The sequence below is a fragment of the Telmatherina bonti genome (genome assembly GCF_933228915.1).
Source record: "Telmatherina bonti genome assembly, chromosome: 3".
Taxonomy (NCBI): domain Eukaryota; kingdom Metazoa; phylum Chordata; class Actinopteri; order Atheriniformes; family Telmatherinidae; genus Telmatherina; species Telmatherina bonti.
Genome location: NC_136621.1, coordinates 22,481,045 through 22,553,133, shown reverse-complemented (window position 1 = coordinate 22,553,133; position 72,089 = coordinate 22,481,045). Strand labels below are relative to the sequence as shown.

Genomic DNA, 72,089 nt, shown 5'->3' with positions numbered 1-72,089 from the left:
ACCTGGGTTTCGTGTTCCCACCATCACCAAGGCAGGCTGTACTGATTAAAACCCATGTTTACAGCAGAGTTACCGTTTATTTGAATTCCAAATAAACATTTTGTCATCACACTCAAGAGCTTTATTTTAAGTGGGGGGTGTCATGCGTTTTTTTAGTGTAAAAAAAAAAAAAAAAAAAAAAAAAAAGCTTTGATGTAGTAGAGAATGGAAAAGAGAAAAATGTCTTGTCTGTTCTTGTAAAGTAGCAAATTCCTCCGAATAACCCATTTAAAGCTTACTAATTAACTTGATATATCTCATTTATTGAATCTGTTGAGGTTGCATAGCAACAGTGATGTTGCACAGAGGTATCGAGTGGTACTGAGGAGGGGGGTGTTAGTACTGACTACATACTGTATTTCATCTTGTTTTTTTTTTATTGACATCAATCTGCAACATATTTATTAGTTTATTTAAATATAGACGTTTTTCCACACATCACGCAGTACATACTTAACTCAGTTGTCATTTTGATTTGTTTTAAGATTAAACAAGATGCACCTTGTTGATCATTTCAAAAATTGATGAGTATTAAAGTCATCAGGACTATGTGAAGAGTCGTGATGTCTACAGAAAATTATTGCTGAAGCTACCAAGAGCCAAAACTTTAAAAAGTTTGCTGCCGCACATCTCAGTAGCTTTGGTGAATGCTAAACTACTCATCAACTAAAAAACCCTCCCACCATCACAACAAAAACAAACCAGCACCGGAAGGAAAGCAACATACTGTATTTAGTTCCATTAGTACAAAGCTTGTTTATGAAGCCATCCTGGCTTCTTAATAACTGCCATACCACACACAGGCACACCCTCATCCCTCACTGCAATGGCTAATAATTGCTTCTCTGTTAGGAACAAAATGCACTGACCTATGGGGTAAAAGCAGCAAGTCCTTCTCAACTTTGACTACATACAGCTATGAGGACAAGTAAAAGAAAAGTATGAAAAGACATAACATGTGTCACAAGGTCACCCTCTCTGGTCCAACACATCTTCTATATCTCCTTTGAACCAAAAACTAAATAATACATAGTTTTATGTAAACCAGAAGGAGCAAACCAGAAGTAAGGACCTTAATTAAAAATGTAAAAGCTTGAGGTGGAGCTGTTGAAATAACTGGAGTTATTTAATTGTGCTAAGATATTAAATGAAAAAAAAGAAAAAAAGATTGCATACTCCCAAATAATTCAATAAATACACATATTAAGTACAAAATATCAGGTTACTTTGTAAAATTAATATATTTCCTTCTTTCTATATTCTCTGCACGCTGACATTATATTACAGACTAAAACTAAAAAAAAATATGGTAGCAAATTTCAGAAAAGACTTAACCATGGCCAAAACCATTGTTTATAAATTAGATACCAGCAAAACCTGATTGCTTTAAATGCCTTAAGCTGCACAGGAAAATCCTTTCCTAAATAAGTCACTGGTGGTGATGGAGGAGGGTGGAAGAATGGTGATGAGGTTCTGGATGGATGTGATGTGGATCGAGATTGCTGATGAGATAATCAGAAGGACTCATGGACACATGTGATGAAAAGAGGGTAAATGAGGCAGATGAGGGTTGTAGCTGCAGGACAGGTGCATGAAAGCTTCCAGCAGCAGTGAGTGAAGTAGTTGTAAAATGAGTGGCTCTCAGACTAACTGTGGCAAAATGTGATTGGTTTCACAGGGGGAGGAAGACCCAGAGTCAAGTATGTGATGAGATATGTGCATGAAGACAGAAATCTCAGGAAAGGAAGCCATGACTTCTGACTTAAGATCACACAAAGCTGCAAAAAGAAAGATGTGTCCAGCCAGAGGGAGTTGCATGCCATAAAGGCAGCTAGAAATTCTCCAATACTTTAAAAATAAACGACTAATGTACACTACCTTCAATCATTGATTGTTTTCAGTTAAGGACAGCTTGAATGGAGCGCTGCAGCAAAACCAATTTAGCAATACCCTTGGGCATGTGGCGTCTTTTAAGAGCTTCCAAATAATCGATACAGTCTTTAACTGAAGTTGGGTTTCCAGCAATATCAGAAATCAGCTAACAGAGAGTGTTTCTCATTGTGCCAAAACTACAAATCTCTGGGCCTTGCCTTGCCGACTGATGTTTGATCCTTTCTGATTCAGTTTTTCACAGGTCAAACAGTTCTTACTGGGGTTCAGATCAAGCGACTGATCCTTTTATAATATTTCATCTGTTACATCAGCCACTGTGATGAAACTTTTTGAATTTAGCCAAACTGTTTTTTACCTATGTCTTCTGTTTATCGTCTGTTCCTGCCTTTTCTCACATCATCTGTGGACCCACCAACCCAGTATGACTGTTCAAGGTGCATGTGCATGAAATTATACCATTGTACTGCCTCTATATATGTTTTACAGGTGTTGCTTAGCTTTGGATTGTGAGCTGTCCCAAGTTTCTCCTTTTTTGTATTCGTTTGGCTTTCTGGTAGAAACTGATTTGTGTAATTTGGGCAAAGAATACAGCTTCTTTGCTTGTTTGTCTCTTTGAGATATTATCAGAATCAAAAAGGCTTTTATTGCCAGGTAAAGGGTATGAGGAATATAGTATGAGGAATTTGTTGCTGTAGTGTAAGTTTCACATATGGAGCAAATAGTGCAAACAGAAAAACAAACAAAAGGCTATTTACAGTGTGTTGAATATGTGCATATTAAATCAAGAGACTTAATGGGGGGTCTATTACCACTTGGGGGAAATGGAGACATTTAACTGCAGGAAAGAAAAACTACTCTGGTGGTGTGAGGTCCCGGTCCTGATAGATCGGTACCTTTTGCCATTTGACTTTGTTAAGAAAGTCAGATTAATTTTATTTCCATTATTAGGGACTATAAATGGTTTTCCCCTAGTGGTGAGCCCTCTGTACAACTGGAAAATGCTGCAGCTTTCTTCTCTCGGGCGACTTGTTTTCTGTGGTTTTAATTGATTGATTGTTCAAAACAGAAAGGTTCCAGAAATTTTTTAAATGCAGAATTCACCAGTATTTTCAATTTGCTTATCTTTGTTTTGTTATTTTGTTTTTTTCCCAAAATGTTAAAACTGTTGATGATTTGGTTGCTCATAATGTCCCTGCTAGCTCCCTGGTGGATTTATTTAATGGGAATGGGCTGTTGAGAGTTTTTACTGGTCATGGCAACCGCTTCTGAATGCACAATTTTATTAATAATCTGCAGTGCAGTTTATTGCAGAAACAATCTGCTTCACTGATGCAAAAACATGGGAAGCAATATAGCCCACCTCTGTCTGGGTTACATTTTTGATATCGTTTGAACACTTATCCAAATGCATTTGAACTTCTATAAAAGAAGGTTCATCATGAAACAATACAGACCATGTAAAATTTGGATTATAAAACCTGTATCAAATACTAATGCATCTTAAGATATTTTTAAGGATATTACTACAATGATGAAAATGATATAACTGTTCAAATGCATCCTGCTTAATGCAATCAGGTTTTTTCACAGGCTTCACCAACACTGATAAAGTCACCTCACAGAAATCAAATGGTTCACCACAGCTCCAGATGCTTGTAGCCCTTAATTTGATAATGTAAGTATGACAAATTGTTGTTTGCAGACATGCTTGTTGTCTGCACTGAAAGTTCATGGTTCAGATTTCAGCTGGAGCCCTTCTGTTGAATATGTTTTCTCTGAGAACAGGCCAGCTGGTGATGAAAAACTGACCAACATGTAGGTGTCATGGCAGTTTCCAGTTGATGAAAGCCTACATTTAGTCACAAAATGCCTCTGTCAAAAATATATTACAGAGCACCATATAAACTGTATGGTACAGTGCCTATATTCTATTAGGGTACAGTTGTAGTAAAAAAAATCTTATGTATCAAAACTGTGCAGAAAAATCAGCCTGAAGTAACATCTGCTCAGTCAAGACCTTGGAGAGGTATTAAAAAGAAAGTGACAACAATTTCGTCTGTAATATTTAGAGTGGAAAAAGAAAAAAAAGGTGTTCAAGATAGAGGAGGAACACAGCAAGCTGTGGATATGTGCAGGTCATAAATCAAATTTCCCTGAGGAAGCATGTGAGGCAGCTGGTTATACAATCTGGAAAGAAAAAAGACCAGTTTCAATGGTGATAAGAATATAGAAAACCGAGCTGAAGTGTGTGACATGCTTGTGCAGAACTGAAGTCATACGTGATTCCCAGTTCACTGATTCACTGAGGTTTTTCATCCAAGCTACTCAAATTAATGTAGAACTCTATTACAGATTTGCAAACTCTCTCACATAATTACACACACACACACACACACACACACACACACACACACACACACACACACACACACACACACACACACACACACACACACACACACATTTACTTGTATTGTCCTGATTTCACACTTACAGCAGCCCCCATCCTAATCTCTGACAAACACTATAAGAACAGACAGACAATCTTTCTTCCTAAAATGCATCCTTTCTTTTGTCTACCATTGTATGACCATCTCTAAGAAAAATGTCCCGAGAGATGTTGCTATGGTGATGTAAGGTCAAGATGAGGCTTAAAAGACCCTATAAGAAACAAATCAAAGAGACAAATGAGAAAGAGAATGAATGCTGACTGAAGAGCTACAGTCTTTACACAGAGAAACAAAAGCAACAGCTTTGTGTGTAACGGGGCCAGTGTGTTATGCCTCTGTGCATGTGTTTATGCAAAATTTGTCTAATGTGCATCTGCTGAGTTGAGATAATAAAGGTTTACAGATTTCAGGGACACATATCTGAGACAGTGTCATGTAACAAAAGGTTTTATAATTGAATTAGACATTAAAAAAAAAAAAAGGCTAATTTATATATATATATATATATATATATATATATATATATATATATATATATATATATATATATAAATATGTGTGTATATATATATATTTAACATAAGCTAACAGCTTGACTACTTTTTATGTACTCTTGATTTTAACATGAAATCATGTGATAATCTGCATAGACATTCCTCTTTTGTTTTAAATAGAACTGAGGCTGAAGTTAGGTAAAGAAAGATGATTAAATTACTGTAGAGCAGTTCAGACTCAAAGTGGATGAAATTGCAAAATGTAAGCAATAAAAGAGCAGACAGTTTACACATGCATAAAAGTACACATCCATTATCTAAAGTTGTACATGAGTAAAATTACACAAAAATGTTTTGTGGATATTTTATCTGAGAAAACAGCTAAAAATAAAAAAAATGAAAAAAACTTAAAAAATAAAGTATAATTTATGATAATAGCTTCTTCATTATGAATTTATAACCAAACAGCAGTGAAATAACTGAGAAAAATCAAACAAACAAAAAAAGACTATGCTAAAAAAAAGTTAGGGGTATTAAGCTTTCTGGTAAAATTTAGAAAAAAAAATGCTTGTCATCTGTGTCATTGTCACCTAACTTATGTGTTATGTGTCTGAAATGATCTGTTCTTATGATGTCAATATATGAACAGCATGATGACATATTTATTAGTAATTATAGGCACATTTTAACCAAAAGCCCTATATCTCTAGGTTTTGGTGAGTATTTTAAGTCACAGAGTCAAAGAAATGATTTCTCCAGTAGAAAATAAATCAATTCCACAAACTGTGCATTGGTCTAAAATCTATTCAACTTAATGACAGTTTAATGGTCTTTTAAAATTATGGTGTTAACAACTTATTGGCATTTATCAGTAATGTAGTTTTCATAAAATCTGAGATAAATGGACTCAAGCTGCTTAAGCAGTTTGCATGATCTGTGTATCATGTAGGCTACTCGGTAGATAATGTCTGTAATTGGCCCATCATGTATTTCTGACACTTAGCTCACGGCTGTCGGTTGGTAAATTCCTAAGAAACTAATATCAAATATTATACTCCAATTTAGTGAACTCTTTACATTTGTAACTTCTTAAATGGTATTGTCACAGATAAAATACACACTGAGCATTCTGTGTTTTATTTTACCTGTACAAGAAGTTACAAATTTGTATTCACGCACAACTATCCAAGAACATGCATGATCAGAATCAGATGAATTTTACTTTATTAATCTCAGGCTGGGAAATTCCAAACTGCAAACACACACTGTAAAGTGTGAACAGGGTTGTGAGCAAAATCATGGTAAGAGCTGATTCATCACTTGATTTAGTTAAAACAAATTGTACATTTGTTAAAATTAGAAAGATATGACCCCTGGTCAGACAGGTATCACAGCAAGCTTCACAGCGTCACAGCAATACAAAAGCAACAACACAACTTGCTTTTGTTATGCCACAGGGGTCAGCGGTGTTAGAAATTACTACCTCTGAAAGGCAATGATTCTATATTTACACATCACAGTTCACAAAGTTTATAACAGTACGTACCATAAATAAATTAATAAACATTATTTACAGTTAGAGTCTTATTTAAAAAAAAAAGGTCTAACTTCCATTGCGGCTTTTGTGTTTTGTTGTAGCTAATTGTGAAGTGTTGTGGCTTTTGACTTCATGTTGTTGCTGATTGTAGAGTGTTGTGGCTTTTGTGTTGCTGTGACACTTCAGGGCCACCATAGATAGGCAAACCTCTGAAGTCATTCATTGTCAGGAACAGTAAACTCTGTAAAAGCTTCTACAACGTACTATGTGCTGTGCAATTCTTTTCTATTAATATCTATGGTAATATTTTTCTCCAAAATTGTTGATTAATTTTGTCACATCGATAAGATGTTACTGCTCACTGATAAATTCACAGCCATAAACCTTGTTCAAAGATTGAGTGATGAGTGAAATAATAATAGGTACTGCTACTGGAGTTCTTTTTTATCTGCTGAGAGGCCGTCTGTCATCTTGTGAAATGAGTATTAAGACACTTTTCTGAACTGACATTCAAGCTCACTATGAAGCAGAATTTGATACTCAGAGCATAATCCAATAGTGGAGCTCTTTGAAAACCTCTGCTGGTTCCTCATCTTCCATGTTACTCTGTCACTGTGTTACTCTGCAGCCTCAACTGAGATTTAACCTGAGAAATTTCTGGTGGTGATTAACCTCTCTCACAGATAAACTATCAGAGATGACGAGCTCACCTTTTAGGTAATTTAAAAACTCAATTTTGTACTGCCAGAAATATTGATTCAGTGTATGTGAGGCCTCAACATAATGACAAGGTTGATCCTGGAACTGAGGACAAAATCCTCCCCTCACTGCAATTTCTCTTGTTTCCAAAGTAACAAGCTGAACCACGGTAATTACAAGGTCAATACTAAAATAAATAAATGGTTTACTGGGAGTCATGATGTTTTAGCAGCTCTTGTTAAAAAATATACACATCAAAACAGTGACCAAGATGCAGCTTCTAAAAATGAATGCTAAAATAAATAAAATATGATCATTTTGACTTTTGTTGTTTGTGTTTTGCGAAAAAAAAAAGAGTAAAGTAAAATAAATAAATAAATAAATAAATAAATAAATAAATAACCAAAGCTTTTCTCAGACTCAGGGACAATCAGTGTACATCAGAGAGCAGAGAGACTCGCTGCAATTCCTTGTGTAAAAGATGTTATTTGTAAAAACCAGGACAAAAGTGGAGTTTATTTGTGTACTGATTTAGATGACAGATGGACAAGATTCATACATCATCCACTAACTGGCTGCCCATCAGTCATATGCTTCTTCCTTTGCTGTTCAATTAACAGATTTGTTAGGTTTTGATCCAGTCTTTTTCTCTGCCACAGCGACACAGTGGCCTCCACATTTTTCATTACAAAGACTGACAAGGACTCGCAGATTGGCCCGAGTGGGATCAATACCCCCACCAGCATGTCATGTTGATCCAAGACTGTCAAGGTAAAATCTGTCACAGAGGTTTCTAAAACAAAACTGTGTATGGGCACCAGTATAAACACAGCGCAGAGACCTTACATTGCCTTACACATACATGGAAATGAGTAAATTATTTAAAGTCTGCATTGGCTTCCAATGTAAAATAAATAAGGTTGGCAGCCTGTAAATGTACAACATTTTACTCATATTCTGTTTTAATTTGAAATTCTTTATCAGCTCATCAGTGTCTGATTACTCGTTGCTGATGTCCACTTTCACCATCTTCCTACGTGACTATAAAACCTTTTAGGTCGGTTCGAGGGGGTGGACTTTAACAGTGCTCATTTACAGGCCCTCTTGCTGGTTTGAGATGTGTTCTGCCCAACGTTTAAGACAGTCACAGGAATTTTCTAATTCTCTCGGACGCACAATTCGTTCCTCTTCTACCTGTGAATGGTTGGGCATTGAACAGATTTTCACAATGACATATTGTTGCTCAGAAACTGTTATCAAAAACAGCACCCCTAAGTATGCATTACCACCTACCAATTTACAATAGGGATGGTTATACTTGCATGTTTTGGTCCTATAATATGTTTTCTGTTGACATCCCATAGCGCAGTCCTGCTAAACATAATATTTGCAACAATTATTCCCTCCTCCCACGGTGTTCTACATCCTTGCAAACACATGTTAAATTGTCCTGATGAAAGGAATAGACTAAAAAGCTTTGGAAGCTGCAAAGTGGATGTTAACCAATTAAGTAAAAAGCTTTCTCCTGTCCACACAGACAGATAATGAGACACATAGAGAAACAAGGGTCATGAGTGATTTCATTTTTTTCTTTTTTTTTAATTTTCTGAATGTAAGCAGTATGGCTCCTGCAACAGGTGCATCTCAAACATTGCTCTAGTCCTCCCATTGTTCTCCTGCCTCTCTTGTTCTTTCCTTTTCCATCTCTGTTTCTATTTGTGCCATTTTGTCCACATTCATCTTCTTTTTTCCCCCAACATTTCTCTTTATTTGTTCATGCAACTTTTTTTTTTTTTTTTTTTTTTTTTTTTACTCCCTCCTGATAATTTTTACTCATCTTCTTCTGATCTCGGAGCAAGTTGATACATCACATATTATTCCCTTTAATGACCACCAGATGCAGTGTAAGAGCATTTAAACATTCCTAATTCTGTCTGAACTCAGCTGCATCTATAACTAGGTCTTCAAATATGTTTGAATTCACATCTTAGCTCTGTAGCGTTGATAAGCACATAATAAATAGTTCACACAGTTACTGATGTGATCTTATAATTAATACTGACAGGCTCAACGGACAGTTCTGTTATTGTACAAACGCAAAATAAGACACGTGATTTGGCAGGTTTGTTAAACAAATAGACTAAGAGAAGAAGAAGATTAAATACTTACCGAAAGCAGATGAAATATTTCACTTTTGTATTTGGCGCTGGATGCTGTTCGGTGAAGACTGGTTCAGTCAAACCTTTCCCTCTGTGTGAGAGAAGCTGGATGCAAGCAGCGCCTCCTCCTCCGCCTCCTCCTCCTCGCATTTCCCACACGCGAGTGCGCGCGCACGTCCGTCCACACTCGCGATGACGTTTATTGGCGTAAAGAATCAACAATCTCTTTCTACAGCAGACCTGAACTAAGATGCATCCTCACGTCACGCGCGTGATCTTCAAAGAAATACCCACATGTTTGAAAGTTTCCTGAGAAATGTGCAGGTTCGTTTGAATTGACACAAATTCCCTCAGCTGGTCAAAATCGATGGCTGTGTATCTAAAACATTTAGAAATAGCCTAATCCAAGACCTTTAATGACCCTAAAGTAGGACTAGGGAAGAGTAGCCTATTAGATCCACTGAGGAATAAAAATAAAAATTCTGAGGAAAAAAAGTCAGAATTCTGTCTTTAATCTCAGAATTTTATTTATTTCATTTTTTTTCCTTCATTGACTCTAATAGCCTACTCTTCTGTACTAAAACACACGACTTAAGCAATTATTAACCCGTGGAATATTTCTTTGCATAGTTCAATAATACATTTGATTAAGATTTTTTCCAGATTGACCGATTTCATTTATGGGTCCCTATGTTAAAAAAAAATAAAATAAAATAAATCAACGAATGTGTGAAGTAATACAGGTAGATAATTACGACTTTAAAACACACACACAAATACACACATTGGCTAATGTGTCAAGCAAATGTATTTTGAATTATTTACATTAATATTTATAATGAGAATGTAAAGTTCATTGTTCTGCATAATCCCATTCCCATCACAGAGTATTGGGATGATATTGTAGAGTCAGATAATAAACAGAAAAAGCTAAATTTCCTTAACAAGTTCTGGGATATTTACCATAGTGCAGTCAAATAGCACTGCAAATGATGAATACTTCACAGAGAAAAATAGGTTTAACTAATCACGGAAAATACAGCAAATGAGCAAATTAATCAATCATAGACTACAATTACATGTGAAAGTGGATCATCTAGTTTAGTAAAATAAGAATAAAATGCTTTTCAAATTTCAAATGAAAAGAAAGAGTAATTATTTCTGACCATTGCTCCGGTGACCTGATTTCTCTGGGAAATGAGTCCTTTGCCTCAATATCTCTGGCTATGCAGATGCTTGTCCGTATCTAAGCACTTGGATATTTAAAGCACAGTGACATATCAAAGGCCACTTGGAAGAACTTGACATGTAATCTGAAACTTACTGGGAGTCTTTGTAAAATGTCCAAAACAGATGTATTTTCATTTCTCTTGGGTCTATTTGAAAACAACTGAGTTCAGCATGGCATGGAGCCAAGCAAAGGGTTTTTGGCAGATCAAGAGGCTGTTGAAGTACTATGTATGAAGAATAGTCTCTCTGTTTAAAAAAAAAAAAAATTTAATATGATAAACAATCACCAATGGGGAACATTTGTGATGCACTTCTCAATAATATAGGTTGTGACATAATGTCATCGTTCTTTATGTCTTCATATGGGAGCCGGCTGAAGGCAGGATGCGGTTTACTGAGTGTTGAAAATCATTTACAAAGCTTTTGCTTTACTTCAGCTACAATGAATGAAGTGGCATCAAGTTTGAGAGGGGTCTGGGAGAGATTCACCGCAGGGACAGTTCCAGTGCAAGCTCTTTACTAAGGCCACCTTCCCCACAGAGCAGGAAGAAAAAAACAACTTTCCTGCACCTACTCTGCCCTTACCCAATAACACCTGGGAGGTGTTTAGATGAAGACAAAAGTTTGTCAACCATCAATGTCAAACCCAAGCAGAAGAAGAGAAAAAAGATGAATATCTGACACTGTGCAGAAGCATAGAGCTATCACACACAATAAAGAGAAGAAAACTGGGACCTTATCACAGTATAACATGAAAAGTTCCCGTTTTTTGGTTTTGACTAACAGGCCTACACTAACATTAAATAACATAAAATACAGGGAAAACTAAACCGCAAAAGGCAGAACCAAACTGTGGCTACTGAAACCAGACAAATGAAGACAAAAATATTAACCACCCCATCAAAAAAAAAAAAAAAACTCAAGCATCCATCCATCCATCCATCCATCTTATGCCACTTATCCGGGGTCGGGTCGCAGGGGCAGCAGCCTAAGCAGGGAAGCCCAGACTTCCCTTTCCCCAGCCTCATTTGCCAACTATGTCATGGGCATCCCAAGGCGTTCCCAGGCCAGCCGAGAGATATAATCCCTCCAGCGTGTCCTGGGTCTTCCCTGGGGTCTCCTCCCAGAGGGACGTGCCTTGAACACCTCACCAGGGAGGCGTCCAGGAGGTATCCTAACCAGATGCCCGAGCCACCTCAACAGGTTCCTCTCGATGCGGAGGAGCAGCGGCTCTACTCTGAGCCCCTCAAACTCAAACATCAAAAATTAAAAATGTAAAAATACTTTAACATTCAGCTGAAGATCTTTAGCCTTAGTGTTCAAGCACAAATTGTGGGCCCACATGATACACAGTCATCAATATTTTCCATATTATAATCAACAAACTGAAAAATAAATTGTGAAGGTTTATAATTGAAAAGTATGTTGTCTTTGTGAGGAGAGGGGACTGTATGCTTTTTTGGTGGTTATAACACACTCTTGACTGATTTTGTCAGTGAATTTTATTCAAAGATATTTTCGATGGGGGTTCCGTAATGTAACTTATTTTGAAAAGTCTTTTTTTATCCTGCCCTATGGTGGAGCTGGCCTGAGACTGGAACTGTCCTCACAGTGGAGATCTGCGGCCATATTGTCCTTGTGTTAAGTTTTGACATCACATATGCAAACAGGCGGAGACAGAGGGCCAGATTCCGACATTTTCCCAAGCAGCTACAGCTGCATGTAATCGGTATAAAGTGAAAGTACAAAACATGTCAAACTAGTCTTCCCCAAGGGACACTCCACTTGAGTAGACGAAAAAAAATAAAGCATAAAAAATGTGGATGCTACAATGAAGTTTTCTGCCTGCCATATTCTAACAGTCACCATGATTTAGACTTCCTGCCTTTGCTGTGAAAGGAAGTTTATTATGTTTCTTCATCAGCCTGCTTCCTGCCTGAGCAGTCACACGGAATAAAATCCATCTTGCCTTTACAGTTTTTTATGAAAAAAAATCTGCTTGAATCCAATTAAATTATATCAACAAAATGAGAGTTTTCATCCCAGTTAAACAGGCTTCTTTCCCTTGATGTCAGATACAAGTCTGCTCAAGTGTGATGCCTTTATTAAATATTTATTTTTATCCTTGTAAGAGGTAATGTGAGAAATTCTAATGGAATAAATAATATATGCAGGTTCACATGGTAATTATGTGAGGAGAGTTATACTTGTCAAATAAATCTGTAACAATTGGCCCATATTTTTTTCTATTTCTAAACCATGGATGAAGCTCCTCCCATTCCACTCAAAGGTTGTTACAATTAAACAACAAAAAAACAATGTTTAAAGGTCTGTGTTAAGGAATACTGATGTGCGTGGTAAAAATGGCCGTAGAAATTATTTAAAATGCAGAGCACAGTTGTAAATGGATGGCGGTCATCAGCAGGACATTGTGTAAGAATGAATCCTTTCTAACATTGAAATCATGCAGTGCTTTGAAATGAATAATGCATTCGAGTGCCATAGCGTTGTTGCATCTATTGCAACAACAGTAGCTGTTGTGTATCTAAAAGCCTTGACAACACGGATGAAACCATGTCATCTGATACTTCATGGAGGGGATGAGCGGAGCAAATTCACTGCATGGAGATGACTTGTTGCAAACATAATTCCAACTTCTTGTGCTTTCATGGCGATGGTGAAAACAAGTCCTATGCTGCTGTGACATACACGTGGTTCTGCGTTTTATCCATTGAACAGACTTCCTACTTGTCAGGGTAAGCAGTTTTTTTTATATTAATCTTTCAATTCAGAAACATCAACTGTTTATGGCAGACAAAATCATAAAAAAATACAGATGAAAGTTTTTTTGTGGCTGGATTCTCAAGTAAACACTGCCTGTATGAAGGTTCTTCTTACTCAAGGTGTTTGACAAACTTATAACCAATTTGTCCACTTCAGTTTGTTGGTGATTTTAATTGTGTTATCACCAACACTGTACTTCAGTCCACTCAACACCATGCCTCTTTCTGAGGTAACTGCAAATATTGTCATGACTTTGGACAGGAGGACTCAAACTGATCTAAAATGAAAGGGTTTATTAACAAAAAAACAAAACAAAGCCCAAATAAATGAAAGCAGGTGTGGGTTTAATACAACTGAGGGGTATTGTTAGCTAATGGTCTGATGAAGAGCGACTGCAGGAACCGGGCACTTAAACTAAAGGCTGTGATGAAGTGATGAGGAACAGGTGTGTGTCAAGATTGGGTCCAGCTGCAGGCAGAGAGGGAGGAGAACTTGAGCGAGAACAGAATGCAGGGACACTCAGGAGGCAGGCCATGACAAATATATCCCCAGACCAAGTTCATTTAATGTATGGACCGTCACCAATTTGAAGAACAGGGACTATATCCTGGTCTTGGAGCCAACTTGCTTTTTCTGTGATATGTTTTTTTTTCAAGGCCAGTTCTTGATAAAAATGAACAAATGCTTTATTAGTTCACGCATCCATGAGCCAATATTGCCGTCTCTAACTTATTTAGCCTTTTTTTGGCAAGTCTTCCTGAATAAGTACAGTTGTACATGTTGATCTGTCTTTCCTGTCGTCTCCACCCCAACCAGTCGAGGCAGATGGCTGCTCTCCATGAACCGGGTTCTGCCGGAGGTTTTCTTCCTGTTAAAGGGGAGTTTTTTCCTTCCCACTGTCGCCTCATACATGCTCAGGATGGGGGATTGGATCGAAGTCAGAATCCCCTTGCAAGAATCCCCTTGCAAGGAGACTGAATCCATCTCTTCCCAACATAGATGTTTTTGGCCCATTTTTGGGGGTGCTGAAGCACCCCTAGACTGAAGCAAAGCACCCCGAAAATCTGATTTGTTTTTTTATTTTAGTGTATGCCTTTTTTTTTTTTTTTTTAAATAAAAACAAACTATAAAAGTGTAAAAACTATACACTACCTGGTTTGATATACTATAACACCCCCTCCATGCACTTACACTTTTCATAAAGACTTTTTATGCAGATATTTCTTAATTACCTTTCTAAAGACTGTGTTGCAGCATTACAAAAAAGACTGTCATGTTTTGATTTTGCTGGCAGTCTGTTGGATTCCCACAAGGAGCTGTTGTTATTTTAATTCTTCTAAAACCAAGTCTGAGTACTCATTTATCTGGTGTCTTTTTTTTTAATAATCTGTGCTGTATTGTTTTGTGTCTTCTGTTTGTCTTGTAAACTGAAAATAAATAAATTATCCTGAAAAAAACCCAAACAATCAGAACCTCCATTTTCTTTAAGGTTGGAAAGTTTGTAGTGACTTTTCTTATTCCCTTGCACTTTTTTGATTTTCAGAATAAGGTTCAGTAAGAAATGTCTTTTTTTTTCTCACATCTGCTTTTATTGATATTTGGTCTTTTTATAATGCTACACTTTGTCACCTCTACTTTCCCATGCTGCCAATCTCACCTCATTCTCAGTCTGTTATCCCGCTTCTGCTTCAAAGATCTTGTTCTATCTTTCAAGCATATATAGCTGATCGCTGTTCTTTAAAACTATTCTGTCGTACTTTCACTCCCATTCACACAACCTGCTCCCTCTTGATCTCCACCTCTTCCTGATACCAGAGGAGCTTCATCTGAAGTATTTTTCTAACCCCTATAACTCGACTCCTCCACCACCAGCACCTCGACTGTGATGTGGGAAGACTTATTCTTTCCACCTTCCTAATTCATGCCACTGCTCCACCAAGATGGCTTTTTCTAATTCAGTTCCTAACATCAGTAAATCTTCTTACATCTTCTCCATTGATTTCTTATTGAAGACCATAATCATGACCAGGCAGGGTCAATTATTCATGCTCAAAATCAAATAAGACCATTTGAATTTGAATGTCAACTTTATTCTGGCTTTAAGATATTTTATTCTTCCACAGACATGCATAGTGGCAAAAAACAGATAAGGTATATTGTAACCCGCCTGTTGAGGAGACGCCTATCTCTACTCAAGACACCAAAATGAGAAAGATGAGGACTGTAACAGGTGGTGGAGAGAGAAACAGATCAATCAGTGTTACTTCATAAAGAGCATCCACACTCCTCATTCATTTCTGCTGCCATCATCTAAGTAATGATGCATATCTGGAGCTGCATGCTTGCAGGGGAAGTGTAGCGATACAACGACTGAACAAACACATTAGATTCTCATGTGAGATGCAAAGATATATGATTTTTTTTTTTAACTCTTTCACTCATTTATTTCCATACCACAACAAATAAAACTGTTCTTAACACATTTCATTCAAAATAATTGTCATTGCTAAACAGCTGCTACAACATATTTTACTGAACGGCTGCATTTGCAATGACTTAATATACTGTGAGTAAAAGGCTTGTATTTACTGTTGATCCTAAAAGCATTTATTTGATAAGCTGCTCTTTGGCTCAAAGGGTTCAAACTGGGGCAGTTAATTGAATTATTAGACAAAATCCAGCATCTTCCAGATTGCCCAGTGCACAGATATTTACTTATATATTTACTTATTGTCATAACAGTCAAAGATATTTTTGCCAAACAAAGCGGCACCTAGTTGTACCCATCAGAGACATAACAGAACATTCAAATCTTCTTTTAACCCAGGGTCAGTCTGAATGTCTTCTGCTCTCCTCCTCTGATCCTGCAAGGTTTTAAAATGAAGACCACATAAATCAAAAGTTAATATTGTGATGCATAAAGGAAATAAAACAAAACAAACAAACATAAAAACCAAACAAAAATAAACCTTGTACTTCAGCATCATGAACAAATTCATATTTTTCTTTCAGATGTGGAGAAAAGGTTCGAAAGGAACCATTTCTCTGTTTAATTCCCCAACTTTATCAGCATCTTGTCAAACGAGAACAAATGGGATACAAAAATGGGTGCAATTATTATGGGAATTATAAGACAGGAAGCTAGTTATATAATTTTATTGGACAATTGTTTTTCTTTTTGTCTATACCTCCTGTAAAATTGAACTCAAAGGATTCTGTCAGGTTACTTGTTTCATTACAGGCCTGTGCTCCTGGCAAAATGGGAAGCTGTCCCAAAGCCCTGAAAATAATTAGTCGTGCAGCGAGAAGAAATTCTATTTCTCCAATCAAAGGTGACATTTGTGAAATCACACTGCAAGAACAAGCCTTTATTCCTGGAGTATAATCAGATCTAATTCCCTTTTTGTGTCTAGTCTCATAGCATATTGAGCTGTGAGTCATTTTCTTTCTCATTGTCTTTTGTGAAACATGATGGGAATCTGCAAAAAGCAGAGAAGATTTAGAAACCGAAAATCACACTTCACCCTTCGTAATTTCCATCATTGGTGCCCTACATCTCAATAAGTTTCTCTTTTGTCTTTAGTCTCTTCTCCTCCTTCCCCTGGTTGCTGCAGTCTTACCATTTACAGTAGTGAGCAGGGCTTCTTCTTGACCTTGGCAGGCTGGGGACAGAGGACAGCCCGGATGGCCTCATCAAACACAGTCTTCAGGCCACGCTGAGTCAAGGCTGAGCATTCCAGGTACTTTACTGCATCTACACACATGAATGATACACACACGTAAAAATAAAACCATAAATATAGTTACTAAGACACAAGATATTTTAAAATTTGGATGTGAAACGGCATGTGGAGCTCTGGAAGTAAGTGGGAACGCAGACAGCATGTTATGCATTACAAGCAGGGTGGTTAGTTTCCACTGAGTGTGGCAGTTGTGTTTCCAGCTTTTCATGATGAGTTAAAAAGTCTCAGTTTGCATGTTTTAGTCAGCAGATGTGTGCCCACACAGAGCCCCCAGATGGTTACACACCTAAGGAAAGTGCATTTTAATGGCAGATGTAGGCGGGGCCGTAGTTTCTCATCATTATTTCAAATTGGGAATTTTGAAAACTTGATGGAACAACATTTGTGCACTCACCTATCTCCTTAGCCAGAGCTAGGCCCTGTGGGTAGGTGATCGGTGCCAGCTTCTTTTCCTTCAACTTCTCAATCGTGTCTTTCTCATCCCTCAGATCCAGCTTGGTGCCCACCAGGATGATTGGTGTGGAAGGGCAGTGGTGGCGGACCTCTGGGTACCACTGGAGATGGAGAGAATGACAGGAATCGTTCTCACTTGGGATATTTTAAATTAAAACCATTAATAAAATTCTGGAATATTTTTTTGTCTAAATTTCCTTTGATTTGTCTTTTATTTTTGTCACAGAAACTGAAACAATTTAATTGTTTTTCAAAGAACAGGTAGAATATTTTCATCTTATTATGCAAGTAATTCCTAAACTTTTTCTACAAATTTCTTTTTTCATTTTTGTAGACTTACCATATGTTATAGGGGAGGTGTAAACCTAGAGCCAGAACATATTCATACAACAGACCTGACTCACAAACCTGCCATAAGATGAATTGATGTTGTTTAGTCTTTAAAAAACCTTGAACAAGGTAACACTTGATGCAAGACTTGTGCTGACCAAATTTTGGATACCCTTGTATTGATTTAACACTTTCCTCTGTTTCTCCAACAACATACTTGAAATTTGACCTGACCTTCACCCAAGGTGATGAAGATTTGGGGACTTGGAAGAAATTATTTGTCTTTTAGGTTTATCTGTGTACTGCTAAAGGGTCACACGCCTATTTGAACCTTTTTAAACCTAACCCGTGAAAAATTGTTTTTTAAAAACCCCTTTTTAAATATAAAGTATTAAGCTGTCCCTTGAACAAAATATAGTTTTAAAAAACTAACACAAATTTCAGGGAACATTTATTACCATGTGATATGTCATAATTCCTACAGTGTAACCTTCTGCTTTCTGGTCTCCAATCAGTGACAAAAGACAAGAACTCGATTGTGTTCAACATGATTTTGAGCAAAGTTTTTACCACAAAGTGATGTGGTAAAATAGCCAAATGTCTCAGAAACTGGATGTATCATATATGTCTAATGGTTTAAAACAGCTAAGTAATTTCTTTAGTATCTCTCAAGCTGCCAGGTGAGATTCCTCAAGTATATACAACAAGGAGGAGCAGACACAAGACATGCTGACTTGGTAATACCTCAATATCTCAGCTACATGAATGAATGGATGTCTTCAATTGTTAGACTTGATTAAGACCTTAAATGTAAACTGCAAATTTTTACATCAGTAAGTTAACTTTAATTAGCCTCAAATGATTTGAGACTTAACATTAGACTTGCTTCTGCTGATTTCACATTGTTGTTGTCCAGGCTTCGTGTGATTGCTCCAAAACACAAAAAAAATTACTACATTTAATGCTATATTCAACATTACAACACTATCCACTAACAAACCACATTAAAATAAATAAGAGGGTTATGAACTAACCACTGTAAAAAGTTCATCAGAGTGTGCTGTGTATTTCTGTGTCCTCTCTGTATCTCGTTTTTTAAACCTCTACACTTTTACTCCTGCACCCAATTTATCCCAGAAAAACAGTGGATATCATCAGGCTGGTTAATCTGTATTTTACTAACATGATTTTGCACTGTACTGTGATGGCCTATTGTAAACATTGTGATTTATAAGCTTGTCCTTATTACAAAGGCAAAAATAGAAACATGAATTGTATGAAAACAAATCAGTTGGAAGCTATTATAATAAATAATTTCCTTGGTTGAATTGTACTGTTGAAAGCTACTCCTAACTGAGGAACACACACACACACACACACACACACACACACACACACACACACACACACACACACACACACACACACACACACACACAATCTTGTGTATATATAATCTTGTGTATATATATGTATATATTCATATATATATATATATATATATATATATATATATATATATATATATATATATATATATATATATATATATATAGTGTGTGTGTGTGACTATAAATGGACTGTGAAAGATGCAAAATAATCACCTTGGCTCTGACGTTCTCATATGATGCTGGGCTCACCAGGGAGAAACAGATCAGGAAAACATCCTAAAAGGTCAGAAAATGAGAGAAGAGGCAATGCGACAAGTTAAAGTGGCTCACAGTAAACATTTTTCTTAGGGTTGCAACTTGATTGAAAAAGTAATCTAATTAAATACAGGCTTTGTTATTAATTAATCTTAAGCAATCTTGTTTAATTGTATAATAATATTTGCTCTGAAAGGCTAGATTTTTTCATTTAAATGAATTTTACTGAATGACTGAATCCTATAAGAGTCACAGACATTCATTTAAGCAGAAATGAAGCTGTATTCATGTCTAGAAAAAATTGCCTTTAATCATGGTTCAGTCTATCTAACTGTAAGCCATGGAGGGATCGACGGGGCAACTGAATATCCTCTGCTCTGGCTGCAGCTAGGAGTTTGAACTTCTGCAGAGTGACAATGAGATGTTCAAACAGCATTTCATGGCAAGAGAGGCTGAACTTGCTTCATTGGCCATGTCCAAGGTAACAAGTGAATCTTAAAACTAAAGTTTAGCTGAATGGTAATTTCACTGTATTTTAGAATCAGTTTCAATATTATCATTCAATGATGTTCAATAAGTTTGTAAAAAGACAAAAGATGTATTTAGGAGTCTTTATTTATGCATAAGTTGCATGATTTACGAGGTACTGATCCAGAAATATGATTATTTTATTAGTATATTAGTAATTATTAATGTGCTTAATCATTAATATATTTCTATCCCTTTCCTTTAAAAACTTTTAGGGTAAACAGTTTTTTGAGGACTTTTCTAAAGACTTTTCCTGCTTGTACCTTCCTCAGAAACAGCTTCTTCTCAGCTCTGCTCCTGTATTCTGAGTTAATAAGTATGTGGCTGTCGGTGGACAGTTTGTTATAGATTGGTAGCTGCAATTTAAACTCCCTTGGTTTCATAGCTGGGGACAGAATTAAATGACTATGTGTGTGTGAGAGTGTGAGAGTAATTGTTTACCGTCTGTGGGTAGGATAGTGGGCGGAGCCTATCGTAATCTTCCTGTCCTGCTGTATCCCAGAGGCCCAGGTTTACTGGCTTGCTGTCCACCATCACATTAGCTGAGTAGTTGTCAAATCTGTTGGGAGCACAGAAAGTCAGCGATCAGAGCCAGTGAGTCAGTCCATAAATATAAAAAGTCATTTATTTATAAGTGCTGGACACATGACATCATACCAACGTCCAATTCTGAATTGTTACTCAGTTAATACAGGAATGCTAAAAAAAAACCACACATTTAAACCTGTTTTAGCTGGTTTAAACAGGCTAAATGGAAACAGGTGTGTGTCAAAATTGGATATAAAAGGATATTTTCTAAAAGGCTCAGTAAGGCTGGGCAAGGTTCACCACTGTGTGAACAACCAAATAGGCAAATAGTCCAACAGTATAAGAGCAGTGTTTAGTGTACAATAGCAAGGAATTCAAGGATTTCATTATCTACAGTCCATAATATCATCAAACGATTCAGACAATTTGGAGAAATCTCTGTTAGGCCAAAAACCAACATTGAATCCCTCTAATGCAGTGTCACCTGAGGGATCAAATATCAAACACAGACATAATTGTAAATGATATTATCACATAAAACTTAAGAAAACCCTTGTCAGAGATCCCAGTTCATTTCTATATCTACAAGAACAAGTTAAAACTCCCATGCAAAGCATATGCCATATATTAACAACACCCAGGTGCTCTGCTGGCTTCTTTTGGGCCTGGACTCATATTAGATGGACTGATGCAAAGTGGAAAAGTGTGCTGTGCTCTGATGAGTCCATATTTCAAATCGTGTTTGAAAATTATGTAATGTGGACCAAAGAGGAAATGGAATATCTGGATTATTATCATCAAAAAGTTTTGAAGCCATCATCTTTTGGCACGTTTCCGTAACACCTAGAATTGTGCAAAAATTAAATATCGAAATAGAAAAACACGAATAAAAACGCCTACATTTCAAACAAAAAAAGTCTCAAATATTGCTAAAAAGTTTTTAGCCCTGATAGTTTTTCAGACGCTTTGATATAGAAAGATTTTGCAAAAGTGTAATGGAAACACTTTTTTCTAATTTACATTTCCCGGACGAGATGTGGGGGGGTCATGAGTAGTTCATTTCCGGTAAAGATGGCGCGGTGTGGAACAAACAACAACCAATTTAAGAATTTTTGAAAAGAAAATTAGGGAGAAAAATTTCGAAAAGCTGTAGCAAACTCTCCGCAGCAAATAGAAAACCCCAAAATGACGCTACGTAGCTACCTTGCATAAGTCGGAACTCTCATTCCTTTCTCAAGATTTTACGAGACTTGAGGCTTATGCGTTAAACACTGTTCAATGGAAACACCTGCAAATCGCAATTATTGTTTGTCGAAACATAGAAATATCGCTTTTATTTTGCCAAAAAAATGTAATGGATCCTTGTTATTATTGATTATTATGGATAACCCACATTAATCAGAAGGTCTGATAGATGTGGAATACAGATTTTGGGGCAACGCATGTTGGCATCCATTCAATGTCTTTTTCAGAGACATCTTTGCTCATTTCAGCAAGACAATGCCAAGCCACATTCTACAAGTGTTACAACAGAGTGGCTTTTTAGTAAAGGAGCATGGGTACTAGCCTGGTCTGCCTGAAATCCAGACCTGTTTCCCACTGAAAATATGTGGCGCATTATGAAGTGCAAAGTATGAAAACAAAGATTCTGATCTGATGAACAACTGAAGTTATATATCAAGCAACGAAGGGAAAGAATTCCATCCAACAAAGCTTCGACAGTCAGTGTCCTCAGTTTCCAAACCTTTATTGAGGGCTGATAAAATGAAAGGTGAAGTAACACAGCAGTAAACACGATCGCGTCCCAACTTGTTCGAACATGCTGAAGGCATCAAATCAAAATGAGTGAATTTTCTAAAAATACAATGAAGTTTTCAGTTTGAACATTGCATATTTTTTCTTTTTTGTTTATTCAATTGAACATAGGTTGAAGGGAATTTGCAAATCATTGCATTTTGCTTTTATATGTTTTACACAACATCCTAACTTTATCAAAAAAAGGCAAAAAATATGTAGCAAATGTAAAAATGAAACTATTAGTAAATACTGAATGAGTATTGTCATGACATGTACAATGGTTCTGATATTATTTTAGCATTTTGCAAAATGTATGAAAAAAAAGAAAAAACTTAAACTGACTATCTAGCATATTGCTCAACTCTCAAAGAGACTTTGGCACTTTCTTTTAGTTTTTGGTTTGTTTATTTTGTCTTTTTGCCTAAAACACAAGCAACCACATATAAGATGCTAAGATTTAGGCAACACTGCCTCTCTGTGGCCACAGCAGAAAGTTGCTGTTTTATTTTAATTATTACATTGTTTGTTCACCACTTGCAACCCTGCTTTGGTTACATTAATTCTTTTTTGGAAATCTGTGGTTGATAGTTATACCCATCTTTATTTCGGAGGGACACTGGCTCTCTGTTGTGCTATTGCTTTTATTAGGTTTACACAGTTTTTTTTTTTTTTTTTTTTTTTTTTTAGTTATTAAATCTTAAGAATTAAATCTTAAGAAAGAACATTTCACTGTAATCGTGCACTCTCAAAAATTGAGGTACAAGGACATTTCTGTACCTCAATGTACCTAGGTACATTTAAAAAAAAAAAGTTCTCTCAAAAGTACAATACTGGTCTTTAAGAGACCAGAAACACACCTTCAGAGTATGAAAAAGGGTTCAAAGTGACCTAAGGTACAAATTTGCACCATTTTAACCATAAGGGTACCTGCAGCATTGAAAAATGTTTGTCATGACAAAAACTAGTGTTAGCAGCAGTGCTATGATTTTAATTTAAAAAAAAAAAAAATTAAAAGTCACCTTTAAAGAAATGTATTGTTAATACCGATTTAGACCCACAAAGGTGGAGAAAAAAAAAAAAAAACTATGGCGGCTGTAATGTTACAAACTGGAGCAGAGTTGAGTGATGACAGTAGTAACAGTCATTTACTACACCAGACAATGAAGGTCAGATGCTGCAAACTAAGTGTATGGCTGGTCAGTATTTTGAGTTTTTGAAGATTATTTCTAGATTAAAGACAAGATAATATTGCTGTGAAATGTGAAATGCTGTGAAAAACATAAAAAAACATAACTTGATAAGGTGAGGTTGAACTTGATGAGGTACAAAAATAGACCAGAACTCAAGGGTACAGAAAAGAGTACATCCCCAGCGACAAGCATTTGTACCTTTTTAGGTACAAGCTGGTACCTCTATTTTTGAGTGTGTACACATCTCTCTGTCTTTCTCTCTGTCTTATTCTCTAAAATAAAAGCATCATACTTATTCAACCAAACTAAAACCGACAGGAGGTATACGGTATTTAAATAATACAAAACTGCAAATGTACGAAGTTACATTCCACTCTGTCAGGAAATATTTGTGATTATATCTCATCTTCTCCAGTAGTTTTGCTTTGAAGAGGCCTGATTTTAAGAGCGCTGTGTTTTCATCACCAGTGTGATGCTGCCAGTCTGAACCTGCCCGTATTAACACAGTCTGACATCTTCTCCAGAATGTGTCTGTTGTTATTGTGAAAAATATATTGAACATTTAAGACACGTATTTGTTCATTTGCATCTGAAACTAAATTTAACCCACCCTTAAATAAGTACTATTTGAATTGAATCTTTTTATTTGTTCTTTTACTCAGAGAGATATAGAATCAGGGTGTGTGTGTGTGTGTGTGTATGTGTGTGTTTGAGTTGTGTGCTTTATACTCACACAGTAGGAATGTACTCCCCGGGGAAGGCATTGGTTGTGTAGCTGATGAGAAGACATGTTTTACCCACAGCTCTGAAACACACAAGCAAAGATACATAGAGATGCATGAGGGAACAAGTCAGTGGGAAGTTTCATACTGCTTATTATTTAACAGTAAGTAGTCTACAGTTGTACCTCAGTTACTAGTTTTAGTAAATATCAGTATGTTTGTTCTTCTTCTTAGTTTGTAACTCTGTCCTGTCCAGCAGAATGGTGGTGTGTGTGCAAAATTGTGCCAGTCAGTTTTCCTCCAAACCATCTTGTAGATAAAGCTTGTTACATTTTTATTTGTATTCTTATTCTGCAGTTAACTCACATATTAATGTCAAACCTGACAAAGGAAACATTTAACATAAAGAGGAGTTAAGAGACAAAAGAAATGAAATGTAGAAAGTAAAACAGACCAGCTGCCATAATCACAAGAGTACAACTCGACATCCAGCAGCTACATCTAGACATGAAGCAGATAGAAAGTTGTATACTTCTATTTTGTCCTGAGTGGAAATTACGCAACTTGTGCACTAACAGACATCAGCTATAGTACTGAAGTGACTGTTTCTGGGCTGTTTAACATCCACCCACATTGCTATGTGGTCAAATTTATGCCGCATATCTAGCATTATGCTCACCCTGGTGTGTGGTACAAAATACACATTCTACTGTATACTCAACACAAAAAATTTCTTGTACACCAATTATACATTAATTACATGAATTACATGAATTTCTGCTTTGAAATCAAACAGAAAGGATAACTTGTCGTATATTTAACCGAGACACAATGTCAGTGAACCGCTTGCCTAGACATCCACAGAGGCAGCATTTCACAGGTACATCTGAGAAATAATGCAACATGTACTGACTTGCCCCCGTTTTTATTTAGTTCTAGAAATGTATGGTTCAGCAATAACACATCACTAAATCTCGTGACCTGGTTTTTCCGGAGTCAATAGGAGTCTCTTCATCTTCTTTACTTTAATCAAACAAACATTTCATAGTGCTTTTGCACATAAAGCCTTCTATAAATGGGCGTACCTCTAAGATCCCCAAATATTCATGTAAAGATGCCTTTTGAGGTCAGACTCCCATCTTAAAAAGTAACAAAACTGTTTTCACCTTGAGCATCTGTCAATATTTTGCATCTGTCAATGCAACGACTAAAACACGTCAGTAAAATCCACGCTTATTATTTTCATAAAGCATCTTTATATTTAGTTTACTCATGCATTTTTTTCCCCAAATTTTAGACAGTGATGGACATTTGATAAATACCACATAATTGTAAAAGAAACAAACCAAACATGTTTTTTCTTATAAAAAATAATATAAAAGTAAATTTTAAAAAATTCCAGTATTCAGAAGAAGCACTCAACAGATATGACCGTCACAAAAATGAGCATTAAGGCCAAACAAGGAAGAGGAGGATTTGAAAGTATTGTTAGTGACCCAGATTAGAAACTAGTGAGTGATGCCTATCTTTATGAGGACCAGTTTTAACTTCAGCATCAAGTATGTATCTTTTATCTGTATGTAAGTATCGTTTACAGATTTGGCCAACATCTGCTAGAGAAATACTGCTGGTGGTATGATGAAAAGAATTTTGCTAAACAATGGTTTCATTGAAATAAAACATTTTGAATAAAGGATCACAGTGTGTCAGCAAAGGCTTTCAACAGTAAGTGAAATGCAAATGTGTGTGTTTAGTAACTGAGTCAAAAAGGAACTGATCTGTTTCAGAGGCATCAGGAAAAGATCAAAAGAGGAACCAGTCAAACAAAGCGATCAAGAAAAACTCCTTTCCCCGACCACATTTTTTCTGTTTGTTGTTACCATCAGTCCTTCATACCTTCTTCTGTTCCTTTAATTCCTAGCATTACTCTTTCATTTTCTAAGTCTACATGTCAGTGTTTTCTTGTTTGCCCTGCTTCCGCTTTCCAGTTGTTAACTACAAGTTAATTAACAATTAACTTGTAGTAACTAACAGTTGCATTAGTTAACTGTTAGCCAGTCAACTGATTTGATAGTATCTTTAAAAAAACCCCAACAAAATGATACTTTTTGTCATTGTTTCTCCTTATGAGCGGGACACCCCTTTAACTCCTCCACTGGTTCAGTCCGGTGACCATAAACTACACTCCACTTAACCAATTGTTAAACCCAATGAAGCAAAAAGGGTGTCTAACTTTGTGACGATGACCAAATACATGAAAGAGCTGCATAAAGTAAAAGTTTTATGGCTCAGATAGAAAATTTTGAGTCATAGTTTCTTGCTGAATAATAATTGGAAGCTTAGCAGTTTACTAGTAACTAGTAATTAGCTAACAAGCTAGTGTCAGACAGCCGTAGCTTTTTCTGACGTTGTAGCAGAACGGTTCAAAGAGACGGTCAGGGATGAATACAGATTGAAACTGTTTCAGAATTATAACCCTGTTGATCATACACAGCTGGACCTTTGGGTTTATTGAGTATATTTTCTACAATGGCTAAAATGAGTACACAAAGACACAATAACTTATGATAAACTAGCTTGTTTGGAGTCCTCAAAACAGCATTAATTGCTTCATCACTAAGCCTTGCAGATGGATTAAACAGTAGTGTTTAAATAGAGCACTTTTGATCCAATCAAGTGTCAAATCAGAATGAAAATGCATCGAGTAAACATATCAGCAAATTGGATGAACCTCGATGTGAAAATCTGCACTTGAATCTCTTATTAGATGGATTTTTACTGGGTAGATATTTGTCCATGGAAAGCTACTTAGTGTTAACTCACTGTCTCATCAGTTTGCTTGTCATCTCTGCTGTATCACCAATTACTTGTTCATTTTCAATCAGAAAAAGTTTGCAGATAAAAACATTCTTGCAGTTAACAGCATGTGAAATAAATCTCAATATCTTGGTTGCTAATAAATCAACATGCTCATAAAATTGGATCCAATATTAACATTTGTTCATTGCAAATATTTCTACACAATGCAAACAAAACTTTATTAGGCTGCACATAAACGAGATTCTAAAGCTACCTGGTTCCCTAAATGTTACTCATGTGATCGCTGCTACTAGAATTTGTCACAAATTTTTTAAACTAAATTTATTTTGCTTGTCTTTACATCGTGAATACTGTTGTTAGCTACTTCTTCAGAACTGAGATCATCACACTGTATCTGTTGACTGCAAAATGTATGGTTTCAACACAAGATATTGCCGTGTGGGTAATGTTTAGTTCTTGACACTTGTTTACCTTTTTAATAGATTTGTGCCATTAAACTGTAAATTAAGAAAGAGCTCCTGTCGAACATAGTCGTCAAACTTCCTCACAACCTGAGAGCAGCTTCCTCTTCTCTGTCGGCTGTAAAGCATTGTAGCTTTCTTTTGCTTTTTTTTTTACTTTTTTTTCCTACACAGCTGAGTCACTCAGAGACCAATAAACATGTGTTCGTCTATCACACAAACAGTGCAGCCGCTTCTTACTTTATTTTAAAAGTTTTCCACCACACAGGCACAAAATCCATCTCTATTTGACTGAGTGCCAGACATTTATTATAAGGAACTGCTGCTTGATGAGGCAATCATGTAGATGTTGCTGCGTGAGGCTATATGTAGAAAGAAAAAAAAGGGTATGCTACTGAATTTACAGCCATGAAACCCAGAAAATAAATAGGTCAGCATATACACTGACACATTTTATGAATTTGACTGTGCACCCAAAAAGTGCTCTATTCTGTTGGTGTAAACTTAGATAAAAATACAATTATTATATCTTTGTTACGGTGGCAGCAAAAGGAAAATAAAAACATTTTGCTCAAGATGTACATGACTCAATGACTCAGAGTGAAGAATAAAGCAAGCAAATAAAACACATGAATACACACACACACACACACACACACACACACACACACACACACAGGCTTGACACACATTTCTTCTTCTTTTGAGACATCTAACTCAGAGACCCACAACAGGAAATTCAACACACAAATGCAGTTCCTGCATCCATGTGGTATCTCTAATAGTTTAACTGTCACACTGAAACACAGTTGAAAACACAACATAAATTCATGTAACTTTTACTTTAACTTCTCCTTTTTTTTCTGATGTAGACAAAATATAATCCAAACCTCTCATAAGACGGCAAGTACAGTATTTAGATCAAATAAATTCACCAGGTTTATAAATGGCTTACTTCAGATAATAAGGAAGCCACTGTTCAACAAAGACAACTTTTCTGTTGCTCTTGTCAAATTTCTCTTCTCTGAGTTTCAGAAACTGCTGTTTTTGGCATTTCATGAATCAAAATGTTTAAAAAAAAATGGGGGGAGTTGCACTCTGATGTTGCTTCTTCGCAGCATTTTTTCCATCATGTTGTAACCTGCACAACTCCCTCAGTGCCCTGACTGCAAATCAGAGCTGTCAATCGCAAACCAAAAGATTTGCCTGCTAGACTAAAGCACTGCGAGTTTTCCAACAAGTTTAAAGTACTAGAACCTACAATGATTTTTGAAGAACACCATACCACACACACCCACATCACCACGTAAAGTCCTATTCAATCTCTTACATTTATGCCTAACAGAACTTGATTCTGGCTTTGAAGCCAAACATTTTTATCACTGATCAACTCCGTCTGATTCAGTTACTAAAGATAGATAATTAATGACAAGTAAGGTGAAGTAAAATAATGGCGTACCCATCTCCCACGACCACACATTTGATAGCCTGCATCCTGTTCCGCTCAACTTTGTCCGCGCTCACTCTGACAGAAACAGACTCAAAGAGGAAGATAGAGGACTTCAGATGAGCGTGCAGCTACAGGAAATTGTTGCACACCTCCCTCCCTCCCCTCCCTTTGCTACGTCTTTTTTTTTTTTTTTTCAGCCTTCAAGTTTGCAGGCATCTGCCCTTCCTGTTTTTATCTTGATCATTTTCTTTAATCAGCTGAACTTCTGCTAATTGTTTACAGATACAAAAAGAAAAAAAGTAAAAAGTAAAAAGAATTGTGCAGATCTCTGATGTAGCATCTTTGCAAAAGTTGAGAACTGTGAAATGGTGTTAAAGTGGAAGGTAATTATTGAAGCTTATAGAAGCTTGATGTAAAACTTCCTCCTCTGTTTGCTTGCACTTTTACACCATGTCCACACACTAAAATCTAACACACACACTGAATCATGCTCCTGTTGCCTCACAGGATGTCAAATTTGGAAATGTTTTTCTTGTTTCTACAACAAAAAGTATTACAAGTCAACATGTATACACAAGTGCATCTCATTAAATATCAGCAAAGAACAAACAGATTTTTACTCTGAATCAATCCAAAAAGTGAAACACATCATTATTTAGACAGACTTATCTCACACAGGCATACACATCAAGTGTTAATTTCATCTCAAGGTAACAATCATAACTTGCAGCTAATAAAAACACAAAATTTAGTGTGTTAGAAAATTACAGTCTTAATTGAAAAAAGAAAAAAATCATCATAGATATTCTGAAGGATCGATAGCTTTGTGTGACAATTCACTATATGAAGATGTCTTTTGCTTTTTTAATTGATTTAGTGGAGTAAAACATGGTGGTATTTGAATATATTACATGTGTGATACATCCGTATAGTTCATTCAAATGTTGGTAATATTAAATTTATTCTTATCTGTACAATGACAAATATAGAAATGTATGACAAATAAATAAGTTGCAGCCGTATGTAAAAACAGTTTTTAAACATAATTGCACGACGGTGCCGGTGATATTCTAACATGACCACAAGATGGCCCCTCAGCATCATCTTTGCTGTTCATTGGAAGTTTCCAACCTCTAGTGTTAAACAGTAAAAGAGCAGTATGTTTAAATTTGTCTCACTTTGTCCACTAATAATTACTCATAGGTGAAAAGTGTTTCTTTTTTTTTTTTTTATGAAAATAACTATTAACTTGTGATATAAACTAAAAGAAATTATTCCAATCTATGGTACTCAACATAAATGGAAATGATTTTACATGCTGCTTAACCCTTTATGTTCATGTTCCTATAGTGTTTTAAATGTATCCTAATCTCTACTGATTAGTAATATCCCAATAACTACGTAGCTACAGTGACAGAACGCAGCATTTGAAACCACACTGGTAAAATGTTTGCAACCATCAGGTCAGCCTGAGTGCAGCACCGAAGCAGAACTCCAGACAAGTTTTGCAAAGAAAGTTTCACTGAGCAGCTGTATTTCCACATGACCTCCTTCAAAGCTTCAAGAGGTGAAACCTTGTTATGTTGTTGATTGTTTAGTTTTTTCTCCATTAATAATACATCATTAATATTTGTTACCAAAGCAGTCTGGCAATGAGGAAGGACATTTGAACACCCTTATATTATTTTTCTATTTCCCCTCATTTATGTTAACAGAAGGAAAGAAGTTGTCATTTTGCGCTCAGAACATAAAAGACAGTTTGGTTGTTTTGTTTCTTCCTAGTTTGCAACACTGAATGACATAAACTATGTAAACAATAGTCTTAGTCTTTTTTAGATAATCTGCCCTGGGCATGGTGCTCATGTGAGCGTGTGATGGATGAGGAAGAGGAGGAGTTAAGAGACAAAACCTCTTTCAGCTGTTACTGCGTTTGGTGCTGAAGCAGCTCGGCTGTGTTTTACTGGTTCCAGTGCTGCCAGTACATGTTTTTTTATTTCTATCTTTCCTGGATATAAATGACTGATTTCAAAATGGGTAAGACCTGGAACCATTTTCTCCTACCTTTTATTGGAAACTTATTATTCCTACCAATTCATTTCAAATCTCAATAATGAATTTTTAACATCTCTGTTGAATTTTGGCTAAATAGCTCAGAAGAAGTAATATCTGGTATTTTAAGATGAGGGTGGGGTTTGTCACAACTTTATGACCTGCATTATATTGCTGAGTATTTAATGTGTCTGTTTATTCCTGCTATAACCGCACAAATGTGAAAATCTTGGTGGTCATTGATGTTTGTAATGCTAAGATCTCTACCTTGTGATAATCAGCACATTCTGGTTCAATAGGTCCAAAACATTTGACAGTTTGGAAGACTTGTGACTCTTTAACCTGTCCCACACAACTCTCCCAGACTGTTCAGTTTCTAATTCTGTTCATTTGCAATTGTGAAATAAATAACATGAGCAACAGGTGCACTGAGATTAGTGCTAGAGTTTAAAAATGTAAGTTATGGATGTCCAGCTCTTAGTTTACCATTTATCACCAATCAGCACCCTTTGGTGTAACAATGCCTGACTTGCCTGTTAATCAGCCGGAACAGAGCAGAGACCGTGCATACTAGTTAATACCAAAAGCAGTTATCTTTGGTCAGAAGTTTCAACAATTCCCCTTTATGTTTGTGAAAGTCATTTACTTATGTCCTGTTCATAAATGTCTGATTTACTCCTTTCATATCAAAGCCTTTTTTGAATGACATGTGCCATTACGCTTGTCAGCTGTTGTGTAAGATGAGCAAAGAAAGGGTGGAGAAGTGGAAGTCCTGCAATCAGATCATCAACAGCAAAAAGACTTAGAAATCTGTAAGGAAGTTGTCAGTAACCATTCTGTCAGGTTTAACAAAGCTGTGTATCATCATGCTATCTCTTCTGGTGAAAAATACATGCCTATGAGTTCTGTTTTCTTTTCTTATTGAAACCACCTCTAATTCAAAATTTAGCATTGTAACCTCAAAGACAATAGTATGAAGACTGCATGAGAGAAGGACAGCAAGCTCACCAACTAAAACAGCATCATGTTTTCATGGTTGTCTGTAAAAACACATGAGAAAGAAACACGCACATCCCAGGTATATGATGCTGAGTGCTGGACTGAAAAGGCAAACCAGGATGAAAAAACTGAAGTGTGCACACCATAAAATGCTCCTAAGCTGAAATGTTAAATTATTTAAACAGTTTAGGAGTATTTTTTGAATTGCAGACTTCCCTTTTTCACACATTATTGGTTGTTTGTGACATAATTTCAGTGTGCTGGTCAACGTTACAGTCGAGGGAGTTCACTGGACAGGATTTGTGCATTAACTAAAATCTTGCTGGCACAAAGTAAAGCTTTGTAGGCTGGACAACTAGAAAACAGATCTCCAATTCATAAAACCAAGACCATAATAATTCCTTGGTTTTATTCAGCAATTGCAATTTACAATCTGAATAAAAAAACTAAAAAAAAAATAAAAAAAAAATAACACTGACAAACCTTTACAGACTGTTGCCATTTCAACTAGTTGTCAAATGGGCACTGGAGAGGCAGGGTGATCCAATGGTAGTACACTGTGAGATGGTTAAATAATGTAGTTGTTGTCTGTTGGGCAGTGTTATAGGACACAACTAGAATTTTGTGTTGGCAATAATCATGTTATAATGTTTTGTAAATCTCTAATAATTTATTTTGCATTATATAGAGCTCACCAAACACTTAATATCTAACATTAACATTAACATTGAGATTAAGACTTAAGGCCTTAAGAAAAGCCTTACCATTCATGAGTGTGAACAGAGTTAATAAGTAAAGAATCATTAATTGAATAGAAGAGATTTAACATGCAACTTTTTACGCTCCCTTCTTTCATCCCCATCCCCCCAAATACTTTTGCCAAAGTCAAAATTTGCAAGAAGTAAAAACTACAGTCGGAACAAGTTTGAAGTTTCAGGATGTTGATGTCTGTGAAACTTAATGTGGATCTGTCAGAGGAGATAAGCCTGTCAAGTAAAAACAGGAATTAAGAGTGATGAGAGGCAAAATATTCAACACAAATTATGATTCTTTATTTTTGCTACTTTTTAGACTCCAGTTAGGACAAAAATCTGCGTTGTGGTCAAACTTGCTACAGCTTGTTTCCAAAGTGAGTCATTGTTATATATGTGTGGCCAGACGTATGATGAGATTTTAAAGTAGAAGTATTTCCATTGACCTTAGCGTTCTAAAAGTCATGCACAAATTCTGGATGTATTCCTTTAATGAAGTACCAAAGGATTTTTTGTGTTTGCTAACTCAGGAAATATCTTAAAAAGTATGCATTTTCAAGATTGGTCATAAATTTTCCAAAAAGGGAAGCAGATTGTTCATTTTTTTAATGGTTACACAATGAGACTTTGGCGTCTGGACTCAAAGCTGATCTTTTCCTGTCTCCAATTAGATATTTCAATAAGAAATTGAGAAGGATGGGGAACATTCACCCCTCAGAAGCTACATGCTGGGATGGAGATGTGGTTAAAGAGCTACTAGCAGAGACAGAAGCTTTAGCATGAACATATCAGAGTATAAGAATAGAATTTTCCATCTTAAAGTGGAAGAGAAGATTTCACACATGGTGGGAGGAAAACAGATCATGTGAGATTTGAATAAAGCAGCTTCAGTTGACCATCTGATCTCATCTGCTGGTGTCAGACCATTTTATTATTATTTTTTTTTTGTTATAAATGAGGATAATTAAACTTTGATACATGATCACAGTTACTTATCAATCTCTGAATAATAACTAACACATAATAACTTTCATTTAACATTGACAGAAACAGATACCCCAGTGGGGTTAATCAAATGTGGGAGGTGTGGAGATTCCATATGATACAGAATTTGGGTGTCTGCCTTTACACGTGTATTGATAGATTTAGATGTGTGTGTGTTTTTTGAAGAAATGTATTAATACTTTGAGGTGACAGCCGTGATTCATTATAAAACCACAACATCTGGCAGCAGAGAAAGTTATGGTGAAGCTGTTTTTAAATTAAAACACAAATTATGTGAACTTTCATTCAGTTCACTCCTACGTGATTAAAACTTGATCTTTATGATATTTTCTTTTTTCAATCTTCTTCCAGTTTCCTCAGATTTTACAGCAGATGAGAGGATGGAGATAGAAAGCATCAAAATGTACAAGAAAGACCTTCTGGATGACATCCAGGTAATAATTTCAGATATAAAGTCAAGTAACACAATATTCTAAAGAACAGCCTTGTTACAAATTATGATATTATTCTCATGAATGAATGAATTCATCAGTGAATGTGATTTTAATCTAAATGAAAAAAATGTTAAACTTTTCTCTCGTTTCATTGTCTCCAGAAGTTGAAAATGGAGATTGACAACGTCATGGCAGAAATACTCAGCTTTGAAACTGCAGAAGAAAAGTGAGTGTTGATCCGGGAAAAACCCTTCACCCAATTCAAAAACCACGGCAACTTTTATACAGAACATCTCCCAAGAACACCTAAAAAATGCTCCTGCTCAAATTTGAAATGTCATCAGTGTTTCAGTTTCATACTGGTTTTCCAACAATTCTCTCTTTTATCTGGTTAATTTGAACAACATGTTATGTCACGAGGCACACGCCTACTGATATATTTGATCAGTAGGCGCATTTTATCATTGATTTATTTTTTTTTTTAAAGGCCAGAATTTGTTCAAAAGATTTGCTAATATTCCATGTATAACCCCATACATTTTACCAATGTTACAACTTTAGTTACAAAAAGTAGGAATTTGTTTGAACTATAATAGAACAGACTGAAATTATTAGCAAAAGTTACATCAAAATGTTTTATTCACATTTGTCACAAAGATTTAGTTAAAAGTGACACATTTGATTAGTTCGTGACAATTATTAGCTCTTCTTCTTTTGAATGAAATAGTAGCAACAAATCTAAAATGAAAAGAAATGGGGTCATGGTTGCATTTATCACTATTAGCTTCTCCTGATCGTTTAACAACAGTTGTAACACATCTGGAAAACAGAGGAGACCGGTCGCTGGACCTTTGGGTGAAGAATGTTTTCTCCTTCTTGGCTCTAGTTGATCTGTATTCCTGGGTCTCCTATGTTGTATTTTGTGTTTCATGATGTGCAAAACATCTTCCGCTGATGGAAGTTCTAGACTGCAGGCAGGAAGGTCCCACACTTGGCTTCTGTCACCAGAAAGCCATGCAGTTAGATGCTGAATGCCACTTAGCACTGCATAGCAGAATAATACAAGGCCTTCCTTTGAAAAAGACATAATCTGTTTATGATCATGCATTTTAGCATCTGTCAGCATTAATGATATCTTTCCAGATGTACAAGTTGATGGTGCTCTCGACTCAAATGCGTCCTTGTATAATGAGATGCAGCTTGAACTGAGTGCAATGATAGAATCACGTCTGTGTGTGATGTACTGATCACTAGTGTACTGTTCTTCCAGGTTGTTTTCTATTTTCTGTTGCTTCTTTTTGTTTAGATTTTAACACTATTTATTTTATGAAATTGAGATTGTACTTTTATAGTTGGGACTTGTTTTCTCAAAACAAACAAACAATCAAAAAGGACAATGCATGTTAAAGGTCCCCCATAGTGACCTCAAAAAGTTGAAAAGTTGACAATGAGGGAGATATATCTCCACTATTATTTGACAGAAACATCTCTTTTATTCATACTGCTTCTGTCACTACTGTCACTTTGGGATACCCTTAAAACTTGGACAAGTTTGCTCTAACTGACTGAGTGGTTATTGAAAAATGGTGATGATAAAGATGCAGGTTCTTTCTTTGAGGATTTTTAAACAAGTCATTTTACACGTTTTAGGGAAATCTCATTAATGGTGGTGTAACAGAAGTGGAAGGACAAGCTGAACCAAAGCTAACAGTCTTCTTTGGGGAATTAAAACTTTCTCTGTTGTAGACACTGTAACTGTATACCTTTTACAAGCAAAATGGCTACTTTATGTTAATGGGAAAATAATAATGCTCAAAAATAATGAATTTTAAAGACTCCTTTAAATTATGGTAGGCTACATCATTACCTTTGTTTCCTATTATACTGCTAGCTAAGTGCTGGCAGTAGGGTACTGTTCAGAGAGATGCAGCATGAGAAATATTATTAAATGTCTGGCGGTCCACTTTCTCTTTTTCTAAAATTTTGTGGTAGTTTGCAAGTTTATTTTTTAAATCTTTTTACTGAATTAAGTTGAGTTTCTCTACAGTTAAACTTGATTAGATTTGTCCTTTAATAAATGTTAACTGGAGCAGGATTAACAAACAATACAACAGTGGTCCATTTCCATGATTAACTGTTTCCTCTTCAATGATTATTTGCAGCAAGACCATAGAGAAAAGCAAACGATTCTCAAATGGGAAGAAGAAATTTAACATGGACCCTAAAAAGGTGAGCTAAGAAATTTCAGTATGTGTGTTCTGATGCTGAGGTGCACTCAGGCAACACTATCCACACAAAGAAACTTTTTTTTTTTTTTTTACTGCATGGAAAAAAAATTCTTTTTGAAATTCAGAGACCTTCAGTATTTCTCTGTCCGAGTCCTTCATGTGTGCACATTTCAAGAGCAGCTCTTGTTTGCCACTTGCATCACTTCCTGTCATTGTGGTGGTATGAGTCTGGGAGGTGACATTGACAGATGCCTTTAGGAAAGTTTTAGCGGTTTTATTGGCAGGCCAACCTTCATGCTGTACAAGCAGCCATCTGCGTGAGCACAGAGAGAATCGTCACTAAGCAGTGGATGTTTGATTACTTTTGTTTAGTTTGCTTTTGTGATGAGTCGTACAGTTGAGTATTTTTAAATGGATCATTTTAAAACCATATTTAAACCCATTTAAAATGGTTTGTATGCTAGCAGAGAAATCTATTTTTCATCACAGTCTTTGCTTTTAAAAGCCTGTGATGGATCAGAAAGGGGAAGAGAATACTTGTTTTAAGGAATTGGGATTACAGAAGCTGTGAGCTCTGTTTCACCAACAGCAAATGAGATCATTGTGAAACTTAACACACGTAGCTAAAAGGCCAGTATTCCGGTTGCAGCATAAAGCTCACACAGTGTGTCACAGACCGCAAATTCTTCTTACTCATGCACTTTTAGCCGAATGTGCTGTAATGCAAAATGCTCCCTCTGCGAATAATGCATGCAGGGCATCAATTACTTGGTGGAGAACAAGCTGTTGGATGGAAGTGCCCAATCCATTGCTGGGTTTCTCTACAATGAGGAGGGACTCAACAAGACAGCTATTGGAGAATTCCTTGGAGAAAGGTGAGGCAAGAAAGTGGTCAGTGGAGAGTGTGGTGGTGGTGGGGGAGGTCAAAACAGGAGTGGATTCAGATGTTGAGGATGAAAAGCAACAGAAACTAATGAATGAGGGGGAAGCAGAGAGAGGTAAAACAAATCAGCAGGGTATAGATTAGAAGATTTATAGTTGAGTAAACAGTAAATGTGGCAAATATGACAATATAAGAGGTTAAAAAAATCTGTATTTGGAAGTGGAGGATGAGTAGAATACACATTGGTGTCATTTGGAAAAGCTGAATTTCTTGCCGTTGTTTCATTTTCATCTTCTCCTTCCTGCATCATACAGAGAGGAGCTTCATCTGCAGACTCTGAAGGCCTTTGTGGAACGGCATGGTTTCTCTGACCTCAACCTGGTCCAGGCTCTAAGGTAAGCCCTCTTTATCTTCACTGCTACCTCACTAACGGGATTCCCATTTCTTATCAGCTATTAAAGAAAAATATTTATAAATGTGTATGTAGTACATCATGAAATGAGAACTACAATGTGTACTGGCAGGAATCTGTCAGTATGGTACCGACAGCAATCTGCAAGCTTACCACCAGATACTTAAGTCCACAAGTGTTTTATAAATGTAACAAAGTAAATTGTAATGTTAGCACTTATAGATAAAACAGACAGTCAAAAATGCTTTTTAATTTCCAAGTTTTAGAAAGCAAAGCATTTATAAATCCACCTTCCATATCGAAGGCTTGACACAAACTTGTTGCTTTATTTGTGAATGGTCTGTATGACCCAGATATTGTCAAATTTATTCCATTAGGATTTATTCTGAAAGGGAAAAGAGACAAAGATTAAAACAAAAACACAAACAAAAGAAAAAAAAATCAACACAGCCTATGGGTTGGGATTTTGGCAGGAAGAGTTTGGTGTAAGTTTCTCCATACAGATCTGGGGTCATTCTGTCATTTCCAAGCCATTCAACTCAGAAAACAAATAAGACTGAAATGCTACACACACCAAACAGTGAATGAACTGGATTTTAGCGTGTACTTTCTAATGATTTTCTTCAAAACACAAATTAACTATTGTCAAATATGGTATAAAAGATGATTTTGTCAAGATGTGGGCAGAGCAGCAGAAATAACTGCTACATTTACAGTTTGCACTCTGTGTACAGACCTAATTAACATTTCAATTTAGCATAGAGAGGTTTCTAAACTAGCTGTGGTGTGTATGTGACAGACAGTTTCTGTGGAGTTTCCGTCTACCGGGTGAAGCTCAGAAGATTGACCGAATGATGGAGGCCTTTGCTACGCGCTACTGTGACTGCAACCCAAACGTCTTTCAGTCCACTGGTTAGTTTTACTGTGAATCATGTATGAGCTACAGCTGTGTGCAAAGTGTGAATGTGTGTGAGCAACAGGGGAGTTTTGTTTTTAATGTTCATTTCAGATTTTAATTGCTTGACTTGATGAGAAAATGCTCTTTTTCATCACAATAAATGTGGCAAAGATCATTGCTCAGTACCCTTTAATTCATTCATTCATCATGCACTTCCCTTGTGATTTAGACACATGCTACATCCTGTCTTTTGCCATCATCATGTTGAACACCAGCCTCCACAACCCCAACGTGAAGGACAAAACCACTCTGGAACGTTTTATCTCCATGAACAGAGGCATCAACAACGGAGAGGACTTACCTAATGACCTGCTCTCAGTAAGAAGTTTTAGCTTATTGCAGGGTCCAAATTACACAACATGAAGCAATGATCCAACGTCATGTTACAGCTGACATTTAACTTATTACATTTAGCTGATTTACTGTGGTTTTTTTTCTCAATTCAAAACCCACATCTAACCGCAGTCTTTCAGTGACAAGAGAAAAGGTCTTTGCAACGGGTTTAATTATCGTAAGCTATCAGGTCAGACGACATACTTAAGGCTTACAGGAGGATTGTTCTAGGTTACACTAAAAAATGATGTAGTTTTAATAACAATTGAAATCTTTTTGCCTTTTATAAACTCTATGCTGGTTTCAGTTTAATGTTGTGATCCATCTGCTTTACTCTTTTCTTCTCAGAATCTCTATGACAGCATACGCAATGAGCCTTTTAAAATCCCGGAGGATGATGGGAATGATCTCACGCACACCTTTTTCAACCCGGACAGAGAAGGCTGGCTCCTCAAACTTGGTAAAAAGCCATTTAAAAAAAAAACAAAAAACATATCAAAATACTATTTGTTGTAGAACAAAGGGATTTTATGATCACCTTCTGTTGCTTTACTTCATTTAGTATTTCTCATGAGGTAAAACACCAGAAAAGTACAGAGGAAGTAGAAAGAACATAACTCAACACTGGAGGGAACCTTTGATCCTGCATGCAATTGATGTATCATTATGTTGTGTAAAAATTGACACCTAGCAGTCTTGTTTTTGGCAAACTTGCTGGTAAATTTGAGATATTTCTCTACTTTACAAGAAATTTGACAGCACACACACACAAAAAAAAAACTGTCTATACTTTTGGTGCATATTTACTTCAGGAGGTCGAGTTAAGACATGGAAGAGAAGGTGGTTCATCCTGACTGACAACTGCCTCTACTACTTTGAGTTCACCACTGTAAGGCTTCCATAGTTCCTAAATGTATACATTACATAACTATGATCTTTCTGGTAAAATTTAAAGCATGGATTTCTCTGCTTATTTAATGTTCACAGTTTGTTTTCCCAGGGCATAAATGAATATAAAACAAGCAGAATATGCCATTTATTTTTCCATTCAGTTACAGTATATTGTTTTCTTTTTTCTTTCACTGATATATCACCTGACACAGTCCATCTTTTTTAAAATCTCTTTGAAGGATAAAGAGCCCCGAGGAATCATCCCTCTGGAAAATCTTTGTGTGAGAGAAGTGACGCACGCACGCAAACCGGTGAGATCCTGCTTGTTTAACAACAGCTCCTCCAAAGGTTACAAGGTTACACTAAATGCAGCATCATACCATGACACTAAAGATGAATAGTAGTAAACTAATGATTAGTAGGACCAAAACTAGACTATTATGTCTGTCAATATGTTAGTATGACTAAAACTGAATGGAACTGTTGCTGGCCTAAGGGCACACTCATGCTCCGTTATGTAAATGGGGATTTTCCAAACGTTGGACACTGCAGACCTCATACTTCCATACTTGTTAAGTCAATTCCTCTGCTAGTGGGCAGTGCTGAGGTCAGACTTCACTTCCATGTCTTAATACCACTTGGTGTCTATATACCCCAGAATAAGTTCTGGAACAATTCTTGCTGTTTTCTTCAGCTTCTTCTGCATCTTCTTCTGTTGCTTTTATTTAGAGGTTTCTGCATGGTTTTTCTTCTTGTTCCTCTTTTTCTTCTGTAGTTTGTGCCTTTGACTGGTTCTGTGTCAGCTTTACAACTCTGAGATTTTGTATTGCTCCATTTTCTGTGTCAAGTGATGGATAGCTAAGATGCTTAAAAAAATGACCAAATTACGTGCCTATTGGACACAGGAGACAGACGAAACCGTCCATCCATTGCTGAGTCCATCTCCTGCATCAAGCTCAGAAATATTTCATTCCGAATGATCAATGTTGAATAAAAAAAACATCATGTAACTGTAGCGAGTGTTGCTGCAAGCTCAGCTATCCATGGATGTATGATGATGTCCAACACAAACACCAAGGATGCAGTATTTTCCCAGACTGCTCACTGTGTTGTAATGTTGGACAAGAATTACCCACCTATGTACACCTTTACAAGTATAGTGGTCCAACCAAATTGCCAGGATGAGCTACGAGTCAACTGTTAACATTTACAGACATATTCATAAACTCATGTTAAATCTCTGAATGCACCTAGTACTGTCTGGAGCTGTACAACCCCAACAGTCGAGGACAGAAGATCAAAGCGTGTAAAACAGAGACAGACGGCAGGGTGGTGGAGGGAAAACACCAGTCCTACACCATCTGTGCTTCCAGTGCTGAAGAGAGGGATGCCTGGATCGAAGCCATCAGGTCAGACACACACACTTTACCAAACAAACGTATGCTGTATCTTAAAATGCAATATTTTCTTTTATTCCCTAAAGATGACAAATAAACAAACAATGCAAATGCAACTTTAATTTAAAAACTAAAATAACCCTTAGGCCCACCAAAATACTAACCTTAATCCTAAACCTTACACCTTTTTAGACACACATTAATAATCTAACATAAAATGAACATTGTGGCCTTCAACTCAATCTCAATTAAAGCAATAATACTGAAATAAATCTTGTTCCTTTGTATTATCCAGCACAAAATAATGTAATATAAAAAAAAGTTGATATGATGTGTGGCTTTGTGTGCTGAGGTGGCAGGAAACAGGAAAACAAATAACTATGTGTTTTTCTTTTCTTCCAGCCAGCCTTAATAAATGCCAACCCTTAACTGAACATGATGCTAAACTGATAGAAGTGAAAGTAAAAAAAACAGAGGTTTGAGTACAAAACAATAAGATTAAAAAACATCTGTGTACAGCAAAGGAGATTATTTCATATTGCCACATCACCATACTTATTATCTTTAACATGGCACACATTAGAACTGCATGGTAATGGTTGAGCATGTATTTTTGTTAATTAGGACATGTGATCCTCTGGTCAGAGGAATTCTACAGGCTTTACAGAAATACAAAGCAGCACTGTCTTAGCTTTCTTTGTTTGCATTCAAAGATAGTAACTGCAGCTCTTTGTCCCTTTCCGAAACCGTAGCTCGCAGAAAGGCCATGTTCAGGGCAGCAACTCAAGATGACGAGAAAGATAAAGATGTTTAGTAGCTTAAAGTCATGCTTGTGTGGAAAATAGTTCTGCTTTTAGTCAACAAAACATCTAGAGGTGTTTTTCTGTGCTCTCTTGAAGTTCTACACAGCCACGTTGCTTATCAAATCTTCACTGTTTAGTGAAAGAATTTTTAACAAGATAAAATTGTTAAGAAAAACAATCTCGCTTGGTTTTCTGACACTTTCCTTTGCTTTGAAAAAGTGAATTTAAGCAACAATTTTCTGGGTCTGCTTATATATGCTTATTTAGACATTTATAAAAGTGAATGCTACTTTGAAATTTGACACCTGCAAAACACCTGAAACCTTACCTAGACAGCTTCCACAAACAGCACTAAAACCAGAATTTAGCTTGTTTACAGAGGAAACATGAAGTTACTGTGTAAACAATATCTGTCTGCCCATATATTTATATTTCACTATTAACTTAATACAGGTACTGATGCAGGTGTATGATAATTGATCCAGGGAAGCTACACAAAGTTTCATTTAAACATCACATTTTTTATCTCAAGAAACATATTACTTTATTCTAATTTAACACTTGGTTGATCTTCTCGAAAACTAAGCTGAAGAAATGCTGACATTTTATTTGTAAGACCTAACTGACCAACATTAAAGACATACTAATACTACTGTGCATCCTGAGTAACAACAGATTATGTGTAATATAGATACTTATTCATATACTTCTCCATCTGCCTAATGACAACCTTCTGTATTTTAGAGCGAGTATCACCAAGGATCCATTTTATGACTTGGTCTCTGTCCGAAAGAAGAAGGTGATCAGCCAAAGCCCTCAGGACTGAGCAGTGCAGCGCCCCACCATATGATGTCTACTTGCCGCAGCACTGTGTGATTCTATTAGCAGTCCGTCTTCTCATGAACGTGTCTGGGACTTTGTTGCAACACAACAAAAGGAAGACATATGGGGAACAACGGAAACACTCTGGGTGGTGGCTGTTGCAGAAATACAGACATTGTCTCATTTAATGTCTGAATTTACAGACTGAATAGAAGTATTCAAAGTAATGAAACTTGTTAAGTATTGATGTGACAAGCCGCCAACAATCTTTGAGAACAATCCAGACTTTTGACAGCATTTTTTTTGTGGATTAAAGTTTACAGAATGGCTGTTTATTTATTGCACTTTCTTATGTTATCTCCAATGAAGTTGCTTTTTGCAGTCAGTGCTTGTATGACTCTTCTCGCTCTGAAAGACAAATTCAGCATGTGATGTCTCAGCAGTTCCACAGATGCTATTTAAAAAAAAGGAAAGAAAGAAAAAAAGAAGACGCACACAGCCGACTTCAGCTTTTTAACAGTTCTCGTGTCCAAGACAGAATAACACAACAACCTTACTTGTATCTTGTTAGTTTGTTTTTGATAAAAGCTTTTGTACATTAAGTGTCAGCTGAACAGTCTCACGGAAAACTTTGATTTTTACAGAAATCACTTAAAGGATGTAAATATGGATGTTCTTTTTCAGTATATGCTAATACCAAAGATCCAATATATCCAAATGTTACTTAATTTTACATCACTGTGCAATAAATATAACACATTTTATCTACTGTAATATTTAAATCGTTTAACCATCTTGTGTCATGTCATTGTTACTATTGTACATCATACCTTATACACTGTCAATGTTGAATATGGATTGTATTTGTTTTGTTATTAAATTATTTTGTACAAAAACATTCAGATGTGTTGACCAAAGAATCCTGTTTTTGATGTTGTAGAGATAGCTGCCATCTGTTTGCGGTCAAATGCACTGTGAATTCATCCGACCACACCTTACTTCCTCTTATTTATTATTTCTGTGAATGTCTATGAAAAGCAAGAGCGTGCAGGGGGATGGACCAAAACCACCTGTGTGATTTAGGAGTTGTTTTTTAACTTTATGACATCTCACACTGGCCTTTCTCCAGTTTGGTTGACAGGGAACTGTATGGGTTTACATGATAATTATGTCCTTTTTAGTGTGTTGCACATCCTGCAAATTTATACACCCAGTCCTTGACTTGACAGTTTTTACTTGTTTTAATTACTTAAAGTCAACCAGACCATCTTATATGTTGCAAACAAAATATCACCTTGAAAAACAAGATTTAAACAGAGGGTGTTTTTTGGGTTAGTTATTAAATACATGTGCATTAACAGTTTTTTTTTTGCTGTTGTCAGAGGATTTTTTCCCAAAAGTAAAAAACATTGACAGTGAAGGACAAAACTTACAGGACGTGTCATAGGAAGTTATATATTTTTATGCCTTCTGCATGTCAGTAAAATTAGCCTGTATGATACTGTGAGAACACCTCCTCCTGCTGCAGTTCTGACTTCCTGTTTCAGTATTGCACCACAAACTACCCCCTCCACCCAACCTCCCCCAATTCACTGCTCAGTTCCCATCATACCCGTTGTTCCTTCCGCAGATGTGTGCTGTTAGCAAACATTCAGCAGCGTGTAGTGGTGATTTTAAGCAGTGCAGCCACAATCTTAAATGTTGGAGCACTGCTGCATGTCACCACTAGGAGAAGCTGCAATCTCTGTTTCAAAAGTGTTTATTACATTAAAATAGCTAAATTAACTATTTGCAGATATTTATTTGAAGATCAATTACAACAAACATACATATTAAATCCTGAGCAGTGCAAGGATGCACCTCATTTCTTTCTCTACTCAATTAAATTAAACTTAGTGTTACTACTCCAAGGAATTCCTTTTGTTATTCTGAAGAACTAAAAATCCAATAATATTTATTAAGAACTGTATTTATTGTTCATGATGTCTTAGAACGAGATGAATGAGGAAATCATCTAAAGACAAAAATATTAAATGTAATTTATTTAAATGAATGTTCCTATTAAGAAATAAAAACACAATAATAAATTTAATGAAATTCTCCAGCAAGAAAAAAAACCTGTTTACTCTTTCTACATCACCTCACAGTGATTGCAGGTAGGTTCTTCAGGCGAAATAAAGCATCCAGTTTGCACTTATTTACCTAATTAATTTCTTTAGTAGTATCGCTGACATACAATACAACTGGTTTGCTCATGTAACATGCTTTTTCAGCATGTAAATCATGTCATTAACCACTTGAGCCCTGTTTGCAAAATTTGCAAAACCCCTTTCTAACCCTTGTTTATTTCACTTTTTATCAAACTGATTTTATTTAACTTTTACCTACTCTTATTTTATCTATTTATTTTATATTAATTGTTTATTACTTATCTCAATGTATTAACTGTTTAATTGTTTTTTATTTCCTACAATTACTTTGTTTTTTTATTGTATATACAGTATTTGCAAATAAATCCAGGCAGCAAGGGATTGATACTAAGTGTCTTTGACAAAGTAAGCTACTCAGCCAACTTTAAATAGTGGAAAAAAGAAAAGAACCTGAAGTCCCAACTTTACTGATGCTGTATTCATCTTATAATACTTGATTTTACATTTGGCACTAACTCCCCAGCCCCCCGCCTGTCCCACACACACAATGTAGAAAGCTTGTGTTGAAAGCTGATCCTCTATACATTCAACTGGTCTAATCAAAGTGGTATATATTATGTTATGTTAGTGTTAATCGAAGTCATTTTGTTAACCATTTTGAAAACATATGACTGTAGTCTGTGGTTTTGAAGTAGGGAAGATTGGCTCAGGACACTATACATGCTTCTTTCCCTCGACGTTGACTTTTCATGCCTGTAAATAATAAAAACAGAAAAACAGCACAACATTGTGAGACAAAACTAGTTAGGTGAATCATATTCAAGGCACTTATTAGTGTATTACTGTAAAAACTTGCTTCAAGGCTCTATTGTTACCTAGTCATTAGAGTTTACTTGATGAATCAGTCCTAAACAGCATTTTTATGTTACAAAAACAAATGGCTTTAGTAGTTTATGCATTCCAGACTGAAATGAGCTTACAGTGTATGCAGATGTGGGACTTACTCTCATTGTCATGTGCGGTGTTGACAGTTTGCTGAGATCCTGCTCTCACGCCCAGTTTAGACTGCGCCTTCCTTCCTTTGGATGGAGATAATACAACCACTTCAAATGTGTCCTCAAGTTCATCACTTTGATTAGTTTCTGTGGGTGGAGGACTTGGACTCTTTTTCACAGAAAGTTTACTGGATGACTTTTTCCATGTGAATTTCAGCTTCCGTGGAAATCTTCCCTTTTTGTCTTGTGTTACTCCATTTGGTCTGTTCATGTTTTCACTCGGGGCTTCTGAGGGTAGAGGACTCATCTGGTCCAGCCTCTCACTGCTGGCCAATCGAGGTCTTGCCTGATCTCTCTCCTCAGAAACCTCAGCCAAAGCTGGACCCCTTTTAGCTCCAGACTCTTGCAGAGATCCTGGCGGATGTGGTGCATTCCCAAATGCCAGTAAATATTTGGGGTTGTAGTATTTGTGTGCAGGCACCTTGATGTCAGCGTCCTGTGAGTGTCCTAAGCTGACCTGGAAGCGGGATGTGGCTCCTGGTAATGGTGGCCGCTTAGGCTCTACTTTGGAGCAAACTGTGGTGGTCACGTTACCAGAAGGTGGACTGATATTAAACTCCTTGAATAGGTCCAATTTCTCAGAGACAGCATACATCTCACGGAAATCTCTGTCAAAGAGGTCAACCACCTGTCCTGTCATCACTGTGATCATGTTTCGGTCCATACGAGACGTACACCAGGAGAAACTGGGACAAAGACAAAGTTAAAGACAGTTATGAACTTCATCATATTCTGGTCAACTTTGTCCATTACATTTACATGAAACGAGCCAAAACAAACAACCAAAAAAAAAAAAGAACATTAGTGTAAAAAGCAGGTTACATCTCCTTCTCTGAACAACACGAAGCTGGTGCCTGAATGTTTTACTGCGCTAATATCCAGAGGTCAGTAATTATTGTGGCTTAATAGTTTACATGGCATGTTTTAACCTTGTCTACATTCCATAAAGCACTTGGCAACGTGTCTTCTTTTTCATCTGTTCACACAAAAGACTCTCGCCCAACTCAATGCACTCGATAGATGAAGCCTCTTTGAGAGAAGTGTGTAAATGGCAAATGGACTGTACCTATATAGCACTTCTTCAAATTATGTTGAATACTCAAAGTGCTTTATACTGCATGACCCATTCACCCTTTCACACACACACACACTTGACAGATATATCCAGGGGCAATCCTGTTTCAGCCGACATTAAAATAGCAAAATGCTTGGTCGATGGCTTGAAAATAGGGAAAGATTCCATGAACAGAGCCGGGGACGCTACCTAAACTTGTTATCGGGAGTTGCTCTTATGACTCAGGTTTCAGCCAATAGTGGCCTCCAAACTGTACATGTCAAATTTTCATCCTGGAATAAGTGCTAAAATGTGTCTACTTGGCCAAGGAAGATCCCGATTTAAACACACACACTTAGACAACTGCCTTTTCTTCTGAGCTACAGCCGAGGTCCAGTGCCTTGCCTAAGGGGACTTTGACACATGGAGAGACAAATGATGATCTTTTAAAAGCCATGGCCAGTTTCAGAGAAGTGTATGGCAAAACAAACCTACTTTTCCTCAGGTGGTTGAACACAAGTTAGGTTAGATGTCAGACTTAATTAAACTGAGCAGCTTGCAATTACCAATTTTTTTTTTCTATTTACTTGTACATGTATAACGCCCATCACAAACGCTTCCATTGTTAGTCAACTCAGCCCCCCACCACCCCACGCGCTGCCATATTCCAGAGTGACACATGCAAAGCAAAGGTAAACAAAACAGTTAGCAGTTTGGTTTTGTTTATTGCATCCTCAGACTTCGAACAAGTAACGACATATTGCATTGTTAATTTAAAGGCTGTTTCAATACAAAAAAGGCTGAAAATCTAATTTATATCAGCAACTTATTGAATAGGTCATTGAATTATTTGTCTGAATATACAGATTTGGCTGGAAACAATCTGAGATTGTAGTTTTAAACCATACTGTCCAGCCCTAAAAACATTTCATGACATATCACACTTACACACAAACATTAAGTTCTTACCTGTAGGAGCCAAACGCAACTTTGTCACCATCTACCAGCATGTATTTATTACAGAGTGAACCTGGAAGTCTCCCAAAGGACAAACCAAATCCAACTCCTTGAAGTGTTCTGGCTCTGATCTTCTGCAAAGACAAATGATCAATCAGGCAATAAACTGGTGTTGTTACTGTCAATGGCTCTCAAACTTTTTATGCTTCCAAGTCTCTCATAGGGCATGAGGCTCTCCAAGTCTCATCCGTATGATTGACCATATAACACAAAAACCATGACTTTTCTAACCAGGCAAACTTTCGACAAACTTTCGACTGTTTTCAAATCTTGTTGTATGGTGGTAGCTATCTTTGCATATATATATATATATATATATATATATATATATATATATATATATATATATATATATATATATATATATATATGTATATATATATATATATATATATATATATATATGTATATATATATATATATGTATATATATGTATATACACTGTTATAAAAATGCTAACTTTGTTTCTCCGGCCATCAACATCCAACAAACATTGTGCGAGTCTCAAACCAGAATGTTTCTTTGAAGTTGACAGCAGTGCTCCTAGAGACCTGCCCTTCCTGTTGCAATGTTCCTATTTCTTTGAATATGTACTTGAACTAATAGATGTTTACTTTATTCTCAGGTTTGACTTTTCATCTATCTGTTAGTTTCATTTTTATAACAGAAAGTAAAGCGAGACCTTTCTCTCTGAGTCTAAAGATTGTGTAAGGACAGACATAACCTTTGGATCTGTGGACACACCTGCATAATCAGATCATGTGACATTTTCTGAGCACCATAACATAAGATGTAGGTCAGTCAAAGCACTACTGCCAGCTTCTCTGGCATGTTTAGATCTGAAACTCATTAATTATTTTATTTTTTAACAGTTATTGACCAGAAAACTGGAGGTATGATAATTAGCCAAAACATGTATTGGATAATATTGGAAAATTGTTCATCCTAACACCAGAGGGACCGCCAGGACCACCAGTGGTAAATGTACCTAGCCCCCCATTCAGCCATTGCCTGGACTTACCACTGGCGATACTGGTGCATTACTGGTATGTCAGAAGAAATAAACACTACTTAATATTTTTTCTTTTTTTGTCTGTCCTGACAGAGCTACAGTTTTAGTGCTTTTAAGTGTACAATCAAAACAGCTTTTTTAACCCCTGCTTGTAGAACTGGTCTGGTTTTGCCTCAATGGGAAGCATTGATGTGAAAAAAAGGTGGGAGGGAATTCTACCACAGCCAACTAAAAATCTGTAGCCTTCATCTGCTTCCTTTCAAACTTACGCTTGCAAATTTGACTGAGGTGTTTTTGTTCCTTTTTTTTTACTTCTCCTCCTTTGTATCGCACACCAGAGAACGAGATTAAAAAACAGAACCTATTAACTTTCTTCATTTCTTATTTCACCGGCATTAGGTCAGCTAGCGATTCAAATGCAAAAGCCACATAGGATGCCAAATATGATACTCGTTTGGAACATGGCATCTTGTAAAGGTTAGAAAAATGTTTAAAAACTGTCATTTCCATTGAGACTGGAAATATTTTCCTTTTCCCTCCAGGACTGAATCTTTAGAATAACACTTCTTTGTGATGTCACTAATATGTTGACCTCGTTTGTGTTTTTCATCTGCCTCATTATATTGAGCGCAGATTGTTTATTACTTGCTTTTTTGTGTAAAAGTTCAGTCTTACCCGGAGGTGCTGTGATCCAATCTGAAGCCTGGAGCACATGTCAAGAAAGTGTGGTACACCTTGGCCATCCAACAAAATGTAAACGGGTACAGAACGACGCCAAGCGGCCTCCATCAGGTCCTGCAGGATCTGGATGTCTGTGAGCAGGTCCATCACTACTGCTATAACCTGCAGGAGAAGAGGAAAAGTAGTTAAAGCATTTTTAGCACGACACTTATTAGGGGTGGGAAATTGAATCGAAGAAATCAAATATCGGAATTTTTTGCTTCACATATTTAAAACTGATTTCGTTTTTATCAAAAAATCAATTTTCTGAAAAAAAATAATCCATTATAAATATTTTGTCATTTTTACTGTTTTTATTGATCTTTTAACTTGTCTTCTTGGGCATTGTAGCAGCAGAATGATGGTCTGGTTACAGTGTTGCTTTTTCCAAATTGAAATAAAGAAAACTGATGAGCAAAAAAAGTTTTGTACATTTTTTTTTGTTTTCAGTCCACAAAAAATCAGCAATATTGAAGAATCATGAGAATCCAATTGAAATAGAATTGACACCCAAAATATTTGAAGTCAAATTTAATTGGGACACACGCAAATCGTCACAGCCCTCACACTTATACATATTAAAGGAAAAAGGTTTGTGTAGAGTGATCGTATAAATCAACTACAATACTGCAACAGTTAATATGAAGAGTGACAGTGGGCCCCATTTTCTCCTTGTGTCCTAACTAATTAAAAATGCAGGAATAGAGACCCAAACAAGCAAGTACACATTACCAGCATAGCAGAATTTCTTGTAACATAAATGAACAACTTGTAAACACATGGTCAAAGAGATGAAGTGCAGTGCAATGAGAGGGAAAACCAGTGTCAGCTTTAGCTCAATGCTCTAGTTCACATGCAACATCTTAACAGTGTTTGAAGAGAAAAATAAAAATGCAGCTGAGTGTGTCAGAACAGAATGCCTCATTGACAGCAAAGACAAAAGACATGAGGTTAAGCTGATCTTTCAAAGTGAAACTTTACCAGCCACTCATTATTACAGTGAAGAACCGTAAAAAGGCTTCAGCTAGCTTACAGGAGTGGAGAATGGCAGATCAAACAGGTTAAACCTCAGGACAACAAAAGAATTGATCTTGAGAGACATTCCTCCAAGCTTTCATTTTCTCTTCTTATACTCTGGGCTACAAGAATGGACACAGCTCACCTTGCTCTAGGTACACTTTATGTTGATGTTTCACATGTCCTGATAATCTGACTTTTAGGTCCAATCCATCCATCCATCTAGAAACTTTACAAACTTTACTTGTCTGCCTGACTAGAAACCAGAAAGCAAAATATTACACTATAATGATTTACATGGTATTACACAGTATAACAGGATAGTTGATGGTGAATATAATCGAAAAATATAATAGAAACAACAACTTTTTTTTTTTTTTAAATGTTAAAAGGGTCAAATAAAAAACTTCACATTTGAATTTAAATTAATTTATAGGATTAAGAGTCATTATGGGCTGTCCATTACGCAGTCCTTCTGAACATGTATGGACATGTTAAGCACAAGCCGAAGTGGGAAGTTTGGAAAATGTGTATTGTAAGACTGCTCTTGTGTTTCCTTTAGAGCAAAGCCATGGAAAAAAATGTCTCTTTAAATCTGTAACAACTGTTAGGCAAAAATGCCTGCTTTTTCAACTCAGGAAAAATCCTGCAGGCCTCTGAGGGTAACAACAAAGATGCAAGCTGAGGCTTGTGGACAAGTATACAAGAATGTGTCTAACATGGGTATTAAAAGGTTAACACGCAGGCTTCTTATGTATTTTTTGAGTATGTACAGTATGTTTATCTGTTATTAAAGAATAGCTGCTTTGTTTTCATAAAGGTCTCAAAAAATAGGTGCACAATAGGTAAACAATAGGTTTATCCACATTCTCCACATGCCCTGTATATGTATTTATCTTATTTATCTGACACCTGGAGATACACAATGAAAGATAAGGAATGTTTTAAACACATACTTTATACCAATATGGAGGCATAAACAGCTAGTTCTTATTCCAGGGTTGTCCAAAATGAACAAAAACATATAGGCAGAACATTTTAAGGTTAATGTGCTCACTGTAGATTTTTAAAAAAATAGTATATGCATAAGAGGAAAAACAGCAACCGTAATGAGTCATGATCTTGTTTTACCAGTTGCAGTACTCCCAGTGAAAATTATTTTCAGCTGTCAAGACAGGAAAAGGAAAATGTAGGAATATGAACAAGCAAATGATAAATTTAAAGCAATGAAACTCATCTGAAAGTGAATGAAAAAAAAAACTTCAGTAAAATGAAGAGAAAAAGAACAGGGAAGAACAGAAAACAAAGGACAGGGAAAGAAAATAAGGGGTGAGTGCTGAGAAAGGCTGTGCGACAAAGCCATTTTAGGGACATTTAGTGAGTGGTTCACACATTTTCATCCTGTCCTCCCTGACCCAGTTTTTGAAAGGGAAACAGAGGCTGGTTGAGCCAAGAAGTGCATGTCACTGCACAGCTGGAACAGATGACTCAGCTTAGCTTCAGGAGTCTCTGAGTAAACATCATTTCAAGTTCTTGGTTACTGGTTAACAACTATTACTCACTCAGGAAACCAAGCAACTTGCTGCTGAGATACATTAACCTGGACAAAACTATTTATATATATATATATATATATATATATATATATATATATATATATATATATATATATATATATATATATATATATATATAATTTTTATTATAATTTATTTTTATAGTTTATTAACTTTAGGAGGGTGGGTGCATAAAAGCCTCCTGTAAATATACAGTTTACTAAGGCTTAGCTGTGTAAAATGTGTCATCAATGCTACTGGGTCAAAGGGATTTCCATCATTTCAAAAGGTTGCTCACAACAAAAAGACTACTTCCTGTTAATGCTGACTCACCACACTGGGTGATGCCATTATTTCAACCCTTCAAGCAAAGACTACTTTTAGTTTCTAATACTATTTTAATAACTGTATTTATTTTCATGCAACTAAGATTTTCACTGTAAACAACCATGTTCATATATTTCTATGACTTCACCAGCACATCTGGTTCCAAACTGGTTTCCTTCTTGCTTGATGGTGTAAACCTGTGGCTATTTTTAGTCTATTTAGAGTTGCCATAATATTCAAATGAGCTATCATAACACTGTTATAAACTACTAAACAAACTAAAACTGTTAGCACATTTCAGACAAGCTTGGTAATAGAAAAAAAGTAATCCCATACAGGTATCAGCTGAATGTAATAATGACTAGGTTATGAATTAGTGTGAAAGCAGTTTCCAGTTTCTGCCAGTCGTTTCCATGACCTGCTCCCCTCCTCACCTTACTGGCCTCCTGGATGAGCCGTCGTACAACCTCCTTGATGTGAGGTCCGTTATCTTTGGGTGGGTGGGTGTGCACGGCCACCCGGGTCACCCCCTTAAACAAAGCCCCGCTGGGCCAGCCAATATCCAGCGGTGGTACCTCTGTGTCCGACATCTGGGGCCAGTAGGTGGAATGGACCCCTGAGTCCGTGTCGGTTCCACCGGCTCCATGCTCCAACTTGTTGAGGGGCGACGCTTTGCTGCCGGTGCCTTCACTGTCCTCGTCATACCGTTTGAAAGTGTTCAACAAGTGTTTGACTTCTCTTGCAGACAAAAAGTCTTTCATGTTGTCCTCACTGAGTCGCGTTTTGAAAGCTCCGTCGCCATTCTTCAGGAGTTGTTCGACGGCCGCGCGCTGCTCCTCGCTGTAGTAGAACTCTGGTTTGGACTCCGGTACATTGGTTCCGATGTGTCCGTCTTCCATGCACATGAGCTGGGATTCAGCCATGGTTGTGACGGACCTCCTGCCTCCGGAAGCTTCAACCTTCCACCGCCTGACACAACGTGACGAGTTTTTACCTGCGTGGCCGCACAGGTAGAAGCTGATGAGGGTTTTTTTTTTTTTTTTTTTTTTTTTTTGTGACTGGGTGGGACTGAAGGTTAAGTGCGCTATTTATAATAATAAAATCAGTATATTGTCCAGGTGCAGTGGAATATTCCTGTCAAATCACAAAGATTCTGCCGTTTGTTTGTTTGTTTGTTTGTTTTTTCTTGGCAAAAACAGACCAACCCGGGCAACTGAATTAGCAAACATAATATAAGACAGACGAGTAGGGCCATGTTCTACCTTTAGATATTTAATTTGATTAAATTAGTTCAATTTGGAGGGGAAAACCCAAAGCAAAACAAAAACTTCTTGAGTCTCTATATATACTCTTATCATCAAAAGTTTGGCTTTCCATTAGATTCAATAGACAAGTGTGCCCATATATATATATATATATATATATATATATATATATATATATATATATATATATATATATATATATACACATGTGCGTGTGTGCGTGTGTGTGTGTGTGTTGGTCAATGCATTTGCCACAAATCTGAATATATTGCAGGTGCTTCAGAGGGAGGAAACTCCACTCTGCAGGTTCAGAGCAGCAATAGGACAAGTAATAGTTACAAGGAGGAGTCATTAATGTCTATGATTTACAGTTACCTTTGACACCTAAGCAGTTAAACATGAACAGAAAATAGATATTTGGTGGCACAAGGCTACTAATCATTAGTTCTTCCTGATTTAATGATTAAATAGTTTTTTTTTTTTTTTGGGTAGGATGTTTTCACTCCAACTGGACACCACACAAGATTTAAATTGTCTCTATTATGCACATTTCAGTCTAATTTATTTTAATATGCATGTCCAGAAGGGCCCTATGATGGACTGGCGACCTGTCCAGGGTGTACCCTGCTTTCGCCCAAAGACTGCTGGGATAGACTCCAGCTTCCTCGTGACCCTTCATTGAATTAAGCGGTTCCGATAATAAAAGAATGAATGAATGAGTGAATGAATGAAAGTCCAGAAGGGCAAGAAAATCAAGCAAGTTTTACAAACCCCTTCATTCATTTAGTATTGATCCTTTCAGATCAGCCTTTGCCAGAAACGAGCAAACAGAGAACACTCCGCCCTATGTCTTGCCTGCAGGCTGCATCTGATTGGTCAACTGCCAGGATTAGTTATACTGAGCAGTGAAGGTGGGTGTGGCTTTCTTCTTGTGAACGTGCACAACTAGAGAAGATGACCAATCCCTGAGTCCCGCCCCCGGGACATCACTAAAATTTTGAAGTAGAAAAAAATTCTCTAAGAACCAGTCGCTTCCATCGACATGGAAACCAAAGAGCATGCTGGGGCATGCGTTTTGGAGATAAAAATTACTCATATGTCTGATAAGTATTCAACACTAGAAAGCTTAGAAAACTAGAAATAGCTTAAAAAAGCCCTTTAACATCAAAGGACCAGTCTGCAATAGTCCTCAGACATGTAACTGGTTATGTCCATGAGAGGCTGATAACTTTCATTGAGGCTTCAACTGGTGAATACTTTGCAGAACTGTTGAGAAACAAAAACTTTGGAGAAATTGGACGTTTATCTAAAACACTATGTTGGAAACTCAGGTAATGGAGCTGCTAACATGCAGAGCCAGTGGAAAAGATTCTGCATTGCTGAGTGGAGTTCTCTCAAAAAGATAAACATATGGTGTTAACAGACACTACTGGTGTGGTTGTGCCAAGTGCATCGCTCTTCTCAGTGCTAAAAAATGGAGCAATGCTCATATAAGACCTAAAAACAAATGCATCTGTGGGAGGAAGTCGGTGAAGACAGAAGACATAGGAGAAACCCTGTGGCTGGCAAAAAAGTACTGAAAAATAAAAAGGTTATGTTGTCTATCTCATTAATACAGGGATCCTGCTGTGCTGTTGTATTGCTATTGTAGTGCTGTTTCTGGTCCAAAATTGTGGAAAGAGCTTCCCCTTCACATTAGACAAGCCTCTTCACTGTCCATTTTTAAAGCTCATCTTAAAACCCATCTTTATTCCTTGGCTTTTAACCCAACGTAAGACAGCTTCCGGTCAGTGTGCCTTATTTTTATTATTGGTTTTTTCTTACTATTTATTTAATTTGTTTTATTGTTTTAATTCCATATTCCTTGTATGACCTCTTGTTTTTATGTTATTTATTTGCATTTGAACTGTTTTATTCTGTTTTTATTTTTGCCGATTGTGTACAGCACTTTGTTTCAACTCTAGTTGTTTTAAAGGGCTTTAAAATAAAGTTGAGTTGAGTTGAGTTGAACCTTTTTTTAAGCAGGGAAGTTGAAAAGCATTGGCTTATAGTTTTGTTTTCATGGCAATTAAGTATAAATTTTATTTTAATTGGAAATAGAATAATGGCCTTTTGATGACCCATATGTGTGTGCATTATATGAGTAGGAGTGGCCTGAGTGTGTATGGCTCCCTGCCTCTCTTTTTGTCCCACTCTGGCCCTGCATGTGACAGTAATACAGTGTTTCTCAAATCCAGTCCTCAGGCCCCCCTGCCCTGCATGTTTTAGACATGTTTCTCCCAGGGGCGGACTTACCATTAGGCAAAACTAGGTGGTTGCCTAGGGCCCCCAGTTCATTAGGGCCCCATAAAACTTGTCAACTTGACAATTTATTACTTACTTATTACTATCAAAAATTCTGTTTTTGATTAAAATGCATTTGCTAAACCGTCAGCAGAATGATTATTATATTATGTGTGTCTCGGGGCCCACCCTCCTGGTATGTTGGGCAGTGCACTAATACCTAATGTGATCTGTGTGTGTGTGTGTGTGTGTGTGTGTGTGTGTGTGTGTGTGTGTGTGTGTGTGTGTGTCATGCGGTCAGTGAGTTGATCTGTAACTTAAAGAATGACTCGTCACAATTAATGATCAGTTCATACCATCAAGTGAAGCAACCCTTCCTTGTCATTATACACGGCCTCTCTCAGTCAGCAAAGAGACTTTTACATGGCTGTTTGTTAGCAATGCAAATAATATACTGTAGTGGAGTAGAAAGTGCAATATTTATCATAGGGCCCCAATGTCTACCTTTGCCTGGGGCCCCAAATCTCTTAAATCTGCCACTGGTTCCTCCTCCAAAGCACCTGAGTCAGAATATTAAACTTCCTCATCAAGTTCTTTGAAGCCTGTTAACAAGCCCTTTATTTCATTCAGGTGTGTTAAGGTAGGGTTGCCTATAAAACATGCAGGGCAGGGGGGCCTGAGGACCGGAATTGAGAAACACTGCAGTAATATAACATGGATCTTGGCTGATTTTTATTTTTTTTACATCATGCTATAAAAAATATTATTGCTGGAATTAATTTTTGTATTTAGTTTAAGAAGCATTGGATGATTCTACAACTGCAATTGAAAAGAGTTGGGACACTGTAAAATGTGAATAAAATGGGAGTGCAGTGATTTAAAAAGACAGAAACCAATATTTTCTACCCAAAATAACATAAACAACATACCAGATGCTGAGAAATTGTATGATTTCACAGAAACAATTAGCTTTTTTTAAAAACCCAATGACAGCAATACATCACAAAAAGGAGGATTTGACAACTTATTAGGTTATGTAACAAATTTAAAACATGACTTGGCATAAAAAAAAAACTGTTAAACATTATCAAAAACATGTAAAATTGCAAGGACTGAAGATCCTGCCTTTTTCTTAAAGGGGTGCTATTATGGTATTTCAAGTTTTCTGAGCTTTCTACAGTGTTACAGTGCTGAATCCTCATCAGACATGTGAACGACACTGTTTTTTATCACCTAAACGCATGTTTGAGTCTGAGTTTGAGTTCCAGCACGCTCTCCGTTCGGTTTCCATGGCGACGAAAAACGCGTCGTTTTAGAGAGTTTTTTCTACTTGGAAATCCTTGTGACGTCCCGGGGGATAAGGTTCGGTGATTGGTTACCTTCTACTTGTTAACAAGGGCATGTACAAATACATCAGGCGGGTGGAAAATGTCGGATAAAGTTATTTCCAACGATGGCTGGTGAGTTTACCAAAGAGAGACATCCTGCTGCATTTGTTGCTGTGGGTTGCTGTTTTCCACTTTGTTTTCAGGGTCTGATTCAGGTTCCAACATGTAGGGCTGTATGCTGTGTTGACATTGTATTTGTTTTTTTTTATTGAGTTCACATGAGCCTAATCCTTCTGTTTATGAGATGTTACAATGATGGCGAAAGTAGTTGCGGTGCGCGCTCCCGATGTAGTGCAGTGGCGGGAGGCGGGGCTTAATGCGGAAGAGTCTCAATCCACTTGTTTTGCCCACAGGCTGATCTGACAGCCTACGGAGAGGGTCGGTCTGAAGTAAATAAAGCAATTTGTGACAGTAACTCGATCAATCACAGCCCTTCTGGTTTCAGAAATAAAAATAAATTAGCTTGAAATGCACATAATAGTTCCACTTTAAAATAAAACTTATGATCCTTGTCAGCTTGTTGTTGTTCTTTATCTGTTTAACAGGACATCTGTACCATGCTGGGAAACAGACATTCCAGCTACACCACCTGTATGTGCATGCAGCACCTGAGCCAACAAGTCGTACTTCATTTTTCTTCAAGACAGGTGACACTCTCTGTTCAATGTTGAGCTGTGATCTGCTTCTAATCAGCTGTTTTCCCGGAAATTGTACAGAGAAATGTTCTGTTCTACTTTGTAGAACATTTCTCGTGTGGACACGTGACGACACTCAGAAGTATACACACACACACAGACACACACACACACACACACACACACATATATATATATATATGTGTGTGTGTGTGTGTGTGTGTGTGTGTGTGTGTGTATATATGGGTATATATATGTGTATAGATATATGTATATATCTATATGTGTATATATATATATATATATATATATATATATATATATATATATATATATATATATATATATATATATATATATATATCAAATAAACACAAAAATCATTTATTAATCTAAGCTAGAAAAAAAGAGTTTACTGAGAGTTAGAAGTAAAAAGAAAAAATGATCAGTTACTACTTGTTTATTTTGAATAATAGTTAAATCCTCCAATTATGTCTTGTTATGTTGCAATGCTCTTGAAGCTCTTATCAAATGTTTGTAATAACTTTTTTTTCCTGAACAAATCTGAAATGATCATCTAAAGTAATGGCAATATGCAATTCAGATTTAAACACAAAACAGCTTTAAAATTGGCATGATTATGGAAATTTCAACATAACTGGATCTTTTTCATTGTTAAATTTTGAGCCAATACATGTCTGATTGTAAAGGGGTACATGGTTTGCAGACAAAAACCAAATACACATTCATCACTGTGCACACATAAAAACACCTTCACACCCTCACAACAAAACACATAAAACTGCTGAGTGCTTATTGTGGTGCTGCGGTTGGTGGACAGTGAAAAACTAGATGCTTCTCACTGCTCTTAAAATGTATATATTTAGATCTGCTGACTGTATTTTACTATTTTGATGAGTGCAAACATTTCCAGAACGGCTTAGAATAATGTGGAAACTAGCACATAACACATCAAACCTATACATTGACATTACAGCAACAAGGTGCTAAATGTCAAGGAGACCATGCTTCGATTCCATGATGTTAGACTTGAAATTTGATTAGTAGACTGACAGATCAGATGTTTTGAAAGAAAACAAAAAAAGAGTTTGTTACAATATTAAATATAGCTACGAATAATAAGGACTGTGTATTATAATACAAGTGCAATGACAGCTTAGGTATTGCAGAAAATCTGTGTGTTAGGTGAGCAGGGGGATGTCTTCAGTTCTTCACATGTATGTGTTTGGGGAGGGTCATATTTAACAGCTTTTGAGTCAAAGTTGTTTTGTTTGGTTTTATACCTGAATGCCCAACTTTTTTCTAGGGGGGGAAGGGAAAAAGAGGAGTGCGAACGTTTTGTTGGGTCCTTTTATTCCATGTTCTTTGTGTCACCTGACATATATGACTCTGTTTGGTGCCAGAATTGTGCTTACTGTATAACAATCCACCACCTGACTGAGAGAAGAAAACTTATCTGCTCTCAGACAATACTGCCCTCTGCAGACATCTCCCTGATGTGCAGCACACTTCCTCTTTCTTCAAGCGCCACACAAGAAGAATCATATGGTTTTTTTCTGTCTCATGTCATCCTCCAGAGGAAAACTTGCTCTCTCTGCGGCCTCTCTAGAGGAGTAGGCCTTCTCCTGTTCTAAAGCTCCAGGATGAGCTTGCTTTGCCACAAGCCAGATCCTTCTACTATTTCAAAAGTTTACTGTCATAGACGCAGTTTAATTTCCCTTCTGATGTCTGGTTAACAAGAAATGGCAAAGATGGGGGTGTGGCAGCTTGTGTTATTTTGTCTTTGTCTGAACTGATCTCAATATTTTGCAGGCAGACAAAAAAGTTGTTGAAGTTGTTGTGGTGGTGATTCCATATTGTCACCCTCTGTTTTCTTTTGTCTTTTTTTTTCTTTACACCTTTTACACACTCACAAAGAATTTGCCTACAGTGTTATTTGATTATCATTTGTTTAGAGCATAAAATGGTTAAGTTATGATTTATTAGACACTTGTCCTTTTATAAATGGTCTAATCAACCACTTTACTGTTAAAAGTGATTTACACACAACAGAGCACACACTGAGGCAGGCATTTCAATTGTCCATGTTTAACCATCATTTCATCATTTATTTCTAGCTGATTTTTGAACATTGGCTAAATTCTCATTAAGCTGTGGATGAGCCATCTAAAGATATAACTAAAACTTGATTACAATTCTGTCAGAAACGTGAAGAGTAAAATAAAATAAAATAAAATAAAATAAAATAAAATAAAATGTTTGCAGTGAGGGTTGGACTCCACCAAGGCTGTCCTTCATCACCGATTCTGTTCATAGCTTTTATGGACAGAATTTCTAGGCTTCTAGTGGCTGGGATGAGAATCAGCGCCACTATGGTCCTCAGGTGGAATAGAGTGGATTGTCCTCTCTGGGTCGGGAGTGAGGTCCTGCCCCAAGAGGAGGAGTCTAAATATTTTGGGATTTTTGTTCACGAGAGGGAAGGAATGGAGCATGAAATTGACAGGCGGATCGGTGCCGCGTCTGCAGTAATGCAAACTCTACTCTGCTCTGTTGTGGTGAAGAAGGAGCTGAGCCAGAAGGCAAAACTCTCAATTTACCAGTCAATCTACGTTCCTACCCTCACCTGTGGTCATGAGCTTTGGGTCGTGACCAAAAGAACAAGAGTGTGCATACAGGCAGTTGAAATGAGTTTCCTATGCAGGGTGGCTGGGCTGTCCCTTAGATATAGGGTGAGAAGCACGGTCATCTGGGAGGCACTCAGAGTAGAGCCGCTGCTCCTCCACATTGAGAGGAGCCAGTTGAGGTGGCACGGGCATCTGGTCAGGATGCCTCCCTAGTGGGGTGTTCCAGGCACATCCCTGTGGAAGGAGACCCCAGGGAAGATCCAAGACACGCTGGAAGGATTATATCTCTCGCCTGGGAACATTTTGGGATGCCCCCCACAGAGCTGGCAAATGTGCCTGGGGAGAGGGAAGTCTGGGTTTCCCTGCTTACACTGCTGCCCCTGCGACCCGAAACCGGATAAGCGGCAGAAAATGGATGGACATGTTAGTCTTTCAGAGAGATCAATAATTCCCACTGCATGAATTTTTTGATTGTTCATTGACTCGGTGAAATCTTTCGATAAATCCCAATATAATTAATTTATATTTCACTTTAGTTTTTATAGAGAGGTGACAAACTCCTGTTACTTCCTGCTGGAGGCTCACAAAGAAAGACTCAAAGATACAGGAAATGCATACTGTATGAACTGAAAAAGTTTTTTTTTTCCAGTATGGAAAGTGATTGGAAGACTGATGGGTGTACATATATAGAGCAGGATACTTAAATACATATAAATAGATAAACCAATAAAACTGAAAAGTCAATCAGATGGAAGCTGATGAAATCTGTTAAGGTGGAATTTATCAATTATTATCCTCTTTCAACTAAAATACGTTGCAATGTGGAATCAGTGACCACTATGACAGAGTTCCTTCTTTCAACATGAATGAAAGCAATGCAGGTGTTGAAACTGCATCAATTCACTTCCACAAAGTAAAAAAAAAAAGGAAGCTTTTCTCATTGCATCAAATAGTTTCCTTGGTTATGATTATGAAACTTAAGTTCACATGAAAAATTTTCTTTAGAGGATAATTTCTCAACAATAATATGCTAAACATTTTAACCCAATGTGTTTGTAACTTGAAATGATTGCTGAAAAACTGTCAGTTTACTTGGATTTAGCTGTGGCAATTTTTGACATTTTTGAGGTGATTTCTGTTGTCGATTTACAATGACCTGAGAATGGTAGAAATAGTTGAGGTTTAGACAGATGATGAGCAGTTTTGACAAAATCTTTACGCTTCATGGAATTTTTGCACAACATAATTTAACATTTTATCCAACATTTCATGCAGGGAGTCGTAAATGCATGTATATATTAGATTTATTTATATGTTTTTACATTACATGCGTTTGTTTTTTTCTACATTTATAAGTCCGTCACCATGCCCTCATCATGGCATGACACTGATACGTGAATCTGTGGTAGAGGTAGGGTGTATAAATGACACATGTTTTTTCTTGCAGTACTACTTTACACCACATGGTGGCAGCAGAAACGCATAGAAGGTAAAAACTGCCGTTTTCGAATATCTATGTTGCCCACACGCACTTTAAACTAGAATAGATGCAGACTTTTATCAGTCTAACATACATTTAATAATCTGACACATATACTAACAGTGCAGGTAATAAATTCATTAACATAGTTTTCACATTTTCACACAAATGCTGTATCATAGCACACTCATAGTCACACAAAACACTCTGAATATGTGTCTTTAGGATGTGTTTAACCCTGAAAATCAAACACATGATGTATAGATACTATTCAGATGTTTAGTCTTGTTGTCTGAAACATTTTATTTCACTCTATTTTCTCCAATGCATACTATAAAACTGAAATAATTCCACATTGGCACCTTCATAAAATGTCTTCTCATTAATATGAAATCTGACTGTAACCTGTTTGATCATGTCCTTTGATTGAATACTATGCTTCTATGTAAGAGGAAGTTATGGGTGGATGCTTCCACAATCTGCTGGATTATTGACAACCTGACAAAGCGACCACAGTCTATGAGACTAAAGAATGTCTGAGTGAGTGTTAAGTAAAGGAACACTGGAGGGAACTGTACTTGAACCATTTCTCTTCTAGATGTCCCAGTTCCAGTACAGCTCAGAGTATCTCTGCAGAAATACTCGGACCAATCCTTAGTTTTGGCCAAGTTCAGCATTTGCACCATGGAGTAAAAACAAACATTTTTTTTTCAACGTAAAACAACAGAAGATGTTACTGCAGATTTTAGGAGGAATATGTTTCTTCCCACCTGGGTGTGTGCCTGGACAACAGAGGGGTCTGTTCATTTAATGCTGAGACTGTCTACAGAAATGGACTGAACAGATTCTATTTGTTGGAGAACATTCGATCCCTCAGTTCTTGCTGCAAGATGTAGCAGATATTCTATAAAAATACAGTGGAAATACAAATTTCTCTTTGCTGCCATCTGTTGGGGATCAGCATCACCGACCTCTTAGCAAATGTAAAGAAACCTGGCTCTTTGCTGAAGAAGGCTAAAAGACCGAGTGATTATTAAAATAAAATGTTGATATAAGGGGTTAGTGCAATGTAGCAACACACACCATTGAGGCAAATAATAAACCCTTTGATGCACAACATATGCACACCCCTTCTAATGCACAACATTTAGTCATAAAATGACCCGCATTCTTTTTCCAGCTCATTTAATCCTGGTTGGGCTTTTCTTTGTTCGATTTTTAGAAATAAGTTAATTTTACAAGTGGATAGTATTCTTTAAATATATTGTCTTTGACTATTAGAGATCATTGTTTTCAGTTTTCTTTCATATGTTTGACAAAAAAATAGTTTATATCTTACTCCATCAAATATACATGGATGGGTCAAAATAAGCCATTCATGTAGGTGTAATTTAAAAGGAAACAACACAAATATTTGTTTCAAGTCATTACTTGAGCAGTGAGTGATACCAAACATTTTTGTGTGTAAAACCTGTAACATGTTATTCTTTTATGTTATTACACAAACAGAAAACGGAGAAATTGAACTCAGGTGTGTCTGTGGTTTTCCAACTGTACACTGGTGAAATTTGACCAAACACAATAAGATCCAACTGAGTGCATAACTGGGACACATACTGCCATCTCAACTTGTCTTTTTTTTTTCTGCTTATTGAATACATCTGTAATATAGACACATACTACGGTTAAGGTTAATCCCTTTTTTATATAATTACTAAAATAATATGATCGAATATCAATTAAAACTTTTGTAATAAATAAAAAAGAGAATAAAACTAAACTAACTTAAAACTAAAGAGCAAAAATTGATTTTGACAGTGCAAAACAAAAGGCAAAAGTAGTTCAGAAGGTACAGCGGGTTGTTCATTGACCTTAAGCTGTCCTTGTGTCCCTGGGCAACACACTTCACCTTCCTTGCCTCCAGTGTTGGCATTGCTGGTGTATGAATGTGAATGAATGGTTCGATTGTGGTCAGAGGCTGCTGACAAACATTGGCTGCTGCCCATCTGCAGTTTGTCCTACCTGTGGCTACACATGTAGCTTACTGTCACCAAGGCTAAATTTGGAGTGAATGGAAAATGGCTTCAATAAAGTGCTTTGGATGCCTTGGGAAATACTTTGTAAATCCAATCCATTATTATAAATAACAATGAAATAATTATACCTCATAGTTAAAGGATCTAACTAGCTTCTTCCTACACGAATAGACGTCTCTACTTATACAGAAGATTCATCTAATAACTTCTCTGAAGAGGAAACATTGCAACAGATAACTGCAATAGTTAGCTAACTAAGTATCAACAACCAGTGAGGATGTGTTCTCAACCTAAACCGAATCAAATATTAGGTAGGCTAATGTTTCACAGTTATTATAAAATAATTTCTAATGTAACACTAAAACATTGGAAAAAGCATGCTTGCATGTTGTAGATGCAAAAGTTTCATGTCAAATACGGCCGTAAAAGTGTGTATAATTGATGTAGAAATATAACGGATGTATTTGTTCATATAACAAAACATGGAAATAAAAATGATTTGTGTTGAACAAAAAAAAAAAGTTACTGAACAATTGGAATAATTTTTTTCTTGGTGACTAATAAACTTTCCATTAACACAATATAACATCCCTTTGGAATTAATTATCCTTCTGTTCGTCCAATTTCAATTCAAGTCAACTAATGAGTTCAGAGACTTGTTTTGACTGACTGAAAGGGCACCATGGCACTGTCTGAGAGGAATGATAGAAACATTTTAAATAAAAAGACAAGGTAATGGAGAATATTAACATTGTTTTTGTCAAATAAAGTCTATTTAATGTCAGGACAGCAAACCAACATAGCAAACCTAAGAATCTATTGTAGCACTGGCGATGTTATTCAATATAGAGGCTAGTAGGAATGGTAATTATGCTCGCATTAGATTATATGAATTTAAAATGGAAATAAATGTAAATGTAGTTTTGACTCAAAGATGGTACTTGAATACCCATCAGTGTGCATTTATCTGTGAAAACTAAATAATTGAAATGAAAGCAGCGATTAAGGTCCGAAATCGAAAAGTGCAGATGTATACATTAGTCTAAAACAGTGCCAGTCAAAAAAAACAAAAAAACAAAAAAACTTTCATATTTGATGTAATGTTAAACTTAGATTTAATGAGAATGTTTGTCCAAACCTTTGGATGTTAGTGTAACGTGACACCACATACATGTGCCACTAGATCACATTCTTTTCTTGAAAAAAAAAAAAAAAAAAACATGTGGCAGAAGATAGAAATAAAGAACTTGTCACGATGAAAGTTCATATGTATTTGTGTTCTTCAAACTGACCTCCATATGTTATTATTCCATCAACATTTTAAAATTCTAAACAGTACCATTTTGTGTTGCTTTATGCCTCACTGAAAAGCCTGGTTAGCCGCCTTTACAACATTTACTTGTAAGGATTTGATCCTGTGGAATGAATAACTGTCATCAAACACAGCAGCAGGAAATGAGGACTGACAACATCCGAAGCAACTGATGGAAATAAGTCGATTTAATAAACAAGAAACACAACTGCAGACGACCAGAAGACCGACTTAACCAACACATGAAGACTTGAAATGACAGGATTAACTGAGAGACTGAGGATGTACACACACAATGAGCTGGTAATGAACAAAGGAAAACCTGGAGCATATATCCACAGGGACTATAAAATGAGAAGCAGGTATGACAACTGGGAACCAGAACCACGGAGCAGGAAGGTAAACAAACAGAAAACATAAAGGCATAAACTTAACAAAATAAAAGAGAAAATAAGACAGAATAAAAATGACTACCACAGAGCAAGAACATATAGGCACGTATGTGTGTGTACTTTTGTAAATGATTGATTGGTAAAACCTGATAGTGAGACACATCGCAAATTCAGCCTTTGTCAGACCTGATAGAATTAAAATCAGATGTACTGATCAGTGATGGATGATCCTCTATCTATCTGATGTCCACTGCAGGCTTGACTGACTTGACTTTCTGTGTTTCAGGACAATCAAGCCAGGGTGAGGTCTCACGTACCACTTGAGGTGCAGTCAGAGAAGAAGATAATGGCATGACATGCCATGTTGAAGGACAGCAAACCACACTCCCCCAGAACACTGCAGACTACAGCTTCCAAAGCCTGCAGGTCCCTGATTCATGCAAAATGCACACCATCACTGTGCCCAGTACACCCCAATAAAACCCAATGCAATTCATTCATGTATATATTATGATTAATTATTTTTAAAATTTGTATGAATGACAGATGGTTTCTGTGTGTTTCTGAGTTCACCCCGTATGCGCGGGTTGTTTCCGAGTTCCCCCCTCGTCCCAACTCATGTATCTTACACTGATTACACTTGAAATTCTCACAAGGAGTGAGTGTGAGTCATGTTTAATGTTTCTGTCTCTCTGATGGTTCGGATGAGCTAGGAACCGCTCCCTTGCGTTTGAATAATAAGTTATCTTGAGAAAACAATGTAAAAAAATAACCAAGAAACAACATTTGATCACGGCCACTGTAGGCTTTAGTAATATTTCACCGTCCATATGTTGTGTTTATTTTCTTGCAGTCTTTAATGGGCATGATCATTTTCAGTTTTAAGTTCCAAGAGTTGTATTTTATCTTGGACACATTACTTGCACTGCCTCAATATTCTGCATGATTAATATTCATTTTAAGAAAACTGTAAATTTGATCCCACCTTATGTTAAGTCACTTATCGCGAAGACAAATACAGCCTTTTTAAGAAGGAGAAGTTACGTGGATACATCTGATATGTTTCTATGTGCAAGTCTGAGAGGGCCTGAGAGGATGAGTATGAGTAGTAAGTTAAAGAAATAAAAAAGACAGAAAAGATGTGAGATGGGAAGAAATTATTAAAAGGATTTAAAAATGCAACTGGGAGCAAAACAAACAAAACTGCTACCATCAACACTCGCTGTTTCTGTCTCTGCCTGTGCCTCTGATATTCTCAGTCAGTCTCAGTGGTTGGCCTGCCTGAACATTCAGATCCCCATGTGGTGTTCGCTGGGGGTTTTATCCTGTGGCTGTGCTGAAAAGTGAATGTGATTTTAAATAAATAAATGAAAAAGCAAAGCGGGAACCAAACAATCTGCATTCTCGTGACGAGGGGCCTGTTGAACAGACTCTAAATGCTTGTTGTGGATTTTTTTTTTATAAATACCCCAAGAAGCACTTCCAAGGTGACCTCTGCTATATATGCACATAATCCTGTTATGTGACTTATTATGCAGGATAGGAAAAAAAATCAAACAGGTTAAGGTGTAACGATTCAAATAAAGCATTGTCATCTGTATGAATGTTTATTTTTGCCTGTGTTTAATAGTTTGGGCGCATTAAATCTCCCAACCAGTCTCATGACAGTGCCCATAAAGCTGTGTTTAAACAGGTGGAAAGAAAACTCATAGCTACAGTAATGAGTCCGTTACCTGTCATGGCTGTGTGGGGCTGTTTATGAATGGATCCACGAGAGCTCTGCAACAGTAAAAATGTCTTTTTTTCTGTGTTTAGGGACTTTAAACTTGACGTGAGTGAGGACACATGGCAGAGTCAAATTTATTTGACACCTGCGAGAGAGATTTTCTGTGAAAAAAGAAACATCATATTTCTTTCTGTTTATCTCACTCAACTCTGCTCATCTTCTTCCAAACCTCCATCCAAGTCTGAGGAAGCAGAAAGAGTGAAAAACAGGAGGATGAGTTTTAGTTATTTTAAAATTATGTTAAAGAAGGAATATTCCACCAAGAATAAAAATCAACATGACCAACAGCATAGAACTGACAGTGGGACCTGTGCCTTAAACTGATTATAAAGTTCTTTAGGTTCAAATGAGCTATAGCGTTCAATAGAGCAAATACATGGGAAGTAATGGGCTTCTGATCAGCTGAATGTTACATGAAAAGAAAAAAAGTATGCAATTAATTAATCATTTTATGTTTGTCTGACCAATCTTAATTGGTCAATTTGAGATGTCCCACTCATAACAATTCAATTGGGTGACATTGAATTACATTTTTAACACAGAAAATGAGTAAAAAAACTACCCACATTGATGTTGACAAGGACTTCAAATGTCTAAGTTTAGTGACAGTCTGAATTTAGATCATATGAAACTGTATTTAAAGCTTGGTTCACTCAAAGACGGCACAGCACAGTATTCATTGTTGACTAGTAGAGCAAAGGTCAGCTGGGAGGACTTAACCCCGCTGATACGTTACTGAATGAATTAATTCCGCCGACAGACTGGCTTAAAAAATCTTTGTAAAATTTGCATTTTAGCCTAGTGGGTGGGAAATGGAGCCTGTCAGACTAAAGTTCATTTTTATTTGCTACAAACATTCATGTGTGCATCTTATAACACCAACTGCCTACAGGTTCACAGAGGTCCAAGTAAAATGATCATGCTTGTGATAAATGCTGCGGCATTTGACTGAATAAGAAAGGAAAATTGGGGAATTTAAGGAGATAAGGTCATGTTACAATAGTTGTGCTGTGTATTTTGTGACCTGTAACCAACTTTAACTTAGCTTCACGAAGTGCAAATCTTTGCTGATTTTGGAATTTTTAAATCTTTATCCTAGTTTTAGTATAGGTTTGATTAGAAACATAACTATAATAAACATATGCATGTCAGCTAACTTATATCAAATGCTTATAACCATGGCAACCATTTCAATGTGTGTCCTACTATTGCAAACAGTGCTGCAGTGACCCTCATTTTAATACCATGCATATTCATCTCATCTGAATGACACACAGACAGAGACTAGATCAGAGTGGGTGGCAATAAAGGGGGAGAAGCTGGGGGATGAAGGAATACAGGTATCACACAGACATAGACTTGTATAAGAACAAATGTCCACACACTCACAAACACACAAGCTGCTTGCCAGGCTTCAGAATTGAATAATTCAACAGAACAGAAATGTTACCGAGGGCAGCCGTGTGTGGAGTGCACTCTGTCAGTCTCTCTCCCAGCACATTAAACAGTTGTGTCTGTCTGTCGGTTACTGTGGCATCACAATACATTCATTTATCAGCTAATTGAATTAATTCATTCATTCATTTGCCATGCTTTTTAACAAATGACTACATCCAGATATAATGCGAAATTTTCACAAGAGAGAAAAACAGCAATAGGAACAACAAAAAACCAAACAAACAACAAAAGAACATCCTTGCAAAGAATGTAGATACAAACTATGCCAAGTTGTTGACAAGACATGAGTGGTGCTTTAACTATTTTCACTCAAATGCTGTATTTAAGCATCAATCTCAAGTATCCATTCTGTACTGGGTATTTTATTCTATGTGTAAAAGGGGATCACACATCACTTTAGTGTCTGAACATCTTTAGTGTCTACTAAATCTATACATTTAGAGTGCCTGTTTACAGCACAGGAAGTGTATAAATGACTCAAAACTAATGTATATACACCCCAGTTTGAGAATAGTTATTGCTTAAATGCTGGAAACTGTGTTCACGATCTTAGAAGTGAAATACAAAGCACCCAGCTGATGTTAAGGTCCAATGTTTTCCTTTTCCCTGATCATTACAGGGTGGCAGCAGAATTAATCAGTTAAAAAAAAAGAAAAAGAAACATGATATGAAGTGCGATGAAAGCAGAAAGGAGCAGAAAAATCTGTTGGTAATTACTCAGCCAAAAACGAATTACCAAAATAAGACTCAAAAATTAGTATCCAAAATCACCGGACAGTAAGCAGTCTGCTCTGAAATGCTGGTTGCGAATCGGCTTTAAATCCCGACTGACAGATCTGTGATCAGCTCACATGAAGCACATGGACACACAGCATGCAGGGAGTTCATTTTAACTGCAGCAAACCAGCCAGATGTCAAATCCTAAATGCACATGTCAAGATACCAACTTCATTAAACTGTAAAACCTATATTCTCATGGAGGGTTTATCCTATCTACCAGTAATGCTATCAGTGTACATTGCTGCATTGCAAGCTTGTTACAGGTAGCAGGAATGTAGGTGTATCTGTTCATCCCAGCTGTCTCCAGTTGTAGTTTCTAAAAGAGCCTGGTGACATATGAAGCGAATGATGGCGGTGCTACTGAGCTCCCTATCGCTGCAGCTCTGCACATTAAAACTTCACTTGTCCTCTTGCAGCCCTCTGACCTCAGGGGTGCTCCAGGCTCTGCTGGAGTGTTGTCAGGTCTGTTGAGGTGCGAGATTAGGGTTGATAGTCATGGCCAAACTGGGGCATGCCGTCCTCTTGCTTTCTTGGAAACTTGGGCTGTTTCCCATCGCACGTGGTGGTAGATGACTTAGAGGTGGGATGTGTGCGTGCGCATTTTTCCTGTATCCATGCACCTCTTGGCAAAGGAATTTGTTTAGCACAACATGGCAGTCAGATCGTAATTGTCCTTTTATTCCAGACCAACAAAAAAAAAAAGCATTATTCATGTAAAGTGGTGGAAGAGAGGAAGAAGCTCAGATGTTCCATAAAAATAATGGCAACTTTATTGAATCCCTAGCAGCAGCTGTCAAATTAAAGGCAAGCACTCAGATTCTAAAATATTGAAGTATTTTTTCTGATCACCAACATGTTGAGACTGAAGGGAAAATGAAAGTTTTTGCACAATTAAAAAGTCATATATTCATGTACTTATGTAATGCTAAAACACAAAAGTATTGTTTATGTTTGTGTGTAATTTTATACACAACATCAGCAACAGTGAAATACAGGCGATATTGGACAATATACCTTGCAGTGCAGTTGTGTGTAAATGTTTTAAGAAGCACTGAAAAAACTTCAGATCCAATGTGTAGCTGCAGTGCAGTAAAAACTGATGTGAAAAATTGAGTTTGTTGTCGAGTCGTGTGGAGTTTTGGTAAAAGACAAATAAGACTAAACAGACAATTAAGTTTTTGTATCTATCCTGGTGGTGTGTATGCACATCACATTTATTCTGTTAGGAAACAGGATGACAAGATTGCTTAGCAACATCATTCACTGCTCAGTTATTTTTAAAGATTTAAATCTGGGGTAGGTAATGTTGGGGAGCTAGCTCTTTTTCTTTCAAGAAATGAACAACTGAGGGGTCCAAAAATATTTCTTATTGTTCATGATTATAAAATGTACAGACTACTATCAGGACGAGGAACCACTTCACCCAGAGTAAAAGAAATGTCTCTGAGCACGATTACCTACCCCAGCTTTAACGAAACAAAAGGACTTGTGCTTGCTTAAGGCTGAAAGGAGTCCAAAGAAAAAAATAAAACTTTTACAGAGCTTTAGCTTTCAGGGACAGAAGTTGAAACTACGTAGACAAGAAACAGAAAAAAGACAAAAAAAAAACAAACCTTTCAATTGACAATGACTAGTGACGCAGGTGCATGTCACAAGTCCTTTGTTTCACTGCAGGATTATAACATCATTAAAGCAAGAAGCACAGTGGGGCACATCACATATGAAATCATGACTGTCTGAACTGACATATATGGTGTCATTACAGCAACAGCTAAATATAAATTCATCATGCTAGGATTTC

The 72,089-nt window shown here is 36.7% G+C and overlaps 4 protein-coding genes across 4 annotated transcripts in view; 1 reads left to right on the top strand and 3 right to left on the bottom strand.

Moving 5' to 3' along the window:
- Positions 1–9,321, bottom strand: part of LOC306773321 (somatostatin receptor 3) — a gene marked incomplete at its 3' end in the record, with an annotated part of 13,153 nt that extends 3,832 nt beyond the window's left edge. The window contains exon 1 of the mRNA XM_079263111.1: positions 9,282–9,321. The remainder of the gene's footprint in view (positions 1–9,281) is intronic.
- Positions 9,322–15,428: 6,107 nt separating this feature from the next.
- rac2 (Rac family small GTPase 2) lies at positions 15,429–29,037 on the bottom strand. The gene is made up of 7 exons (XM_079264600.1): positions 28,963–29,037; positions 24,234–24,305; positions 20,427–20,544; positions 19,416–19,478; positions 17,423–17,582; positions 16,906–17,039; positions 15,429–16,149 (listed from the first exon to the last, which is right to left on the bottom strand). Exons 1-6 carry the CDS (start codon positions 28,995–28,997, stop codon positions 16,909–16,911), a joined length of 579 nt encoding a protein of 192 aa, XP_079120726.1. The 5' UTR covers positions 28,998–29,037; the 3' UTR covers positions 15,429–16,149; positions 16,906–16,908.
- A 1,850-nt stretch (positions 29,038–30,887) lies between these two features.
- Positions 30,888–42,973, top strand: cyth4b (cytohesin 4b). Its single transcript, XM_079261423.1, has 13 exons — positions 30,888–30,987; positions 34,110–34,192; positions 34,354–34,418; positions 36,355–36,421; positions 37,177–37,295; positions 37,618–37,698; positions 38,515–38,627; positions 38,843–38,991; positions 39,355–39,466; positions 39,819–39,895; positions 40,137–40,208; positions 41,152–41,306; positions 42,842–42,973. Exons 1-13 carry the CDS (start codon positions 30,969–30,971, stop codon positions 42,921–42,923), a joined length of 1,194 nt encoding a protein of 397 aa, XP_079117549.1. The 5' UTR covers positions 30,888–30,968; the 3' UTR covers positions 42,924–42,973.
- A 2,802-nt stretch (positions 42,974–45,775) lies between these two features.
- Positions 45,776–53,751, bottom strand: fam83fb (family with sequence similarity 83 member Fb; the record flags this gene model as incomplete). Its single annotated transcript, XM_079263099.1, has 5 exons — positions 45,776–45,822; positions 46,074–46,810; positions 48,148–48,269; positions 49,884–50,051; positions 53,263–53,751. The coding sequence occupies 5 exons, from the start codon at positions 53,749–53,751 to the stop codon at positions 45,776–45,778; spliced, it is 1,563 nt and encodes a 520-aa protein (XP_079119225.1).
- Positions 53,752–72,089: the final 18,338 nt, after the last annotated feature.

Coding starts and splice junctions, on each gene's coding strand:
- rac2 (XM_079264600.1), bottom strand. CDS start 28,997: ATGCAGGCTATCAAATGTGTGGTCGTGGGAGATGG. Junction 24,306..28,962: donor TGTGTGGTCGTGGGAGATGG/GTACGCCATTAT, acceptor TGTGTGTTTCAG/AGCTGTGGGTAAAACATGTC. Junction 17,040..17,422: donor AGCTCTGGCTAAGGAGATAG/GTGAGTGCACAA, acceptor TCATGTGTGTAG/ATGCAGTAAAGTACCTGGAA.
- cyth4b (XM_079261423.1), top strand. Junction 37,296..37,617: donor GGAGAATTCCTTGGAGAAAG/GTGAGGCAAGAA, acceptor TGCATCATACAG/AGAGGAGCTTCATCTGCAGA. Junction 41,307..42,841: donor GCCTGGATCGAAGCCATCAG/GTCAGACACACA, acceptor TCTGTATTTTAG/AGCGAGTATCACCAAGGATC.